This window comes from Musca autumnalis, unplaced genomic scaffold, assembly GCF_047663935.1.
Source record: "Musca autumnalis isolate F117 unplaced genomic scaffold, ASM4766393v1 scaffold_3, whole genome shotgun sequence".
NCBI classification, from domain to species: Eukaryota; Metazoa; Arthropoda; class Insecta; order Diptera; family Muscidae; genus Musca; species Musca autumnalis.
In genome coordinates this window covers 114,493,394-114,555,099 of record NW_027411866.1, presented here as the reverse complement: position 1 = coordinate 114,555,099, position 61,706 = coordinate 114,493,394, and the positions used below count along the sequence as shown (strand labels likewise).

At 35.3% G+C, this 61,706-nt stretch overlaps 2 protein-coding genes across 3 annotated transcripts; both read right to left on the bottom strand.

Annotated features, from left to right (window-relative positions):
- Positions 1 to 16,573: 16,573 nt before the first annotated feature.
- g (adaptor-related protein complex 3, delta 1 subunit-like garnet) lies at positions 16,574 to 50,824 on the bottom strand. 2 transcript variants are annotated; one of them, XM_073973975.1, is made up of 15 exons: positions 50,188 to 50,824; positions 39,914 to 40,009; positions 38,919 to 39,047; positions 38,605 to 38,745; positions 34,597 to 34,726; positions 34,365 to 34,504; positions 26,929 to 27,002; positions 26,223 to 26,371; positions 25,807 to 26,154; positions 21,185 to 21,356; positions 20,961 to 21,117; positions 20,152 to 20,821; positions 19,943 to 20,077; positions 19,746 to 19,878; positions 16,574 to 17,691 (listed from the first exon to the last, which is right to left on the bottom strand). In XM_073973975.1, the coding sequence occupies exons 1-15, from the start codon at positions 50,281 to 50,283 to the stop codon at positions 17,037 to 17,039; spliced, it is 3,225 nt and encodes a 1,074-aa protein (XP_073830076.1). In that variant the 5' UTR covers positions 50,284 to 50,824; the 3' UTR covers positions 16,574 to 17,036. The 2 variants fall into 2 exon arrangements, with proteins under 2 accessions (XP_073830076.1, XP_073830077.1); XM_073973976.1 differs by lacking the exon at positions 26,929 to 27,002 and adding an exon at positions 34,002 to 34,075 and having other exon boundaries at positions 50,188 to 50,803.
- Positions 50,825 to 52,580: 1,756 nt separating this feature from the next.
- On the bottom strand, positions 52,581 to 55,551 carry Rab39 (RAS oncogene family member Rab39). Its single transcript, XM_073973888.1, has 2 exons — positions 55,013 to 55,551; positions 52,581 to 53,711 (listed from the first exon to the last, which is right to left on the bottom strand). Exons 1-2 carry the CDS (start codon positions 55,118 to 55,120, stop codon positions 53,163 to 53,165), a joined length of 657 nt encoding a protein of 218 aa, XP_073829989.1. The 5' UTR covers positions 55,121 to 55,551; the 3' UTR covers positions 52,581 to 53,162.
- Between the last annotated feature and the right edge of the window lie 6,155 nt (positions 55,552 to 61,706).

Below are 61,706 nucleotides of genomic sequence, written 5' to 3'. Positions count from 1 at the left end.
GATCCGTGTTCGTGCATGTTCGTGCCTAATTTTTTAGGCACGCGCCCATCTCTAGTCCCTACCCTTTTTGAAAATAACAGCATATTTTTATTAATATTTTAATTTTTATAATAACTGAAATAATTGAACAATAAATTGGATTACGCACTTAGTACGCCATCTACAATATATTCCGAACACTACCACTACTTTACGTAGATTCAAAGAATTTGCGGGTGAAGTAATAAACAAACATATGTATAGTGCCCATATAATATATAAAATGTACATTTTAGAGTGAAATCTTTTTATGCCTGTTTTGTAATAAAATAGGATCTCAAAAAAATAATAATAAAATGAGTTTTATTATTATGGAAAAACATCGATTTTTAGGATATAAAATTCGTTTGTTTATTCTGTCAAAAACCTTGTTAGTTTGGCTAGGTTTACGACGTTTCCGACGTATGTAATATACGTCAGAAATGTATGTCATTTACGTCATCATTGTAGACAGACCATCTCTGGTGGAAGCCCATCCAAACGTAGCTCGTGGAGTCAGACTTTTTTGCGAAACTAAAGACACTTTTGATGAGGTGTGGAAGGATGTTGCGGAGCAATTAAATAGTTGTGTGCGTACATCATATGAATGGCACAGAATATGGACTAATTTTAAATCCAAACTAAAGCAAAAAATGTCTCAAAATAAGAAGAACATTACAGCTACAGGAGGTGGACTACCACAAGAAATATCTTTGTCGTCGATGGAGCGAGCGGTAGCAGACCTACTGACAATATGGTTTCAAATCCTGCAGGTGCGATCTACGGAATTGAAGAGACATGGGATGATAACCATGAAATTGGATAAATGAAAAACCTCTAAATGAAGTAAAAATTGACATGGTACTTGGCAACAAAACGTTTAAACTAAAATATTCTTTTCTATTCAGATATAAATGGCGAACATCTTCCTTTGGTCCGACAACGCCCGGGAAATTTGTTTTTGAATAAAAATAGTTATTATTTTGACCTGCAGGTGCGATCTACGGAATTGAAGAGACATGGGATGATAACCGTGAAATTGGATAAATGAAAAACCTCTAAATGAAGTAAAAATTGACATGGTACTTGGCAACAAAACGTTTAAACTAAAATATTCTTTTCTATTCAGATATAAATGGCGAACATCTTCCTTTGGTCCGACAACGCCCGGGAAATTTGTTTTTGAATAAAAATAGTTTTTATTTTGACGCTTTTCTGTTAATTTGGAAACAATCCACATTTTACACAGTTTTTCCTCCATTAACTCCAGAACCTCACTTAATACCTTTGACAATGTGGGCTGAGCGATCCCAAGGTTAAAGTCATTGCCATGGGATTTTTGAAAGCTTCCTTCTGAAAAAAAAAACACACACACACACTTTAAGGAGTGGTCGTATTGCTGTTGATCTGTGGGTTTTTTTTAAAGTCTTTTTTTAATGACTCTACTATATACAGTTTGTCCAGTAATTGTTTTCGAATCAAGAAAAATAAAATTTTTCTGTATATATTCATGAAAAATACTGATAATTGTAATAAAAATTTCGGGTTTTTTGCAACAATTAGCTTTTCGACTTATTTAAGACAAGATAGGATGTATAAATAAAAAATTAACCCACACAGTCCAACAAAAAATAACGAAAACATGTAATGTATTTTGTCAAATAAATGTTTTCGAAATATAGTGAATTTCCAAAATACACAACATTTTATTCTTAATAAGGATTAGCTACTAACAAGTTTCAACAATATTAGGCATAGAATATCCCTACTAGTAGTGTTACCATATGGACCAAGGGGGTACCAGGTCCTTTTACATGTAAATAGGGTCCTATAGGTCTTGTACCGGTAATATCTGAAAACTAAGATTTTTATGAGTTTTTTAGTTCACCAGGAAGAACTGACATCAATTACAATAAATATTACCTGCAGAATAATTAGATCAGGATGGTTGCCAGGTTATATAAACAGTAAGTGAGACCAGCTGGGTCCCAAAACAGGGCACCGAAATTTGTTGTTTTAATTAAGGGAATTCTCCAAAATATAACATGAAAGTACAAAAATCGCTTAGAAATGCATATGTAAGATATTCAGCCCTATTCTGAACATTCCCATGGGAACTGTTTCCCATGGGAGCGAAATTTCCCATTCCCACGTTTTCCATATTCTCAACGACGTGGGAACAGCAAAAACATGGGAGCTGATATTTCGAAATTCGAAATTAGTTACACCAAATTATTATAGCATACTTTTGGGGGGGCAGTAATTATGTTTTGTAATACAAAATGCCTATTAGCATTGAATTCGCGGTTTTTGAATTAGATTAGCAAAAGCACAACTCACTTAATTCAACAACCGTGCATTGATTTATGGATTTTTTAAGTGAATGGAGTCAACGATGTGTGATGTTGTTCTAATAAGCACATTTTCTTCAGAATGTGCGAATTGGCGTAAGCATTTTTTAATTAGTAGGCAAACATACAGGCATGTTCTGGCATTCACCTCTGCACCTCACGTGTATCGAACACACCTAAAGCTGTTCTGCAACACACTTTACACCTGGTTGGGGTGTATTCCTCACAGTGTAATTTTGGTGGCGAGAACTGAGTGAATCCTTATTTTTTAAAGAAACTAATTAAAATTTTCTACAAAAAACAGCATAGGGCTAAAATCTAATGTGTTTTCTATTAGCATTCAAAACAATTTTTAATTTTCTTAACAAAATATGATATAAAAATGTATTTTTTCCAAAAGTACCAAATTCAACATGTACGCGTTCTTGTAGAAGTTCGTTTCTTTGTTTACGTCTGCTTCGTAAACAATCAAACGAACAAAGCGTACATACTCACACACGCATGTGTATTCGTTGATGCGCCAACGCAGACTGATATTTTTTCATTGTTAATGATAGAGTTTGAAAGCTGTAATAAAGCTTTCCAAAGTTCTTTTGTGAAATATGAAAGCTCTTTTCACGTGAAACACAGAACATCAATTGCTTTCACAGGTGAAGTGCATGTGTGATGTGAAATGGATACACGGTGAATTCCAGAACATGCACGATAATTTTTGTGTATAAAGTAATAGGAACTTTTTAAGTTTGCAACGAATTTAAAAATTGTATGTTGACACGGAGTAATTTTAGTTAGGGGTTTAACGAGTATATCACTAGTTTTTCTTATTCCTAATGATCGCTAGAACTCGTATTTTGGATACATATTTAAAAAAAATTCAATAAGATAAATTCGGATATTTTTCTCGATTATTACATACTTTTGCGTGTTATTACATAAATAAATTTCCTAAGACGTATCTTGAAAAAAAAAATAAATAAATAAAAAATACGTTTTTGATTGAATCTAAAACTAAAAAACATGCCCTTGCAAAATTTCAAGCTTCTACGTTAAAAAATAACGATTCTATTCAAGAAAAGGCATTTCGGAAAAAGGAATAGCATTGCAATAATTTGGCATATACACAGAGATGGTCTGTCTACAATGATGACGTAAATGACATACATTTCTGACGTATATTACATACGTCGGAAACGTCGTAAACCTAGCCAAACTAACAAGGTTTTTGACAGAATAAACAAACGAATTTTATATCCTAAAAATCGATGTTTTTCCATAATAATAAAACTCATTTTATTATTATTTTTTTGAGATCCTATTTTATTACAAAACAGGCATAAAAAGATTTCACTCTAAAATGTACATTTTATATATTATATGGGCACTATACATATGTTTGTTTATTACTTCACCCGCAAATTCTTTGAATCTACGTAAAGTAGTGGTAGTGTTCGGAATATATTGTAGATGGCGTACTAATGCCCGTAATTTCTAGCCCTAGGTAACCGGGTAGGTAGCTACCTATTAGTTATCTTTACCTACGCGTTTGGTAATTTCTACATGCCATTTACCGAGGCGTGTAAATTTTGAAAACATGTGGTAACATTGGTCATTTTCATTCATGATTTCGTAAAAACATTGCCACATATAAGTGTTTTACAATTTTTAACACATTGGCAACGATCAACCAGGCAAAATCCTTGGTGTAAGTAACACGGCCGTTTTCGACCCGGTAACGTTACCTATGGATTGAAATTATGAAATTTTGCTTACACGGGGGATATCTATGAACTCATAGATAACAATGAGTAGAAATTACGGGCATAAGTGCGTAATCCAATTTATTGTTCAATTATTTCAGTTATTATAAAAATTAAAATATTAATAAAAATATGCTGTTATTTTCAAAAAGGGTAGGGACTAGAGATGGGCGCGTGCCTAAAAAATTAGGCACGAACATGCACGAACACGGATCAAAATTTTTATGCACATTCACGCACAAACACGGCGTTTTTCGAGAAGGCACGAACACGCACACTCACGCACGAAATTACAAAAATAGGAGAAATCGATATAGGGGTACATTTATTTTATAAATATTCATGTACTTCTAATTTTTCTATTCTATTTTAAAAACATCATTTTGTCCAAAAATCTAGTACGCCGAATAATACGTTGAGAATATTTCCAGATGTGGAAAAAAATCTCCCGCTCGTTGCTGAGCTGACGAGTTCGGTCAATTTCCTGGCTATTTGTTTTAAATATTTTAGATTAGACTGTTTCCAAAATTTAAAACATCAGTCTGGCTAGATACGGCACTCGATAATATGTATCAATTTCTGTATCAATTGGAGACTTTTTAATTTTTCGTCTTTTTGCCACTTTGATCCAAAAACTCTGATAATTCGTGTAAATGTGGCATTGTAATTTCCTGCTTATCATATGTTCTCACTTTGTATATCAAGTAACATTGCTTTCACATTAGCTTATAAAAAATAAAACAAAGCGTTTAAGTAATGATTGTTTAGTTTTAGCTTTCAAATCTTTCATGAATTGAGAGTCAATGGTATCAATTGAGCAGACTGTTTGTTATTGTTTTTATATTGTTGACCTGTTGTTGTAATATTTTGTTGGATTTAGTTTGCCTAAAGGTCGACTTTCAAAAGTTTTTTAGACCAAAGGGCAAAAATGTGCATAGTAGGGTACTTTTCCGAGCTAAATGTATCGGAACACTCTTTGAATATTTTATGAAAAACAAAGTTCTAGCAATGAAAACTTTAAGTCAGATATACGATCCAACTCATTCTTTTGTAGCAAAACACTCTTAATCTCATTCTGGACTTGGTATATGCTCTCAAGCATAATATACACTGGTGTGCGAAATAATAGATCCACTAAAGTTACAACACATTAAGCGTTTCTAAATCACTTCTGAAAAGTGTGATATGGCGCAATTTATGGGTACAGAAATCACGAATCTTAAACATAAATACAGAATATGTTTACACGTGATCGGAGATAAACGCGTGGGTTGACCTATGGCTGAACATTTTCTTTGACAGGTGGTGGAAAATTTATTTAATTTGATCGGACAGCTTCGGATATCATTTTCATTCACCACTGGTAGCCTTGAAATTTAATAAAGCTAACACCGATGTTTTATAAAGCCAGAAATACCCAGCAATAAAGGAGGTAGCCACAGATGGGTATCCTTCGAGAAGATTCGTGATTTCTGTACACAAAAATTTTTGCAGGCTTTTCTTAAATAACACCTAAGATCTGTTAGAGTTGACAACAACAAATTATTTACTCGTTTATTGGAGCAGAGGAGCTACAAAGGGTAATATTCCTTACAGGACCCCCCATTTTTTGCTCTAAAATCATAAAAATATTAACTTTTTTCGACCGGTTTTTGATGTTTTCTTATCTTGGATAGTAGTTTAGCACATTTTCTTCACAATCACAAATATTATTGATATTTGCGATATATTGGAGGTTTTTATGGGACATTATTTTTGATTCTGGGCCCATATGGGTTTTCAGCCCCATTAACTCTGGAAGGGGAGTTAAAATTTTAATTTTTGTTGCAGGGTTATTTAGGAAAATAATGTTAGGAAGGAAAACTAACTTGACGGTAAAATTTGAATTTCCTTAAGAAATTGTCTTATTTACTTAAAGTGGCTCCATTATTTCGCACACCTCTTTACAGGCTCTGCCCTGCATAATACAAGGTCAACCCCCAAATTGGACAAATGTTGACTGAATTTTATTTATGGGGTAATGCCCCACTATAAAAATGTAAATTGCGCCGTAACACACTTTTCAGAAGTGATTTAGAAACGTTTAATGCGTTGTAACTTTAGTGGCTCTATTATTTCGCACACCAGTGTATGTTGAATTCCAATGTGTTCTTATATCTTGTTTTAACATTTTCTTTGCTTTGCTTCTCTCATGAACAAAACAAATGGCAAACATCATCTTTTTTCACTCATACTCTGGCCTCTCCATAACAAAACGGTAATAAGTACCAGACTACAAAAACGAAGCAAATAATTTTAGGTATATTTTGGTCGGTTTTATATTCTTGTTCGATGTTCGTGTTATGTAAGGTATCTTGCACGACTTCTAAAGGGAGACCAAAAATTTAGCACGATCGTGTCACATAGTGCAGATCGTGTTTAGTCGTGTCGTGCAAAACCGTGTCGAACAAAAAAACACGATCACGCACGGCCAAAAATGCATTCCGGCACGACACGCACAAACACGGCGTTTTTCGAGAAGGCACGAACACGCACTACTCACGGCACGACACGCGCCCACCTCTAGTAGGGACCCTCTTCAATAACAAAGACAGGCTTGCAGAATATTAAGTGAAAAATATGATGGTAACCTTAATATTTTGACGTTTATGACATTTACTACTTTTTATACGTTTTCTACGAGTATATGACGTTTTCGACGTTTACAACTTTCTTACAGTCGAAAACCTAAAAAATCGTCATACAGACCATCTCTGCATATACATATGTATGTACGTTTGTGTGATCGTTGTCGTGTCGTTGAGGAGACTAACACGTTTTCAATAGAACGTTAGTCGTCTGATTTAAAAAAACCCGAAGGTTATATTACGAAAATGAATAAAAGTTGTAAAGATTGTATATATTATGGTTATTTTCCAATATATTTTAATAATTATTGCCAAAAATTCTTTTGAAATTGATTTGTTTTTACTTGCTGTGCTGCGTTAACAGAATCAACCATGACTCTTTTTCTCGTATTTCAATACATATGGTCTGTTCCAGAACTGCAAAAATCTACTAATTTTTACTACTTTTTTTGTTTTGTTCGATAACATAAAGGAAAAATTTTTATCGTTGTAAAACATGTTAGATTCTTGCAGGTTTTCGTATCATATAAGAATATGCAAAATCCGAAGTCTACTAATGACATATTTTACAGTACATTTTGTATGCTTTTATTAAGCAAACACATACTTACTTACTTAGCTGGCCCATTACAGAACATTTGTTCTATAGGCCGAACTAAGAAGAGATCTCCATTCCTCTCTATTTGTTGCTTTGCACTCTGGAATACCGCGCCTTGTCATCTCATCATCCACTTGTTTGCGCCATCTATTCCTTGGCCTGCCAATTCTGCGTGCACCGCCATGTGGCATGTATTCATACGCCTTTTTAGCGGGTTCATCATCGCTCATTCTTATGATATGGCCTAGCCAACGCAATCGCTGCATCTCGATTGGTCCGTAGATCTTTCGAAGAATTTTTCTCTCAAACACACCAAGCACTGCCATGTCTGCTTGCGCAAGTACCCAGGCTTCGGAGCCATACATCAGCACGGGTAGTATCAGTGTTTTGTAGAGCGTTATTTTTGTTTGACGAGATGTGGCTTTGTTTTTAAACTGCTTACTTAATCCAAAGTAGCATCTGTTGGCCAATACAATTCTTCTTTTTATTTCACAACTGATGTCGTTTGTTGTGTTGACGGAGGTGCCGAGGTAGACGAAGTCTTTTACTACCTCAATATTATAGGAACCAACTTCCACAGTCGGTCCGAGCTCAATGGACGCATTGCGCGTCGACACCATCAACTTGGTCTTCTCACCGTTTACCGCCAGACCCACTTTAGCAGATTCTCCTTCGACCTTTATAAAGGTATCAGTTACTTCTTTTACTGATCGACCCATGATGTCTATATCATCAGCATAAGCAAGTACCATGTGACTATTGGTGTAGATTGTGCCACTTCTTTTGACGTTTGCCTCTCGTATAACCTTTTCTAGCAGGATGTTGAAGAGGTCACACGAAAGGCTGTCTCCTTGTCTGAAACCTCTTTTGGTACCAAACTCTTCGGAGAGGTTCTTTCCTATTTTAACTGAGGACCTCGTGTCAGTTAAGGTCATTTTACAAAGCCGGATGAGCTTTGCGGGAATACCAAATTCAGACATGGCTTGGAATACCTTTGAGCGCAGCGGACTGTCGAAGGCTGCTTTATAATCGACAAAAAGGTGGTAGGTGTCGATCTGCATCTCTTGGGTCTTCTCCAGGATTTACCGCAGGGTAAATATCTGGTCAATGGTGGACTTGCTAGGTCTAAAGCCGCATTGGTATGGTCCAATAATCTCGTTGACCATTGGCTTTAGTCGTTCGCACAATATCCCTGACACGATCTTGTAGGCAATAGGGAGTAGACTTATGCCCCTATAGTTAGAGCATACAGTCTTATCTCCCTTCTTGTGGACGGGCAACAGGATACTCAGGTTCCAATCGTCGGGTACTCGTTCTTCCTGCCAGATGGTGCTAACTAGCTGATGAATACACCTTATCAGCGTGTCGCCTCCGGTTTTGAACAGCTCGGCTGGTAAGCCATCGGCCCCTGCTGCCTTATTATTCTTCAGCCGATTTATTGCTGTCTTTACCTCATCTTGGCTGGGCGGTATACATTCAATACCATCTTCTGGGATTGGGACTGTGGTATCTTCGTCGTCTTCGCTGCTATTGGATACCAACAGATTTGAAAAATGTTCTTTCCATATCCTGAGTACACTATCTGTATCAGTTACCAAATTGCCTTGCTGGTCTCTACAGGAGGATGTGCCTGTACCAAAGCCATCAGTTTGATGCTTGACTCTTTGGTAGAATTTTCGGACTTCATTCTGGCTCCTGTACATCTCGATTTTTTCGCACTCCCGCTTTTCCATCTCTCTCTTTTTCCTGCGGAAAAGACGTTTCTCCTCTCTCCTTTTCTCCCTGTATCTCTCTCGTGCGCTACGCGTTGCTACGGATTGTAAAGTAGCCTTATATGCCGCATTTTTCTCTTCGGTGGCAGCACGACACTCCTCATCATACCATGGATTCCTTGGTGGAGGTCTCTGGTATCCAAGTATGGATTTTGCGGCTGTTTGCATGGAGTGGGCAATGCTTTGCAATTGCGCTGATATGTTATCGGGATGAGGAGGGCTTTGATTAAGCAATTGGGCTAGTTGAGTGGAATATGCTGTGGCTATCTGTTGTGATTGCAGCTTACCGATGTCTAACTTTCGTGTTGTGTCTGTTCGTACTTTGTTTGCTACGTTTAAGCGGGTGCGTACCTTTGCTGCAACAAGGTAGTGGTCCGAATCAATGTTTGCGCCTCGGAACGATCGTACATCCAACACGCTCGATGAATGTCTTCCATCTATCACAACATGATCAATTTGGTTTCTTGTTTTCTGATCTGGAGACAGCCAGGTGCCCTTATGAATATCGAGATGATTAAATCTGGTACTGCTAACTACCATGTTTTTTGCAGCTGCAAAGTCTATCAGTCTCATACCATTGTCAGATGTTTCACTGTGGAGACTGAATTTCCCGACTGTTGGGCCAAAGATATTCTCCTTTCCAATTTTGGCATTAAAATCGCCTAGAATGATTTTAATGTCATGGGCAGGGCAACGGTCATATGTTTCTTCTAAGCGCTCGTAAAATATATCTTTGGTCTGTTCGTCCTTTTCTTCAGTGGGAGCATGAGCGCAAATAAAGCTGATGTTGAAGAATTTAGCTTTTATTCGAATTGCAGCAAGTCTTTCATTCACTGGAGTGAAGCTGGATACAAGATGTTTTAGTCTCCGACTAACTACGAATCCACAACCAAACTCATGCTTTACGTCATGGCAGCTATAATACAGTGCGTCACCTTTAGGTGTTGTTGTGACGCCTTTCCCAATCCATCGTATTTCCTGTATGGCAGTAATATCGGTCTTGTACTTTTCAAGTACGTCTGCCAATGCGAAGACTGCACCTTCTCTATAAAGAGTGCGAACATTCCAGGTGCAGATTCGCAGATCATGGTCCTTAAAACGTTTGCGGGGTTCGTCAACTTTAGAGGGGTTTGTTTTTCTTTTCTTTCGTTTTTTCATAGTAGGCTGTTTTTTCTAGGGGAGGGTTACTAACCCGACGCCCAAACCCAAGTTTTTAACGTTCTTATGGGTGAACGCGCGGCACATGTTAGCTCACTACCTTTAACGGGTGTTAAAGGCAGTTCCCCAGGTGACACCACGGGGAGGTCAGTGTCCACTTGGGATGAAAGAGGGACCAAGATAAATCCTGGGCTTTGCCATGTTAAAACCGGTCAGGACCGTTCCTTGGTATCTTCCATCCCCTACGTCACCCATTAAGCAAACACATGGCGATTATAAATATTTGCAATAATTTTGTCGTGTAGATGTCTTCAAAGGTAGCGCTTGTCGTTTGATTGCCTCATATCTAAGAAATAGAAAACAGTATGTATACGTTAATGGTGTTGCTTCCAGTGTACTCCCCGTAAAAAGTGGTGTGCCCCAAGGTTCGGTGATTGGGCCATTACTGTTTATGCTGTATATCAATGATCTCTTTTCCTCATTGAACCTTTATTGCTCACCATATCTGTTTGCGGATGATGTTCAAATTTTATTCACGAGTAACATAGACTCGCCTGATGTTTTACAAGCAAAGATTAATTATACTCTTTCTTCGGTTGAGCAATGGATGGGCCTTAACAAACTATCGGTTAACCCTTCCAAAACCAAAGCAATGCTCTTTTCCTCTCACACTTTCTCTTTAGATGTGAAATACAAAGGTATATCAATTGATTTCGTAGACAGAATGGAATGTCTCGGTGTCATTTTAGACAATAAGTTGGACTTCACTTATCACATTGATCGAGTAGTCTCACGTACTAACTTTGCTTTACGCCAACTTTACAATTGCGACTTGGTTTTACCTCGTGACATTAAAAAGACTTTAATTCACGCTTTAGTCATGCCTAACATACTATATTGTCTTGAGCTGTATTCCGGAACTACCTCATCCAGACTGAAACTTGTTAAAAAAGCCTTCAACAGTGCTATGCGTTATCTATATTCCACCAAACGCTTTTCACATATAACGCCTTTCGCAATAGATTTTTTAGGATGCACTTTTGAAGATCTGATTAAACTTCGGTGCCTCCTTCTTTTTTATAAGATTTGTAAATTCCAGTGTCCTTGTTTCCTTGCGACTTCCTTTACATTTTCTCGATTTACACGAATTACTAGCCTCAAAATCCCTCGCTTGGATGGACGAATGGATAATTCGTTTCAAGTTAGAGTTTCTCGTCTCTTCAATTCCCTTCCCAATAATCTAAAAATGTTCAATTTCTCTATTTCTACTTTTCGAAAGCGCTTTCTTCTATACATTAGATCAACATACGAGAATATCTCACATATCCTGTTGTATTAATGTGTTATATTAAATAAACAGGCAAAACAATTACATATTTATAACTTTAAATTATAGTTTTAGCTTTATGCATTTAGCTTATAAATAACTTGTATTTATATATGAATTTGTATACACTATTTATATTACTATATTTTGGAGTAGGAACTCTTCTTATGAATATTGCATGGCACAATTACCCAGGTAGTGGCATCGTAAAATTTTGAATATGTTATGTCAAAACTTTCTTTATGTTGTTGGGGAAATTACAACAAAAATAATTTTTTTATAAAGGGATTTGACTTTTCATATTCGATCAGCTGGTGTGATACCACTACCTGGTAGTTCTGCCATGGAATATTGTAAAACTAATTGGCCTTCAGGCTTACTTTACAAAATGTTTCAATAAATAAATAAATAAATAAATATGAAATTTCATAAAAATATGACATTTCCTGAAATTTTTTTTTCAAACTCCCACACTGTTTGCTGGGGAGATTTTTCCCACAAAAAGACGCAAAATTCTCCCACAATTCAAGATAGAGAATGTATACTTTTTTCCAATGGGAACAAATTCCCAATTCGAACTTCATTCAGAATGAGGGGAGATGGGAAATGGGAAAAAAACTCCCACAAATTTTTTGTCAGAATACGAAAATGTAGGAATGGGAAAAAATTCCCAACTTCCATGCGTTCAGAATAGGGCTGATTGTCAGTCTATCATTGTCAGTTTGGCTTCCATGGTAACTCTGAAACATTATTTATCCATCAACATAATTATCCCCTTAAAACATATGCTACAGTAGTACTGCAGAGTACGCGAAAGTCCGTAGTATGCATTTCTGAAAATTGTCCAAAGCTGGGGCTGAATTCTTGTTCTATGAAAAATTGAAATGAAAAATATTTTCTTTATAATTTTTTTCATTCGACAGTTTTCTCCTTTATAAAAGTTTTCATTTCACATTTTCATCGAAACAGAATTGATATTTTAACCCCCAGTTTTTGTAACTTATTTTTGTTCGTTCGTCTGTTTTCGTAATAATTTAGGCATCCATAGCTCAGCCCACAGATGACATACAGATTTTATTTTTCGTAGATGAGTTCCATATATAGTTAAGAATTCCTCATTTAAAAATCAGCGCTCTACATTTGCGCTAAGGCGAATAAATCGATCTACAAAATTTGACAATTCGTGTGAGAAGAATAAAATTTTTTTACAAAAACTGGGGGTAAGTGAATTTATTTAATATTATATACGTTTTTTGTTGTTTTAGTACTTATACTGGGGCCTAATTACGACATTCGGTATCGAGTTGTTTCGATGCGAGTACTCAAATTTCGTATGATGACATTCGATATCGAGTAAAATTATCGAATAATCGAACAAATATTTGCGAGACTTTGCTCGCATGAAATTAGCTATCGTAAACAAATAAAAGGATGTTTTCTGTCGTTTTATATAACAAAATTTTAATTATTAAACAAAACTGAAACAATTTTTAACATAATAGTTTGCAGTCGTTTTAATGAATAATAATAAAATTAGACCAATAAGAAATATGGGCATCAATTATCCAAAACTGATGTTTGCGGACGTTTAAAGAACAAATAAGTTGAAAATGTTTGCAATTTTGTAAAAACTAAAACATAATTTAAATAGTTTTATTTTGTAGGGATTTTTTTTTTTAATATATTAATTAAAAAAAGCGCAGATGTTGTGTTGGGTAAAATACAAGTTTAACAACAAACAATGGCTACAATCCACAATAAGTAACAAAAATCAAAAATATGTTATTATTTAAAAAATCCAGAGACAGATTGGTGGGTTTTTCTATTCTTTATGTTTTGCTCATTCATTACACAATTGCGCCGCCTACATACAATAGCGTTTTAAGTGCGCCACCAACAATAGCGTGGCAAACTAACATGCATTTATTAAGGTAGATGCATCAGCAATCAGTTATAACAATGTCAACAAGATTTTGCAAAAATAAATTATTTCGTACATTTTCGTAGCACGACATCATTCCGAAATTAATGTTCAATGTATTATTCAAACAATTCAACAGATATTCAATACTTTTCATTCATAATTTTGTTTTTTTAATTTTCGTTTAAAGATAAATATTTATTTTTGGTGTCTACCTTTAGGAGTGCTATTGATAAAATATGGTACATGGTACAATAATTCATAGGTAGGCCAGGTATGAGAATCGCCAAAAAATACAACCCTGTCGCTATGGCTTAAAACGTCAAAATTGTTTTGATGAATGATAACGGATGAGTAAACAAAGAAGAAGAAGAACGAAATGTTGAAATGAAAACAAAACAGAGTTGAATTTGTTGATCAATAATAAATATCAACTCTAAAGGTCAACACGGTTTTGACAGATTAAGCCATAACAAAAAAAATTGTAATCAGCTGATAGCTGTGGCCTACCTATGATATGGTAGATTACCGGTTATTTCTCGAAATTATCGACAACAACAATTTTTCCTTCTCGATCGAGTTTCATCATACCAATATTTTTTCGTGTCGACATTTTATTTACGAGTAAATTCTCGATCGAATCGAATCTCATAATTAGGCCCCAGAAATAAAGAGAGAATATTTGTGGTTTGTTTTGACGCTACTGTAAGGAAGCGAGCATCAATGCTCTAGATCAACAATCCTATCATGCAGGTTTAATGGGTTATCCCTAGTTGTGCAGATCAAAAAAACTCATTTTTCACAACTACCAAAATTGTTTAAGTAGTTCTTTCATCTGAAGAAGCACTCTTATGCCAAGTTTACACTTGCGCTCTAAAATCCACTGGATTTCACGAAATCCTGAAATACATCCCGGTGTTTACACTTATTTTTTGTTGATTTCATACATATCACAATGATCAAGGTAGATGCATACGCGCAGCTGATCGAACATGAATTTTCAAAACAAGTTGTTGCAAATTGAGTTAGTCATCAAAAATATACGACAATATAGAACTTTACTACTTTATTTCGAAAATTATCGTAAAACTATCTATATATCGTATTCATTGTGTATAGAACCCGTTCCCGTACTCCGAAGTCTAGCAAGACTTACACTTCTCTTTAAACAAAAATAGCGCCGAATAACACCCTATTCTCCTGTTTTCTGCCATACAATTTTGGCATAGTAGAAACTAGCAACATGTTCATTATCATCTAAATACGATAGCTGATACGTTGATTTGCTGCAGTTTTTGCAATTTCCGTAATTTTTTCGTTCCCGTATTTTTTAAGAAATTTGTATGGGGAAGCAATTTTAGACATTTCGCTCTTTTTTCTAACATTACCATTAAAAAAGTACGAGAACGCAATGAAAAATAGCATTGTAACAAAGTAATCTAATATTTTTTTCACATTGTTTAAAAATTTTGATTCTAAAATTTTTTGTTGCAGCAATTGACCATCTACCTTGTTTATTGTGATACGTGAAAAGTGTTGCAACTTTTGGTACTTTTTAAGTCACAAACTTCGAAATCACGAAAAGACGCCGAATGTAAACCAAACATTATACTACTTTTGGAATTTTTGTTGTTGAAAAATATTGCATAGTCTTGTGGTAAATGGCTAACTGCGGAACCTTTTTTGTAAAAGCGTTTTGCGGCGCCAACGATAGCTCGAAAACGGATGGGCCGATCTTCGTATATTTTAGTGTTTTGAGAACCTAATAATCTGTCTTTAAGCGAAACAGAATTTAAAAATCTATTCAAAAAAGGGGAACTGTCAAAGTAAAATATCGATTTTAACGAAAAAATGGACCGTTTTACAAAAAAGTTAAAGTTTCTATGCTACATACAAATCACAATAAATTGTTCCCTTCCAATGCTCATATCTCAACCAATTTTACTTCGATCGACTTGAAATTCTTTGCACCATACTCTATACTACCTATACTTCAAAATAAGCCAATAAATTTGAATTTTAGTGGCAAGTAGAAGTAACCCCTTAAATAGCATTTACACGGGTGCAGTCGCAGATGCCATAAAGTACTATCGTGTGGCAAGTACAGTGTGAATAAAGTTCTCGGAGTACATCCCTCATCTATCGCAACTGAGGAGCGTCAGCTGCCACGACAAACCATAGTAGTTTTGGCTCAACTACGCTCGGAACATTGCAGTCGCCTAAATTCTTATTGGGCGGAAATCGACCGCTCCGTGCAAGACATCTGCCCAGTATGTGGCATGGGCCCGCACGACACAAAACATATTTTCAACTGCCCAGCCAAACCTACTCATCTAACTCCAGGGGATCTGTGGTTACATCCCTTCGAAGCAGCCACTTTCCTGGAACTGGAGATAGACCCAGAGCCAGATTGAACAGAAGAACGAACATACAAACATAATAATAAACACTGTTACAACAACAACAACTATTGTGTGAATGCGATCCTCGAAAAACATACCCATTTATCTCAGCTGAGGAGCGTCAGCTGGCACCAGAAACCGGAGTAGTTTTGGCTCAAATACGCTCCGGATTGTGCAGTCGTCTGAATTCCTATAGGGCAAGGATCGATCGCACCGCACAAAACATCTGCCCAGCATGCGGGCCATGCACGCACGACACACTGCCCCTTTTCAACTGCCCTACCAAACCTAGTCAACTAACTCCAATACATCCAGAAAAAACGAACATTAATATATGTATATATATGTATACATATCAAATACTGTTGTGACAGTACGATTTGGCATGATCAGCTTTATAATGCTTCAAAGTACCCATTACGTATCTTGACATGATGAACATTATCTAACTTAGATCTGCCGATTTGTTGTTGCACAGTTTAATTTGAAAGTAGTTATTGCTATTATTTTGATTTCAATTAAAAATATAATTATTTATCAACATGATAGTTGATCATACGCTATCTGTGTATTGTGTGTGTTTCGTGTTTGTATTGTGTTTTGAGAATATTATTGATTATTTAATATATAAACTATACATTATACGATTATATATAAAATATTATGTTTTTATTTATTATTATTAATTGGTTTAAGTTATTTCTTTACTACGAACTAATTTAGTATTTATGTGTAAGTAATGTATATTATATTTTGTAAATAATTGTTCATAATCATTTCTTTATAGTACACATAATTCTGTTTTATTTGTTGTTTTTTCATTATGATTTTGTTCTTGTTTTTTACAAATATGTAAGTATATTTTTATATAACAAAAATTGCCAACAATTATTTTTCTTTGAGAAAAATTTCAAAAAAGAACGGATTCGAAATAAGAGCTTGCACATCTCTTCCTCTTTTCATTAATAAATGTATGTATGTATTTGTTTTTATAAATATGTATGTATGTATATTTTCAATACTAATTAAAAGATAAAATAATGTTAAATAATTTTATTTGTTCAAAAAAATGTTTTAATGGAATACGAAAGCAAACGCGCAACGTTTAAAAAATCTCTTTACTGGGCGTTGAAATACCCAAGGCTTCTTCATAGTCATTGGCAGCCACGGACGATTTGTGGTGATGATGGTGGCTAGACTTTTTCTTGTCCTTATGATGATGGTGTTCCTTCTCTTTTTTATCCTTTTTCTTTTTCATGGAGGTAGAGGTCGTCTTAGAAGAGGAGTCCAACAGTTCATTATCATTACTTTGTTGCAAATTTTTCAATTCCTTGGCTGATGTTATTGTCGACGACGTTGAGTGTGATTTGTGAGATTTATGATGCTTCTTACGTTTCTCTTGAGTTGTGTCAATGGAGGAAAGAATAGAGGCTTCTGTGTTGGAGGTGGGTTGGACTAATGTATTTGAAATGTTCATGGGTGCTTGCAATTCTTCCAATGATGTACCCAAAAGATTGGCACTATTCACATCGTTATTATTAGCTGCTGTTGCTGCTGTTGATTTTTTCGATTTTTTGTGTGACGATTTATGTTGTTTATCCTTCTCGTTTTCCTTGTTCTTATCTTTGTCTTTCTTCTTTTCTTTTTTATGAGTTGATGATTGAGATGTTGATTTTGATTTTTTTTCTCTTTCGAAGAGTTCTTGGATTTCGGCGGAATCCTTTTTATTACTGCGATATTTGGGTTCCTCCAAATCGGGTCTATAAAGAAAAAACAAAGAAAAGTGCTTCCAGTGATTAGGCCCCTGTTGTTATTGATTGTTCGAAGCCTACAAGGGTATGTTTTTGTGTCTATTCCAGTATTAGAGTTGTCCCAATCTAGTTCAATTGAATGATCTAGTTCACTATGTAGTTCCAATCGATCGGATCGTTTGTAAAAAGAAAACTACGAATAAGTGATTTCATAAATTCATTTGTATGAAATCACTCATACTTTTCGGAACTAGGATAGTGAACTAGTAACAAGATTTACCCAACTCTATCCGCAATTGACAGGAGCGCGAGCCGTCTATCATCGCATAGGTAAAACGACTACATATTATAGCGGTTTGTGTCATTAATACTTTATCACAACGAAACGTTCTATCCTAAAACATTCTTAAGTAGTGGTTGTGCTGCCACCTATCGTTGTGTAGCAACAACAGCATTCAATGTTGATAGGTTGATGTCTTCGACATTTTAGTGTTGGCATCTAACCATAATAAGATCTTATAATCTGGAGGAACGAACTCGAATAATTTTCGTGTGGATCTAGGTGCTCAACAAATAACTAATTTGGGACGGCGTTTAAAGCCTGTTGTTGTTCACTACCAATTCTGTATTTGGTAGAAACACCCTCCATCTATAGTTACTTAGCAAAAATTCCCTAATCAACACTCTCCTAACTAGCTATGAGGATTCCTGTCCAATTACTTATCCTAAAAAAAAATTCCAACCGGTATCATCATCTTAAACTAGCTAGGAGATCCAACAATAAAGCCAGTAAGACGAAGATCAGTACGGATTGGGATGCCTACAAGGCAATAAGTACAAGATTGAAATCAAGAAAGCTAAGCGGAGCTCTTGGGCTAGTTTTAGTGAGTCTATAGAGGGAGTTATGAAGCGGCTAGATTTCGCTATTCGATACTAAGGATACCCAATCCAAATATCAAGCGGAGCGACGGTTCCTGGACAAGATACTCTGGATATGGTATCAGGGGTTCATTTTCCCTGTTGTGCTAATTTTTATGGTGTCCTGCCTACAACAAGTCATAATCAAACTCGAACTGACGAGGATGAGCAGCTGATAGACGACTCACTAGCTTCTCAATACTACAGTGGGCGATTAATAGCTTTCAGCCTTATAAATCACTGGGACCGGCAGGGTCATTACTAACGATCCTGACGAAGATTTTGAAGGCCTGCTAGCGATTTCGCCTATGGAAAGAGGTAAACGTGACACTACCCGAAGACTATTAAAAGTTATGGAAAGGTTACTGCATCTGGAAATTAGCACACAGTTACGTCCGAAACAGATCAGTAGATCTCTGCACGCTATACCAAGGACAAATCTTTGGAAATCGCCCAACATGATGTGGTTGGGCACGTTGAGAGGAAAATGGAAAATTCAAAACCCAGGCGGATTTCCTCGATATAGAGTTGATGCAACTGTCCGGCCACAATGTGCTACTACCAAAGCAATCTGGCCTGTCGTCGTATAACGACCTCCCTCCTCTCACTCGAGAAGTTAGGAATGAAAATCACAGTGGAACTTATAACGGGTCACTGCAGAGTGAAATCTCTAACTTCAAAATTGGATGATAGTTGCAATGACTACTGCAGGCTATGTGTAGATACAGAAGAGATAGAGACTGTCGAACACCTACTTTGTAGGTGCACCTTGTTGCAAACAAGAGTACATCCAATACTGGATAGATATTAGATACACTCATTATACTTTTTAACTTTGCCAATCACTTATTCTAATTTAGCAAAGCTTCATAAATACTACAATTTTCCTTTCCAAGCAATATCTCATCATTATCCCTACCTCATCTCCCTCTTCATCGAGCAATAACTCTTGATATTCTATCGTCATCTTTACCCGATAATCATGTTTAGCTCATCATAATTTTTACTTCAACATCATCTCCGAGTCCACTACAACTTAAGCACCTTTTAAATTGTGATTTTCATTTTAGGGAAAAGTTGAACTAACATTAAATCGAGGTCGTCTGAATGTGTGTAAGTGTATTTATTTTATTGTTTATACTTACATATCCAATTCAATATCCAATGCTCTATGTGGATCATCTGAATCAAATTTGCCATCTTTGTCATCGCCATCGGACAAAGAAACTCCTTCAGGCATATCCAGAGTTGTATTGACAATGTGCATGGGTTTAGGATCTGTAATTAACAGAAAAGTGTATAACAGTTTGGCAAAACCTAAGTCCGATATAAAAATACTAACCATCTTCTGATTCCGATGTTGAATTGTATGTAGCCTTTGATTTTGATTTTTTGCTCTTTTTGGATTTTTTGTGTTTTTTCTTATCCTTGCTGCTGGATTTCTCTTGCAGTAGATATTGGTCCGAACGTTTAGTGGCTGTAAATGTAAATGTATACAAAAACAATAATTGATGATACCCAATAAAATACAAATAAGATTAAGATTTTTACCTCCAACTTTCAATGGTATATCTAATGAAAGCTCCGCTATAGGTATATCATCAATATTATCATACTGATCGGCGTTGTGTTGTGAGTTATTACTACTCAAAGAACGGGCATGCGAAGAGCCAACATCTGGTGTAGAAGGTGATGATTTCAAATAATGGGGATTATTCGATTGTTCAATCATACGTTGCATGCGTTGACGTTCAATTTGTTCTGGTGTCAATTCATCACTATGCCTCCTCTTTCCACCACTCTCATCCATCTGGGCCGAGGCACTAACAAACAGTTCCTCCTTTTCTTCATCGTGTGATGACTCATCTGTATCATCTTCAGGTGGTGGATTTATCCATTCATCTAAATCAAGGCCATCGGGTAGAGGAACTTTACGTTGAGCTTTAGGAGCTACAGGTATTAGATCACCGGCAAATAATAAAGCCATTTCTTGCACAATTTCTATTGCCAATGTGGGAATGGCGGTGGTTCTTTTTTGTGGTTCTACTGTTGTATCATCGCTACCAATAAAATCAACTTGATGATTACACATTTCATCGGTATCATTAAATTGAGCTCTCAACATTTCAATGAGAATGCAAGCTGAATTGGCACGTTCTTGAACCTCAATATCGTCGGAACTATTAAAATCTTGTAGTTTTTCCAAAACATGATTACAAAGCTAAATGAAGAAAAAATGAATAATAATGCGCACACAGATTAAAATCTTGTAGTTTTTCCAAAACATGATTTCAAAGCTAAATTAAGAAAAAAATGAATAATAATGCGCACACAAATTGAATCCAAAAAAAACATCTTACCCTAACTAATCCTTCGGGATCTTCGTTTTCTAAGCAAGTCGTGGCCAAACGTGTAAATAATTTTACAACATTCTGTACAAACACACTTTGTATGTGTCCCGGCACTTGTCGTGGTCTCAATAGAATATTTAGAGTATGCTCAGCATCCTCCAATTCACTGTTAAAAACAAGAATGATATGCAATAAAATTTCATAAAGTCTTTAATTCCACATAATATACTTACTTGGAAAATTCGCCAACTATCCAGGCGGCGGCATATAAAACTTCGTACATTGAATTACTCTGAGATGAAACGGAAAATGTATCCAATAGATTGGTCATTTCCTTTACAGCAAATTGACGAACAACAGGCACTCTTATGGCAACATCTAATAATTGTTCAGCTATCAAACGACCTGGAAATATATCAGAAAGGTAGATTAATAAAGGAAAGTTATGAAGAATGTTTTATTACATGTATGCAGAACAAGTAAAACAGTGCTTTGCCGAAAGAGATACAACCTCCTTCTCAGACATAATGAAAAGAAGCAAACCCAGCATGGATTGTTGTTGCAAAACATATCTGTTGTAATGTATACTGCAAGAACTATCCGTAATAAAATTTAAAATTTATTCGCAAACAGGTTTCAATTTCAATATTCGAATATGACGAAAGTTTGGAAGAATAATTAGTCACTGTTGGTGGCCATACGATTTTTACAAACATAGGGTAATTATATTAGCCATAGGGTAATTATAATTATATTAAAATTATACTGTCATAATATGATCCAACAGGTAGTCCCTGTGGTAAAAATGTTAAAACGATTGTAGACATCTCCCTAAATTGCACAGTTTTGGTTAACCTAAGGAGTTGGACCGATATAGTCCATTCGTACTTGGTTTAAGTGCGAGAGAAACATTACGATGGGCAAAGGTGGGACCAATGTCAATCACTCCTTTCCATAGTTAACGTGCCCATCAGGTACTTTAGTTGGTCACCGTGGATTTTTAAGAGCTTTGGTATCCTCGAACAAACCTTAAACTGTACTTAATGAAAAATGTTGATGTACGCAGCACAAATCTACTGGAGTTGGTTGAGTAGGTTTGGCAGGGTTGTTGAAAAGGTTCAGCGTGTCGTGCCGGCAGATGTTTTGCACAGTGTCATAGATTCTTGTCCTATGGGAATTCATCCCGAGCGTAGATGATCCAAACCTACTCTGATTTGTCGTGTCAGCTGAAGCTCCTCGGCTGCGATAGATGGGGGATGTTCTCCGGTCCTATCCACCATATGGTGGATGACTCTCACGGTAACACTCGAGCAAGTACTGCAACGAAATCATACGATTGTGTTGCTGCACTGAAAGAATCTTTCAGCCATGGCTCCTCAGTGATTTGATTTGGTGCCGGTAGGGTTATTTAGAGTGTTATGTTCTTGCGGAGGTTGTCGATTGAATAAAAGGCGATATTTAAAACAATGTCCGGCAAAAAGGGGCACACGTGCCCTTGATGAGAATAACAACAGAACAACCACCTCTCAGTCTTCGTTCAGAAGTCAAAGAAGAAGGTTCTGTTGTCGGTTGTTTCAATGATTTTTAATTTTAGCAATGCATTAACGCACATGCTGTTTGTGGAGAGAGCGAGAGAGAGTCGTATGCGTGAGGCCGCAAACAATGCATTTGTATTGGTGCCGATACCTGATTTAAAACAAAGACTAAAGAGACTAACCGGCTGTGTACTGACAATGAGCCAAATTATGAACGGCATCTCACCGTGAGTTTTCTCTTTCTCGCCTCCTCCCCTATTATAAACATCATATCGCCGTGAGTGCTGTTATGTTCTCACTCTTCCCTTATTATAAACAACAAGAGGGTAAGCAAAACTCACGTTCGTGAAAAAATTAGCTATTACAAATGTAAAAAAAGTGAGAAAAAGAGGCAAATTTGTGCTGAAATTTCTCACTACCGAAATCAAAGTGAGTTGAACAAAAAAATTTAAGTGTGGTCATTTATTTTAAAAAATACGAATATTTTGTATCTGTAATGATAATTAATTGTATTTTAGGTTGAAAGCAACAAAAAATAATTAGACATTTTTTATGTTTTGAGGTTATTGTTGACCTTTGGACGCTTTTTTCTTTGGTTTTAATTTTGGCTTGAGGTCAACATAAGAATTAAAATTTTTTTGTTTTTATTCTTATAAAAAGAAAGAAATATCATTGTTATTATAAATTTCTACCATATTGTTTATAGTTGCATAAAACAAATGTTCTTGTTTTTGAAAGCCAATCCCTGAGGATGACCATCAAAGATGGTTGAAATATTGGAAATGGAATAGATTCTACCTTATTGTGATAAGAGTTTCTTTATATTTTTAATCCCAATATGTTTTCGACAAAAACAAATATTAGGACATTTACCGCTAACATTTTTTCAGAGTTCTTTACGAATTCGGTCTGAATCTCTGAATTCTTTCAGAATTTGGTAAAAATTGGGTCTAACTTCAGTTCCAAGAATGGGATGTAACTATCCACTGAAGTTAAATGACTAGGTTTGGCATCGCACCTTTAAAAGACGAAGAGTGCTATGCATGGTGCTATCAACATTTGCCCTATAAGAATTTAGACGACTGCAATATCCCGAGTATAGATGAGCAAAAACTACTCTGGTTTGTGGTGGACTTTATTCACACTATATTTGTTTACATTAGAAACTGCGACTATGTGAAAGCTATACAAACCTACTTGAAATGCTTGTTGAGCAAGGGGTTCTCTCCTGTATCGTTGGGCTTTCCTCTCTAGAAAGTGAAGATCATTCTTGATGGACCTAGTGTGTCGGGCCAACCTACTAGATGGTGATTGGGATGGCTCTCACGGTAACGCCCAAGCAAGTACTGTAACTAAAGCGTTCCCCGTTTTCAGGTATGGACAGATCAAAAAGGTGCATACTGTATAAAGCGGTTCACAAATATACAAGGACCCAATCTGGAGCAACCCATGTCTGCGATTGTTGTTCCTAGAGAGAGTAATGTACACGATTTGGAACTTTTGGGGTCGCAGTCTTGGAAAAAATGGGTGCTGGTGCTAAAAAGATGACATGTCCAATCACTTGCCCTCAAGCTTGAATAGAATCAAATATTTTGATGGAATATAAGTCCAGACCGTTGCCCCAAAAAGATCCAAACCATTTTGAGATCTTAATCACGTCATCGTCGATAACCCAGTGGAATGGTATCTACACCAAGCAATTTCCTGGAATAGTATTTTAAGTAACGGTTGTTATATGCCATGAACAAAAAAAAAAATTGGAATTACAATTGAAATTTATTGAAATTGTATTTAAAATTCATTAAATTGGTTTTAGTGTTGAAGAAAGCATTAGGAATTATACTTAGCATTCATAGAATTGGTTCTTATACTGGAGAAAATATCGGATGTTTCACGAATTGTATTTACAATTCTTGGAATTGGCTAAATGCTGAACCTCATTTGAACCAATCATTGATCTCCTGTGATGTCCTAACATCGCTGGTACAGCTTCCACTCCATTTCCTTGGTATTCCTCAGAACTTGCCATTTCTGTTATCACCCAAAATGCAACATTAAACATTTACTTATTGTAGCCATTTAATGACGTTTTTAAACGACATTTGTTCACTTTTTTACGATTTTCCAATAAATTTCACGAATTCTTCAGTGAGTGTAAATAAACAATTTTCACATATCTGTCAAAACAAAAGAACAGCTGTTACAGATGTTGCCATGTTGTTTCAATGTTGTATTTTCTTTTACCAATATTCATGTTCTTTTACAGTGGATTTTTAATAACCGACATTTTTCTTGCTAGAAATGTTTATTAATTTGAAAATTTATTTACTTTTTATGCAAAAAATAAGAATTTAATAATCCCAAAGTTATTTGTGCAAAAAATGACGGTATGGTAACACAAATTATTATTTCAAGGGTTCACAAGTCGCGCCATTATTTTCCATTTTCCGACTTGTCAACCCTTGTTCACTTTTTGTGCTCCTCCCTGCCCAATCGTAATAGCTCGAGCAGGTGAAAGTGAACTGCAACTCACTTGTGAGTAGCTCCCTACGTGAAGATTCATAATCGCTATGAATGTGTTGAAGAGATATATGGGGTTATTCTGAACGAAAATTCTCCGTGAGTTTTTTCACTTTCTCCCTTAAGTTGAAACGGTGGAAAGACACGAATCACGGCGAATATTCATTCAGAATAACCCCCATAATAACTTAAAACTACTGAGGCATGCATCATTGCTAAGGTGTTGCCATTTTTTTGAACTTTATGAGCTGATACTAGGGTTACCCTAACATAGAGCTCTTGGGACATTATTTCAGGAAATATGGAATCCGCGAGCACAACCTGTTGCATAAAAACATGTCCCTAGTCCATTGTTACGAGAACCAAATCGGTTGATCCGTTCGTGAATTATTGTGAGCTCCATTCGGTTCCAAATTGTCTGAAACGGATTTCATCCGGACCAATATTTCGATGAGGCACATTTTCATCGTATCAACGTGTATATACCCTCTTTAGCCTAAAGGCTAAATATTTATTGTATTCCTTAGTGAGTTAAAGGTCCGACTTTCTCCATTCGACACCATTAGATTTTAATATCTAAACCATAGGTTTCCCAGACATTGGTTTCCCATATGCTATCTATTTAACAATCAATGGCTTCCTTGGTTCTGTATTTGAATGGAACATGCATGATGACTCGGTACCGTCCAAGCCAATTCTATACAAACATTTTGTTCTATTAAATCATTTCTATTCCAGTCTTTTCGAATAAAATAAAAATTTCAATATATGTATGTATATATAAACCATATATTACTCACCATGTTTTGAACCCGCCTCCAGCTGTATCAATTCAACAAGCACCGTTAAATACCATTCAAAATTGGTAACATATAAATACGAGCTTTGGGAACATATTTCAATAACTTTATATAAAAGTTCATCTCGATAATTGGAACCTTCCGCCCGCTCCATATGTCCCAAAAGACGTTTAACGATTTCCATGAGATTCTTTTTCGATACCATGCCATAGAGTAAGTCCAATGCTCTCAAGCGTATGGATTCATCTTTGTCATCCAAACAAGCTAAAATGAGATCCTTATGAGCTTGAACACTTTTTGGATGTGTTTTTAAGATTTTTGACATGGCCAAGAGGCCCAAATATTTTACTGTAAGACAAAAATACATGTTTTATATATTATTCAACAACGGTACTAATACTGAAAGTTTAACTTACAATTTTGATCGGAGTCTTCAATAAGGATACGCAACTTTTGTACGCAAAGTTGTATAGAGGCACTATGGTTTGGCATACCACTGCTAATGCTGATCAGCACAGCTATAACTGTATTAATGCATTCATACAGCAAACTCATAGCCGATGTGCTGTTGAAATGGACAAATAATTAAAAAAAAACATTATAAATTAAAACATGTAAAATATTTTATGAATATATTTTATAATACTTTTTAAAATTATTTATTATTAAAAACTGAAAAGAAAATACTTAAAAAAGCTACAAAGTGAAAGTGAGATTTGCTTGAATGTAATTTTCTATATTTAAAAGAAAAACAATAAATGAAATATGAAACAAAACAAAAATTAAATAATTTACATATATTAATTGCACTTTATGGAAAAATTAAAAACAAGAAGGTACGTGAACATAATTGTAAAAAGCTTTTAAATAATTCTTTTTGTTTGCGCTCTGGCTGGCATTACATTGAGAAGACAAAACAACAACAACATAAAGGAAATTATACACAATACGCACACGTTCATTTCCAAAAAGAAAACATCGTCAAACAAAAGACGTTAACACAAAAATTGCACTTGCTGTATGTTTTTTAGGTTTTTATTCTGTTTTTGTTTTTTTGAGTTTTGTTCATTATTTTCTTTTGTTTTGTTTCGTTTTAAGAGAGACACATAAACATAAACTTGCCTATGGATAAGATTTGTGAGTGGTTCTATTAATTTCTTTCCTAGCCGGGGTTCTAAAGGAGTTAAAGCGCCAAACTGCAAATGCAAAAAGAGATAAAAAAGAAGATATAAAAATGATAAAACCAAGCTGAATTCAAAATCAAATACAATTTTTTATTTCAATAATAACAAAATTACACAATGATCTTATTTGCTATTTTTATTGTTGTAGTTGTATTTTTGTTTGAGATAAATGTGTTTCAAGAATGAAATTAGTAGAGATGTTGACCAGGAAAGTCGACTGGCACTAACTTAAAGAAGGTAGACTAGGAAAAAAGTCGATTGAAAACCACTTTGAAGAAATTCAATAGTAGGGAATGCAGGAAATATCGAATTGAAATAAATCGAAAATATTATATTGCAATCAATCAAAATCCTTTGTGATTGTTCTAGAATTCAGTTAAGAAATATGGAGTATTTAACAACTTTTGGAGGAAAACACCAACTCTATAGGCGAATCGTAAAGGCCGATTTCACTTTTGTCGCCCGTAGCAAAGACCACCGAGGATTAAGTCCTCCCCATCGTCAGAAATAGGTATCCAGTTGCCGATCATCTGCACGGGTTCCGTAAAAGCACAGCATGACGACAGCGCTGCACGCCATCTCCACACATATTAGTCGAGGACTCAACCAGAGCAAGCCGTGCGTTAGGACAGTGAAGACGTGCGATAAGAAGTCTTCTTTAGTAGAGTTTTCTTGTAGAGATTTTCACTGCTACAATATTTTCTTTCGTTCCATTTCGTTTCTAAGCAAAATCGTGAAAACCTAAGCAAACCCTAAAAATGTGAACTTTTACCACGATTTATTGAAAAGCCCTCCGGCGATTTTTTGTTTTTTTTTTATTTCCACATCTATGAACATTGTAATTTCAGAATCCGCAAAAACTTCCCAGGTGTAAACACTTTTATTTAAAGTTATTTCAGGTACACCGTGTGTGGTGGCTACACAATCATAATCGTACCGTGGTCACTTTTCTGAAAAATTTGGATTTTGGTCTAAACTGGGGTTTTTTGGTAGCTGGTTTCATTTTTCATATTATTTAACACTCACGTGGGTCATTAATAAGGTCTTTTTATCCCTTCTCCTATAAAATGTGATCGTAGCAGATCAAAATATTCTACAAATTTGTTCGCCATAAAATGTTGCTATAGGGTCCTAGAATACAACAAAACTCTATATCTTATCTAAACTCCAGAAATATGCAAAAATTAGAACACATTTTATGGTTAAAGTCTTACTTCAACTGAGTTTGTGCCACATTGTCCTACAAAACATTATTTGAGAATTATGATGTTAAAGGCAAATTGTTCTCCACTTAATTTCACTATAAGTCCCCAATTACATGGAATCTCTATTTGCATTACATACCAAGTAAATACGGGTATCAATTTTGCAAAAAAAAAAAAACTAGAAACTAAAATAGGTGGACAAGTTTTCACCATTTCTATATTTGTAAAAAAAAAATATTTGAGTTAAGATTTTTTGGAATCCTTGCACTTTACGTATTCTTTTATTATACCCTACACTACTATGTAGAAAGGGTATTATAAGTTTGTTTTCGGAAAAATTCATGTAACACCGCGAAATATTCGTCGGAGACCCCCAATGTGGTATACCAATCTTCATATCTCGGCGAGATAAAGCGATTTTGAGATGTGTGTCCGTCCGTCCGTCCGTGTGTCCGTCTGTCCATTATAAATTGTAATCAAACTCCAGGCCGCAATTATGGACCGATCGTCACGAAATTTGGTATGGAGGTCGGTTTCACATCAGAATAGATCGCTATTTTAATTGGTGATGATCGTGAAATATTTAGCGGGTGAAATGGACCAAAAACATAATATTTATCCGATTTTGTAGTTGCTCTGTAGGTCGCAATAATAGTCCGATAGCCTCGAAATTTAAAATAAGATAAGAGTATATGACATAGAAGAAGCTTGCGATTTGAGATGGCGATCAGAGGATATTTAGAGGGTTAAATGGACCACAACTTTTGTGTGAAAATTGTGAAATTTTTTTATAAACATCTTATATCTTTGTTCCTAAAGGACACATTCCCCACTCGTGAGTTACATTTGGAAGACGATTTCTTGACCTTTAATTGATGTCAATTATCTTGATGTACGTGATCAGATAACAGAGTTACAGCCTAATATATCCACTTTTTTGTTTGTAGTATAATTATAAACCCGCTAGAGGTCGCAATTATAGTTCAATAGTCACGAAATTTTGCACGTGGTATGAGTTTAGGTAGAAGAAAATGCCTATAATTTTGAATGATGATCTGATATTATTTAGCGGGTGACATTGATCATTAATTTTGTATGAAAAATATTCAGATTTTATTTTGGGTCCATGTTTTAATTTCTGGAAGGCATATACCGGCAAAGTAGCCTACATATGGAATAATAACTACTGACCTTTCCCCTGATGCAAATTGCAATAATATGTCTGCTAGATAACGGGAATACTGCCTAATATGTAATGGGGTTTCTGTAGAGAACCATAATTTCCTCCCATGCTACCAATTGTTTTATATCATGACAGCGAAATTTTCAGTTCCGTTCATCTGTCTCTCTTACTGTCTAGCTGGCTGGTGCGCACGATAACTCCCGAACAGATCTACCGATTAGAACCGAATTTTGCACTTCGTAATTTTTGCCCAAACTTAGTTTAATTTCGAATATGGGCCACATCGGTTCACTCTTCACTGTCTGAAAAAATGTGTGAACGATAATTGTCGAAGTGCGAAATCGATTTGGTCCAAACTTTCCATATATTAGTATTCCTTCCAGATATAGATCCGGTAAGACTATATCATTCCACAACTTCAAGTATCTCCCAAACAAAATTTGGAAAGGTGAAATTTAAGAGTCCTATCGAATCGTTTTGATTTTCTTCAGCAGATTGTCCTTGCGGTCCCCTTAGCGATGGTACAATTGCAGTGGCAAGTCCACACCTCCAGAGATTATGGCCGAAAAGGTCCAAGAAACCCTGAAAAACAAGCAAGAAACCTAACTAAAATGGCAAATCCCCAAGATAACTCTCAAGGGGATTTTCTGCTGGGTCCAAACTTTGCACATCCTATTATTTCACCCAGTCATGTATCAGGTTGGAATATGGACTATATCGGTCCCGTTCTTCGAGTACCTCCTACACAAAATTTGGGAAAAGTGCAGTTTAAGGACCAGTTTCGGATTTATTTGAATTTTTTGAAGAAGGTTCTTTTCACGGTACCTATTGCAGCGGTACAATTTTTTCCGGAGTAAGTCCATACTTCCTGAGATAATGCTGAGGGTATATCACCGTTAGCGGAGCGGACTTATAAGTACTATCTTACTTAGTGTGTAATTGAATATGAATAATTTTGGGATTCAAAAATTTGTTTGCATTCAAATTATTTGAATTTCTATTCATTATTATTAGTTATTTCTATCGGTATAAAATATGTATATAACCACAATGAACTATTTTCGAAATGCTCTGAAAATTACAAAACTGCGTGCATTACCAAGCATATGTGAGGACGATAGATCTTCAATAAACCCACAATCAATGTGAACTTTCCAATTTTGGCATATTGTTTAGAAATGTATAATTTAAAAAATTGTTCCACAAAATCCCAGTAGGGACAAGGGAGGGAATGAATTCATGTTATGTCATTGATATGTGACGTATTTTTATCGCCGAATCCGAAAGGCGTGTACACGTTGCCACTTGTAGAGAAGTTTTTCATGGCTGAAATAATCAGGAAATATCGGCAGCATTACAAAGGGGTATTATGCCACCGTGGAAAATTAGATGTGGCCAGGCCTGGGAATCATACCCGCAATGCGGTTGCACATAGCTAATTCCTACAGGTTGTGGTGTAGGGTATCACATGGTCGGCTCCGTCCGACTATAGCCTTTGCTTACTTGTTTTTATTATGTCAGAAATGAAGCAGGCAAGCAAGCGAGGCTGCTTGTGTACCCAGGGGCTATATCCAAATGTAAACCGATTTTCACCAAAGCAATAGCGTTCTTACTATGGCTAAGAAAGATATTGCCCAATATTTAGCTGAATGTGAAAAAATGTCATAACTACACGCAGCGGACTCTTTTGAACAACATTTAAAAGTATCTAGTGTAAATTTATAATTCTTTCTTCGATTTTTGGCCAGGTGCATGGTCGAAACTATGTATTTGCCTTTGAAATGTTCACATCATAACATACAGTGGTGTGAAAAATAATAAGGACACTTCAATCCATAACCAAGATTACATTGAAAACTGACTAAAAAAGTGAAAATTACATCAGCATATAAAATTTATTGTTTTCTTAAAATGTTAAGAAAAGTATTATAAAAATATTTTGATTGCTTGTAACCATATTTTATTTATCTTTTATATTTTATGCGAATTGTCGTAGTTTGGTGTGTGAAAAATAATAAGGACACTTCATGACATCCTTTAATAAGGACAAAACTTGAAAGAAGTTAATGCAGGTTTTTACTAAATAATGGTAGATAAAGTGTTTCAGTGTCATTAATACTTTGTAGACGATCCTTTGTTTTCTAAAACGAAAGCGCATCGTCTGGACAACGAGTCGGCCAAATTTTGGCACTTCTCTACTGGTATCGCGTTTTACGCAACCTGTATAAGTTGCTAAAGGTCGCCATAATTTGATGGACATTTTCTCCTGCTTGATTATTTAACTTCATTCCACAACATTTTTCAATCGGGTTCAAATCAAGGGATTGTATGGGCCATTCTAACAACTTAACTTTACTATCCTGGAACCCCTTTTTTATTTTACCGTCATTTTTGGGTCATTAACCCCGCTGAAGACTCATTTGAGAGGCACACCACCTTCAGCATACGGAAAATTATATTTTTCAAAATTTCAATGTAATCTAGTGATTTTAAAAACACTTTGAATACTGTATAGAGACCCCACAGCATAGTAAGAAAATGAGCCCCACACCATGCTGTTACCTCTGCCATATTTAGCCGCCTTCAGAGTATATTTTGGGTTATATTATTGATTTTTAGGTCTTCAACCCTGATAAACTCCTCTATCGGAACAAAAAAATATATTTGGTTTCATCAGACCAAAGAATGGTTCGCAATTTTTCTTAGATCAAGCGATGTGATTTCAAGCAAACTGTATTATTTGCTGAATATTTTTATACCCTACACCACCACGCGGGAAGTGTATAATTTTTCGATTAAAATTATACTTTTCTGGCACTGTGAGCTCTAATGTGGCCACCACAGAGGGTTTTAGAAGTTGTTGATGCGTCAAAATTAATATTTAAGTAGTTTTTTATTTGTAAAGATGTGGTAAAAGGATTTTTTTTAATCATTTAATAACGCATTTATTATTACAGGTGCAATTTTTGGATTTCTACTACGACTTTTATCTTTAAGGTTCACTTAGCTGCATCCTCCACCATTGTTTTTAAAGATTCTAAGCTTTTTCTGTAATTTTTCTGTATGAATTTCCTTCTTTATGTAAACATTTAATGATTTCTCGAGTAGCGTGATAACAATGCATATTTTTACCCATATTTGCAAAGAAAAACTAAAAATACCAGTACATTTAACATTTAATGAATAGAAATTAATTCATTTTAAACTTTTACTTACAGAAAAGAATCACAAAAAAATAATATCAATTTATTTTTACTAAAACGAAAAACTGTCCTTATTATTTTTCACAGCAGAAATCACGAATTTTACGAAAAATATTTGTTTTGTATAAAAACTAAACAGAAAGAATCCAAAATCGTAACGGGATTTCTTATTGCAATACATGTACATTTTCAAAAACAAATTTCCATCGCAAATTCTTACATTTTACACATTTTAGGAGCGACCAAAATTTATGAATGTCACTGTCCTTATTATTTTTCACACCACTGTATAAATAACACACTCTTTGCTGGAAACAAATTGAAACTTTAAGATTAGGTTATGTTTTTGTAGCAGATCTATTCTTGTTACAGAATAAAGAAATAGGAGAGTCATAGGACAAGAAGACTCGGGATCTGATCGTAATCCCAAATATTGTGGAAGCGCGAAGTAGGACAATGTTTGATAATTGTTATATACGTAACTCTTGAAATCCTCGACACAATCCTTCAATAGCTATTCTATTTCTGAAAGTCTCTAATTCGTATTCCACATGTGGAAGACAAATATATTAAACTTGATAATGGTACGGTAAATGTAGAACAGGGCATTTCAGACCATAAGTTATATGCCAAAGTGTTGACCGTTTTGTTTGGAAAGAGTACAAATCCAAAAAGTACCTAAACTCCAGAAATGTTTGCAGTGATAAAGGTTATATAAAAAAGAATATAGGAATAATTCTCGAATCTTGTAGTAAAAAAGTGCAAAAATTTAAATTGAAGGAGCGGAATAAGTGGAAAATATGTGTTAAGCTTCCTTAAGGCGCAGACAAAAATAAACATGCTAACAACTCCTATATTTGGTAGAAATAACAATAATATTGGGTGGGTGTCCAAAGGAGTTTTGGGAGTAAAATTGAAACTTGCTTTGCAGGTGTATGTTTACATATCTTAATCCTCAACAAACAATTTGGGCAACAATCGTGGTATTATAAAATTGGGACATGAGACAATATTTGCTATTTGGATACATTTTTTGATACCATAAAATTAAATTGCATTTTTCTTCATGTTTGAGACGTTTTGTGTTGAAAATTATAAGAAAAATAAAATCAAATTAAAACAATAAATTCAAATCGTCTACAATAATTGAAAAAACAAGCTATTTTTCAAAAATATTATAATAAAAAATAAAATAATAAAATAAATTATCGTGAAGGCCGGTGGTGGTGGTTGTAGTGGTGGAGAAATAACAATTGAAAATATAAAACAATTATAGCTTATCATAAAACAGAAAATTAAAATCAAAATTAAATTCCAATCTTTCCAAAAGACACATAATCCAAAATCATATTTAATAAATATATTTAATTTTAATTAAAAATTATTGTTTAAGAAAATTATTAAAAAGAGTTTATTAAACCTGGAAATAATTTCAATCAAGGGTTGAGTTAATTTACGTCCCAACGCTGGCTCAATAGTGGTAAGGCTGGCGAACTTTTTTGTTTTGGTTTTTTGATGGTTGTGGTATACAGAGTACGTACGGAGAGGAAAAGTAACCGGGGGAAGGATAAAATATAAAAAACAAAAATGTTGTTGTATTTTAAAACTTTTGTTCAATTGAAAAGATATGTTTTAAAAATTCTTGATCGAAGACTGGTAACAAAACACTTGTGATGTTGCCATAAAGACAACAACACTTTTTCGTTTAGAAATACGTACAAAATAATGTACACATTATATAAATATCAATAAATAAATCGAAAACATAAAACTTTAAACTCACCAATTTGATAATTTTAATAAGCATCCAATTATTTGTTGATGTTGTCATTAGTTTAAAAAATACAGGAGCTAAAGGAAGATAATTTTTTGGATTCTTACGTGCTAATTCACAAACAACATTAACGGCAGCGGATTGTACGCCTACAAAAAAGAAACAGAGTGAAAATATACAACGTTAGTTGTTTCTGTTGCAAAGTGTAGAAAAGGAAAAAGTATAGAATTTGTGACAAAACCTGGATCAGGATCTTCCAGTTTCTCTTTAAGTTTAGGAAATGCAGGTTTTAAAGCTTCTGGATAACGTAGAAATACTTTATACATCATAAGGACGGCTTTCATGCGTAGATAAGGTTTGGTGGAACTCATCTAAAAAATAAGAAAATATTGAATTGCGTATTATTGTATTTGCAATGGTCATTTACTACAAATAGTTGATTTGTAAAAAATATAAATAATTACTAAAGTACCACTAATATTGACCGGATTTATAAAAATACCTCTAAGGACCATAATCGGGTTTTAAAAAATGAGTCTCAAGAAGTACTTATTCGCAAGATGATGATTTGAATGGTTTTGTCTACAGCACCTTAGAACAGTTCTCTGGTTGGTCAATACTCTGAATCCTTGCCAATTTGCTTTAAGGAAAGTACGGCGTTCAGAGGTTATGAAGATTGGTTTCCAATTGATGGAGATGAGGATACAGAGATAGTTCGACCCAAGGGAATTGACAGGTTGTCATTGTTGTTGTAACAGCCCATAACTCTAGCTCTATCTCCAGTTATAGGAATGTGGCTGTCTTTGAAACTAGGCCAATTAGCTTTACCATAATTGACGAAAGTGCGGCGTTCAGAGGTTTCATCACCTCTGGTGGTCTGCTGATGGAGACAATTATGGGGAGATGGTTTGATCCAATAGAAACGACGGGTTGTCAGTCAGCACTATACCCCTCTGGTCGCTTTCGAGTACCGAATGCCACAACTCATGACGAGCATTGAAGTGCTCAAAGACCAGAGGGTTATGATCTTCCGAAAGTGGGCTAATGTTGAGCCTATATTCTGGAGTACAGCAATGTATTTGGCGCGATGTATTTTCGCAACTCTACCTCGGCAGTTCCACACCTGAGAGCTACCCCCATATGTTCCATCTACGGGTCGTTAGAGACAAGCGAGATAGGTCTGTATTTAACAGATTGGTGCAACAGGAAAACTAATCCCCCACCTCCACTTCTGGTTCGATCTTTCCAAATACGTTGTAACCATCACAACCCTGTAAGCTGCAGTTGTTGCTGAGATTGGTTAAATGCACTGCCGCGTCCATGACATTCTTCCGGCTCATGAAATCCACTATTTCCTCCATCTTACCTCAGAGTCCAATGCAATTAGATTGCAAAAAGTAATGAATTAGGCATAGGAACAACAACCGCTGGTGTTAAGTGCTGCGTGTGCGTCTGATGTTGAGGGGACTGTGTCATCAGAATACGCGAGATGACGATGGCGGCTCACTGGCGACTGTGTTCACGCAGCAACATAGTCCATGTCGTAGTCCGTCGCATGGACGTGTCCGGAACAACCTCTGAGATGCACTCACTCCGACATCTACTGATATCACCGAAGTGTGAGTGTGGTGGATGTAACAAACTGAGCACAAATAAATTGGTCCTGGGCCTTGCTCCGTCCCGCCAAGGACCAAAAGAAACCGGAACAGGCATTCCGGTACATGCTGCTCCCAATACAGAAAAACGATACAAATACAAACATGTGTACACTGAGGCGCGTCAATCCGGTATAGAAAAACCCGCCGCCGCGGTATTGTGTCACAGCTTATAATTTCTACCGGCGCACAGTGGTTCAGAAATCAATTTTCCTGGACAAAACCCCAATTTTTTGTCGTCACCGATTGTTATATGGAATTCGATAATAAACATATGGAAACCAAGGAAACCAAAAATTATGTCAAAATATATTGGAAGGTGTGGGCGTGACGTGCTCATACAGGCGACCATTTTTTCGCAATTTTGGAAATTTCTGGAGAAAGAAATAGCTCTTTCTCGGAAACTATAACAGTAGTGCGATTCTCTAACTCATTTTTTGAGTTACCGACAACTGTCGGTAAAATTAAAATGCTTATAATTTCGGTGATTACCGATGTTTTTCGGTAAGATAGCGACGAATAAAAAGCAGTCGTAATGTTCTACCGATAGCAAGATTGTTGTCAACTTTTTTTAACTTTTCATTCATAATTTTGCGTTTTAATTTTAACGATTTTTGTCGGTAACTCAAAAAATGTGTTAGAGAATCGCACTACAGATATTGTGTTCATAGTTTTTTTAGGTAGGTAGGATAGATGTCTTTAAGAACCGTAGCGTTTACACGAAGTGAGCTATTTTATTTTTCATCTGGTAAACAATTTTAGTGAAATTCCAAATTTAGTGGACTAGAACTTTTAGGGAGCACCTTGGAACAAAGTTCTGTTTTCACATAGAGTGTCCTCTTTCAGCCCGTATATATTTTTGTATCCGTTCCGTCCGTTTAACACTTTTTTACATTTTTTGAAATTACATGGGAAAAAATGTGTGTGTTTTTCCATACTGTTTTCCATATAAATTATAGGTTTTTACGCAAATCGACAGTTGTTTAAGAGTTATAATTTTGGAAAATTTTAAATTTTTGGAAAAGAAATTAAAAAAATCCATTTTTTTAATTTTTTGTATTTTTATGGTTTGTTTTTTGGTGTTTGAGTCTTTTTAAATTAATAGAACATATGAAAAACTCAAAAACACTCATATTTTGATGCAAAAAATGAAAAAATCAATTTTTTAACTTTGACCTTGAATTCTTTTGCAACTACTAGACCGAATTCGAATCCGAAAGCTGATCATGTTACCTGTTAAAAAAAATTATGAAAATATATCTATCCGTTCAGAGTTTTGACCAGGAAAAAACGATTCTGAACCACTGTGCTGCGGTTGCTCTTTGCACTTTTGCAGTAGGATTGCAACTCCACCACCTCCAATTCTCGCGAGACTCAAGCGCTGTACCTTGCATCGTTTCATTCTCCTATTCATAAAATTGACAATCTCATTTATCTTCTCACGAGGACATGATCGCTGATAAACTGCAGGGTCAGGGGTTAATCTCTATTCCTTCAGGAACCACAAGAATCCGTAGCAGGCCTTCTGGTATGTACCACTCTAAAATAAAAACAAGTAAGAGAGGGCTATAGTCGGAGGGGACCGACCATGTGATACTCTACACCACTTCCTCTGGGCACTGTTTTCCACGGAATTTATTTTATATGATTGCGACACGTTATGTTGTTGATATAATTAACTGATATCTTGGCATCATTTATAATTGATACAATTTGCATCAAAGGAGAGGGAGGTCGTCAAGAGTTGGGTTTCAAGTTTCGTGTTCGTAATTTGTAGGAATATGACCACAGAATTCTTAATTTGGACTAAAAATTAAATTTGGATAGTTTTCCCACAATGATCAATTTCACCCGCTAAATACAATCCGATCATGATTGGCATTTTCTCCCAAACCCAAACCTTACTTAAAATTTCGCTTCGATCGGACAGAGCCGCTACAAAATCGGATAAAAATTATGTTTTGTATCACCCCCTAAATATTTCTCGATCACAACTAAAAACTAATAATTTCTATTCTGGTGGGAACCAGACTTTAATACAAAATCGGTCCATAATTGCGGTCTGTAGTTTGATTTATTGTAGTTTTAATGGACGGACGGACACACCCTTCAAAATCGCTTTATCTCGTCGAGATATGAATTTTGGTGTACCAATTGGAGGTATACGACCAATATTTCGCGATGTTACATGAATATTCGGAAAAACAAACATATACTAACCTTCCCACATTGTGGTGTAGGGTATATCAAAGACGAACATGAACATGTAGTTGTTGGCAACACGTCTACTGGCAGAGGCGATGTTTTCCGGGGTCAATCTCACCCGGTTCTTAAGTGTCAATATTGAGAAATAATTGTAACAAATATACCTCTATAATATAATGCCCTAGTACTGAAGAAAAAACACAACATAAAGGATGCCCATATTCTTGTTCCTGCTGTTCTGTTAAAAAGTTTCACAATGTTTATATTTTCTCAACTGTCCATAAATTTTTGTGGAATCAAATATTGAGATACTTTCTAGTATTTAATAAAACTTTATAATATTGTTGTTTTTTCGTTTGTATTTCCTTTTTTTGTAAATATGTACTTACCAGTGTCATAATATCAATGGCTAAGTCTCGTGATAAATCTGGTGATATAAAACAGCTAAGACCACTTAATGCTACACCGGCATCATATTGATTTTGTGAATTTAAATCTTTTCGTATCATGTTTGTGGTTAGCATCAGTAGCTATAGTAGAAAGTAAACAATAAAAGCAACAAAAGAAGAAAGTAAACTTTTTAATAAATTGTTTGCAGCGCTATCATAGAAGAAAATAAACTAGGCGCATAAAGATTTATGGCCAAGCATTAATTTAATATTGTATCGCGTACTAAGCAATGAATGAATGATACGATACATACCTCACTATCAGGATGGAAACATTGACTGGCAGCCAAATAACCGATACGTTTACAAGTGAAGCGTGAAGAACTCATTACTTCGATGATATTAAAACCAGCCCATGATATATCATAGCCTAGCATTTGTATCTGTAAAATTTGACAAAAAACAAAAATAAGATACGGTATGAGAACAGTGTCATAGACAAAAATACCATCAAATAGGTTGAGAATTGTAAATAATAGAAACATGGGTGTTAGAAAATAAAATTTAAAAATAAATGTACTTCGTGACAATGTAATGAATAGCTTTGGGATATAAATGAAGCCTATAACAATGAAATCGTTGACAATTATAGGGAATTAATATTTAGTGTCCTTGTAAATCCTTGTAATACGTACATACAATTAAACAATTGCATGTGTTGTATACAAACAAAACTTATTATGGTATTAAATTTATTATTTTATGTCTCCTTTAAGAATATTGTCACTCAAAAAATGCAACATTTAATTCTTTAAGGTTTTGGAACTTGAAAAAAGGACTACTCTTTTTTTGATTTTAACCGCCACTTCAAAACATAGCCTACACATACACAGCATAATTATTTCAAACCATTTTCTCTTTGCACACTGCCTATTAAATTCTATAATTGCTGTGGCGCTTATGATGGTGATAGAGTCCTTTTTTCCATCATCATCATCATGCTTGTAGTGTTGTATGGTGAATGAGTCTTGTTGCTGTTTTTTGTAATTATTTTGAAGAGCACTTTCACTAGAATGCTGTCCTTACTATTTAATACATTGTTGGCTTTGATGTGGGAGGAAATTGTACGGTCTTTTCGCTCTTCTTGTATAGATTGTTTAAAAGTAGGTTGTGTGGTTTAGTTATATGGTGATGTTGGTTTATTGCTGTGGTGGTAATTGTATAGAAGAGCTATGTCATGCTAGGAATAATTGGTTTCTGTTACACGGTATGATTTTGATTAATGAATCAATCAATTCAATTAACTTACATAAGTTAGTTTGGCCACTGCATTGCATTTAACATTGATATTATCCTGTCGCAGTTCTTGTTTGATTTCTTCAATGCACTGGGAAATGTATTTGGCCTGAAAAGAAATAAAAAATAATGATTCAGTTATAAAATATAGCAAAGAATAGTATTAAAGTAAATTATTAAAATCTATCGTAACTTTCTGTTATGTCCCGGGTCATTGCAACAAGAAAGGAAATAAAACAGCAGATGTAATGGCACGTCGCAGATCGGAATTCAATCAAACCACCTATGTGCCACTTCATACAGCAAAGGCTAGCCAATTTGGCTAAACGAAGCCAGATGCAAGTTATCCAAGAAAATGTGGCATATCCCACAACCCTATTTTCCCTGATGAAGTCTGACATAAAACTAACGACAAGAATAAATACAATCCCACGGCCTATGGTGTGAATGCGGTGCTCGAAGAATTTATCTCATCTATCGCAGCTGATGAGCGTTATGTGCTCCTCTGAATTCCCATAGGGCAGGGATCGATGACACTACGCAAAACATCTGAACAGCATGCGGCACAGGCCCGCATAATACACTGCACCTTTTCAACTGCCCTGCCAGTAGATGTGTTGTCACATAATATCGAAAAAGCCACTTTCCTAGAACTGCATACCCAGAGGCATATTAAGAAGAAAAACGAACATACATACATATTAAGTACTGTTCCAACCACAACAACCCATGGTGGCGGATTCTTCGATAACAGATTGACCCGGAAACAGTGTACGTGTGTATGTTTGTATTTGTATCATTTTTCTGTGCTGGGAGCAGCACACCCCGGATTGCCTGCTGCGGAAAACCAAGGACCAATACGGATGTGCTCGGTTTGTCACATCCGCATTCACCAGAACTAAACTTAGGTCAGATGCAAATGATGCCGGAAGTGGGTGCAATCCAGTTGCTCTGGGCTCGTCCATTTGACGGACCCCGAGAACGCAACCCCCAGTGAATCGTAGTTATCAGAATATGAGACTCCCTCGCAGTTCCCCCAACAGCAGCCGCACATGCCGCGCTTAACACTAGCCGTTGCTGTTCCAATCCCTGAAAACGCAGGATCGCACCAGAAGTAGAGGTGGAAGATTAGCTTTCATATTGCACCAGTCTGTTCAATACAAACCTATCTCGCTTGAGTCTGGATCTAATGACCCGCACATGAAATGTATGGGGGTAGCAATCGGGCGTGGAACTCCAGGTTATAAGCCAAATATTAGTTACTTTTGGAAGGTTATATAAGGCCAGTCTTAAGGGCGGCGATGACAAGAGCAGATTAATAATTCTAAGTCAATGAGAACGTCGCTACTAGAATTATCGGAGAGTGTCACAGTTCGCTAGGTATAACCATGCAGTCTCAAAAATGGCGCCTCTTGGCCCAGACACTCTCTCTCCAAAATTGTTTCCATCAGCAGACCGTCCGATTTCATCACCTCTGAAGGCCGCACATCCATCATTCATGTGAAAGCTAGTTGGACTAGCTTTAGAGAGATATGTCCAACCCTTTTGCAGCCGTTCACCATATACCTGTCCGTCGAATACCCAAAGTGAAAACAAATTTCCCAGCGGGATTAACAAACGAGCGCGATGAGCTTCGTCGTACAAACCCCAGTTAACCCAGATTCAGAGAGCTGACACTGGAAGTAACAGGTTGGTCGGTGGAGCATAAGCAGAACAAGGGGCTAAATGATCTAAAGAGTTGCAACATTGGAGCCGGAATAAGTGGATTGTGGGCAACGGTTAAGTAACTCTCGAACCCTGGAAAGAAGAAATATAGGATCTCAGCCACGTTTGGCCCTGGCCACGTCACGCTGGCCGATCCGAAGCCGTGCGCATATTATTTATCCATCACCGGACAAAATATGGTATTTTGTGATTAAAATATACAAAAAATATGTAACAAATTGTCATTTTGGGGGCTATGTCGATGGTGGAACATATATATAATGAAAAGACAAAGATTCCTTCAGTACAGCAACACAGCGACATGCTCTCACTACAGAGTGTTACCGTGAGAGCCATCCTAATCACCATATGGTGAATGCCTGGGGTCCTGGTATAAACCCGCACAACACACTGCACCTATTCAATTGCCCTGCCAAACCTATGTAACTAACACCAGTAGCTTTGTGGTTACAAACCACGAACATTCCTAGAACAGGATATAGACTCTGCGGGGGTTATTCTGAGCGTAAATTACGCTTGAGTTTTGTATCTCTGCCATTTCAACATAAAGGAAAGAGTGAAAAATCTCACGGAGAATTTACGTTCAGAATAATCGCCTATATTTTCAAAAGTACAAATCACGCGGTTGCTAGAGATGACATTCGTATTTCGAAGCAAGCATTTGAATTTAATTTTCTTATATCACTGTGCAACATTTTTAAGGTGATCTTGTGCAAACAATTCGAACTGAGGATTTTTTGAAAGTACAGACTCAAACGACAAAAAACCCTAGTTGGGTTTTGTTGTGTCAGATCCAGCTCGGATTTTATGGCCCAGCTAAACATGGATAAATATTGAGTTTTTAAAGAATTTCGGGGCTATATCTCTGAAACCAATGCGAATCTTCTTCTGAACTCTGAAGAAAATTTTTAGGTAAGGACAAAGACATAAATACAACAAGATAAGACATTTCTTTTGCTATCATTCTTCAGTGAATGGCTTTTGAATTTAACATAATGTTATGTTACGATATGGTGATATAACATTTTTTTCTTTTATACATTTTTACGTATTTAAACGAATTTACCGATCCAATTGACATGGAATTATTCTTGAATAGATCCTTGAATATATAAATTTCGTTTCTGATACCATTACATGAAATATTCCTCCTTGGTTGCGATTTTGAATTAACTGCAACCTGTTAAGGGTAATGTTTCTATACAAAGTATCGTAAACATTTTTTGTTGCATGCATTTTGTCAGGTCTTTATTATTTTATGTCTTTGGTAAGGACAAGAATAAAATATTTGGAGAAATAATAGGTTTGTCCTTTTACGTACTGAACTTTACTGAACATTGTTTCTTCAGTAATGTTTAGCAACATTTCAATTATACAATTGTCAAAACTTTACTGAAGAAAAAATGTTCAGTAAAGTTCAGTACGTAAAAAGACAAACCAATTGAACTCGAAAAACTACATTTGTTGCCTCAAATTTCAAAATATATGCAAAAATGCCACAATTTTATACATTTCGCACCGTATCTCCAAAACCGTTAATTTTTCTGAATATTTTCTCTTGGAAAAATATTCCCTGGAATGGAATATACAACTCTTCAGAAGATGTCATTGTTGTAAAATGCCTCTATCCCGTTGTTTTCAGCATATTTTTCAACGACAATTTAATAAATATGTCAATAATGTGGTGAAATCCGAAATGCGAGAACAAACTGTTGGTGTGAACTGTGTTTGAAATACGTGTTGTAAAAGATATGATGCAAAATACCAGTGAAACAACATGAAGTAAGCATTTTAGAGATTCAGAATGTTCTAAAGAATTGTTGAGAACTTTATTTGGAAGATTTACTTGGTTTACTTGGTTCAACTCCCAATAGTTTAGCCGATATTGACCAGAATTTCAGCAATTATGTAAAATTTTCTATATTTTATAGATTTTGATGCCCTAAATGGAGTTTTTCTTATGTGGTTTTTTCAAAAGATAAGTTCAACCAGTTTAGGGCTACAAGTTTGCTAAAGACAGCAAGGCCAAATTCCTATTCGTTTCTGAGATAAAGGCTTGATAAATGCAAAAAAGTGTAGATTTAGCCTGGTTTAGATGAGGCCATAAAATCCGAACTGGATCTGACAGGACAAAACCCTACTAGGGTGTTTATAGTCTAAATATGTACTTTCAAAAAATTCATACTAGAAGTTGTTTGCATTTTCAGTGTTGCATAGTGTATTTGACCAATAATGGCAGCGACCACTTTGTGCCGGATAGGTCGTGGCAATTTGTGGTTCAGTTAAATAAATCAAATATTATACGAACCTGCTGACAAGACAACTTTTTATTCGAATTCGAGAACTGGCGTTTCGTTATTTCCATCCTTTAGTTTTATTCTGTTTGTATTAATTAGCAGTTTTTTGAGCGGGGCTTACTTTATTGTTTAGAACAAATAGTAAATAAGAAACAAACAATATCCTCCATTCCATAAAAACTCCGTCATTCTCTGTATTTAATCCCACTTATTGTTCTTTCCCGAAAGCGCATTATGTTAAAATTTGACCTCCCATGAGGCTGGTCATTTCACGTCATCATTGTTTCTCCACATCATTAACTAATTCATTATTTAACTGAAGCAAATTGTATTTAGTTAATGTATGTGTGCTTTTGAAGGTGATTACCTTCCTATTCTACACTTGTCTTCTCCTATATTTTCTTATTTATTTAATGAATGTAGGCATTCCCATATTTCTTGACATAAATCATAGAAATACTTTCATTTCTTTCTATAGTTAATACAAAGGATTATAAGAGACATTAGAAGACGTTATATAAGCAAACACGTTTACTGATAACCTATGAGTTTTGCAGCACTTCCCATAAAGAGATGAATAAATTGCAGTAGAGTTGGGCAATTGAACGACCTAGTTCACAATCTAGTTCATTGGACACCGGTTGTTTGTATGAAAAAAAATGAGTATACTTAATATCTCACTTTAGTTTGTTTGATGTTGCTCAAACGTTTTTGAACTAGGACAGTGAACTAGGTCGTTCAATTGCCCAACTCTAAATTGCAGCCTTTATTTAGTGATTCAAGTATTATATCCCAAAATAATTTTCTGATCCCGTATTACTCAAGCCTTACCTGTATCTATAAACACACATACCTATCTATGCTATTGACTAAGAAAACTGCTGCTGTTCCATGATGATGATGAGGTATAACCGACAAAATGCACATTACGATATGGAAGCATAATAACATTGATGACATTAGAAGGCAGGTTAAATGTTATATCAAGTGAAAACACTGATAAGGAAAACGAATGCTAAAATATTTCTTGCTGCCGAACAATAATAATTACACTGCTCCATCTATAATCTATGTGTAGGCAAATAAGTGGGTGTGTGAGTAGGTTTGTGTGTGTGTGTGCAAAAGTAACATTTATTCAGGATGGAATAAAAAACAAACAACAATATTCAATACATTCCATAACGCTGTTAGCAAGGGAACAAGAGAATTATTTAGGGGAATGTGTCAACAAGGTATATATGTACGTTTGTATATAACAAAATGTATATTTGTATAAAATCAACAATAACAAAAAACATGTAAAGGAGTAGCAGGAAAGGGAAAGGAAAGGGAAACATTTGCCTTACCAAAAACATTTGAAAACATTGGACTTTTAATATTCAAAGATTTTACATATAGTAGAGAACACGAAGCTACTGGTGTTAGTTGAGTAGGTTCGGCAGGGCAGATGTTTTGAACGGTGTCATCAATCCTTGACCTTTAGGACAACCATCTGCTGCACCATCCCGAACGTAACTGAGTCTAAACTACTCTGGTTTATCGAGGCAGTTGACAGTCCCCAACTGCGGTAGATGGAGTATGTTCCCCGAGGACCGCATTCATACGATAGTTGTTTATGGCATCAGCGACTGCATCTGTGTAAATACTATTTAAATCTGCTTGATAGGCTTGTTGATCTAGGCGTACTCTCTTTTAAGCTTTGACCTCTCATTCTAGATCTTGAAGATGCCTCCTGAAATGCCTCGACCTATCCCCCATATGGTAATTAGAATGGCTCTCACGGTATCACCCGAGCAAGTATTTCATTCATTGTGTTATTGGAAAACACACGCACCACCCTGTATCCGGAAAACAGACAACCGTAGGGCAGAAAACAGGAGAGGGAGAACTCCCTGTTTCACGATGCTTGGGCTTCTTTTTCCTTAATTACACGTACAGTATCGGCCAAAACGAAAGCACCCCCTCAGTACATTTTTTAAAATGAAATTTTTTTAAGAAAACAGTGTTGTAATTTTTATTTGTATTTTTCTTTTTATTTATTCATATCTTTATTATTGGAAACACACAAAAATAAGGTATTAAGAATGTAATAATAATAATATAATTGTTCCACAAACATCCCGTAAGGGACAAGGGAGACTTCTCTCATAGCCATGAGTGCACCCCGATTCATATTAGCTCAATGATATGGGACCTACAGTTTATCGCCGAGTCCGAACAGCGTGTCCAAGACACCACTTTTGTAGAGAAGTTTTACATGGCTGAAATACTCAGGAAATGTCGCCAACATTACTGAGGGGTATTTTGCCACCGTTGAAAAGTGTTTTGATGTTGCCTGGCCGGGGAATCGAACCCACGACCTAATGTGTGCAAGGCGGGTGTGCATACCATTGCACCACGGTAATAAACAAAAGTTAAAATTCAAAAAAAACATTTTAGATCGCAAATAAAGGTGATCCAACTAGAGGTACTGTTTTAAACGGCCTTTTTTTGACTGATCACGTGTGAGTCGTGTCATGGTATCATGTTACTTTTTTTCGCATTTAGGTTAAGAGCAACATAAGGAGATTCAACAGGTGTCCCCTCATCAAGAAAAAAACTGTTTCGTGGGGTTTGTCCGCTGGTGAGAACTTAACATTCAAAGCCGCCTATTCGATGCTTGAAAATGAAGCTCGTTATCTCGACTACATTTTGGTTTCAACAAGACAACAATTCTTCTCCACATGACATCAATCAATGGGTTTATTAAAGGAATTCTTCGATGAACAGACAATTTCAGATTTTGGGATGGTCGATTGGCCACCAAGAGCGTGTGATATCACACCGTTAGACTTTTTCCTATGGGGATATGTAAAGTGTTCGAACCATTCAGCGAAAATTGGACTCTACGGACAGACCATCTAAGACGTAGACGCGGCCAAAATTTGATAGACATAAACGTAAAAAAATAAATGCCAAGGAATGTTCTTTAAAATAATAATAAACATTTCCCATTCAATTAGAATTTTCTGTGTTTTTTTCTTTAAAAAAAAGTTAGAAACCTCTAGTTGGATCAACCTTTATAAGCGGACAAAACTAAAGCACCCCCCAAGCTGAGGTGTAAGAAAAACGATGGAAATGAATATTTCGTTGCGTATCATTTATTCTGGATGACACAAGTACATCATTTAGGCATAGAGGATATTAAATTATTGCAGGCGATATTGCTTAACCACTTCCGATACATGTTTTGGTTCGTTATCTTCCTGGAATGTCCACCTAAGTGGCATCTCTTCTTCATAATAAGGCAACATCGCGCCTTTTAATACGTTACAAATATAAGCGGACAAAACTAAAGCACCTCCCAAGTTGAGGTGTAATAAAAACGATTGAAATCAATATTTCGTTGTGTATCCTTTATTCTGGATGACACAAACACCTCTTTTAATATTAAATTATTAATTATTTCGGGCGAGATAATTAATTTTCGGAAAATATAGCTTAAATCCTCAAAATACTGAAAATCGGGAGGTACCGTTAGGTCCACAATCTTTGGTGGAAAAGTTGTGTGACCATTACCAAGGACCAAATTACAACTAATTAAGTAGGAAAATGTGGCTCAAATCCCCAAAATACCGAAAATCGGGAGGTACCGCTATAAGGGGGCTATACCCCCATTAGCCGATATTGTTCAAATTAATCCAAAAATTATGCTACAGCATCTTCTGGTCAAATAAAAAATCAAAAATTAGCAAAAGAACGATTTACAAAAAAGTTGTAGACGCCGGCTTATCCAGGTGACGACCTGCAAAAAACCTCTCATATCAACAAAAAATGAAAAAGCCTGACTGGAATTGGCAAGACACATCTGTCCTGTAGTGTTCAAACATGGAGGACTATGCTGTTTTCTGAAAAATCTAAGTCTAATTTAAAGGATTCAGATGGCATAAGGCTAGAACCAATGCGGAACGGTTAAATCCTGTAAAAATGGAGGAGGAACAAATTGGTCTGTGATTTTTTCTCCGGACAAGGGATTGGACCAAATCAAAAATTAATGGAATAACGGATCGTTTCAAGCATCGTAATGAATTAAAAGACGTGGTGTTGCCTTATGCTGAAGAAGAGATGTCACTTAGATGGACATTCCAGGAAGATAACAAGCCAAAACATATATAGGAAGTGGTTAAGGAGTGATTCCAAAACAATCCGACAGAAATTCTCTATTGGCTTGCCCAATCCCCTGATCTTAACTCTCGATTGGGACTTGTGGAAGATAGTTAACGCAAAAATCAACCGAAAAAAATGCAAAACCAAAGAATATTTATTTGAAACAGCAAAAATAGCCTGGGAAGCAATATCGCCTGCAATAATTAATAATTTAATATTCTCTATGCCTAAAAGATGTGCTTGTCTCATCCAGAATAAAGGATACATAACGAAATATTGATTTCAATCGTTTTTGTTACACCTCAACTCAAATGTTGTTTGAATTTTAACTTTTGTTTATTACATTCTGAATTACTTATATATGTGTTTTTCAATAATAAAGATATAAATAAATAAAAAGAAAAATAGGTAAAGATAAAAATTACAACTTTTTTTTCTTAAAAAAATTTTCATTTTAAAAAATGCTTTAGTTTTGGCCGTATACTGTATATACTTGATTATCCATCTTTTTCCAACTTGGCCGGAGGGTAGTCTGCTCGATGTCCTCAAACGGCATGGGGTCTTTGACAGTATCAAAGGCTTTTGATAAGTCGAGCGCCACCATAACTGTTCTATAGAGATGGTTGTTGTTGTTGTTGAAACAGTGTATAGATATGGTGTGCAGTGCTGTTTACGGAACCCACGCTGATGATCGGCAACTGGATAGCTATTTCTGCCGCTGGGGAGGACTAAAATCTCAAGGGTCTTTGCTATGGGCAACAAAAGCGAACTAACTAACTTTAGTGCGATACTCAACTCCCACCACATCCAGCTGCTTCAGCATTACCATGGAGATTAAATCGTGGTCCAACGCTTATGTTCACCGGCCAACCTGTTAACTTCCAGTGTCAGCTCGGAACAAGTCCAGTTCAGTAAAAACTCTCCAATTTGTTTGAAATTTTTTCCAGAGGTAGATATTGTTACGCTGATCACGGGGATTTATAACTTTCTTGTGGGACGGACCCGGTTATACGGTTATTTCACCCGAAAATCCGGGTGAGAAACCCGGGTTGGACCCGGCTCTACTCAACCGATTCGTACAAAATAGATATCGTTGGAAAGCTTATGGAAATACCTATCCAACAAGTGATTATTATTTTCAGGTGTTCAGGAGATATAGCCCAAAAACCGTTTTTTGGACCCTGGTTTTTCCATAAAACTCTCAAAAAGTCGAAAATGGACCCATTATGCTCTCACTTTTACCTTTCCAAAATGGTGCTATATGTTGTAATACCTTCTCTGGATCCAGAGATATGGCCGTCAGAATCTTGAAAGCTTAAAGTGGGAGCTATAATCTGGCATATATTAAGCGAGCGCCCCATTTGAGGGTTTTATGAAGAAACCCGGTTCCAAAAATCGTTTTTTGAGTTATATCTCCTGAACACCTGAAAATAACCTCATCGACCACTTTTTGTAGCAATTGGTTGAGTAGAGCTGGGTCTAACCCGGGTTTTGTACCCGGATTGTCGGGTCAAATTACCGGGTAACCGGGTCCGTCCCCAAGGAAATTATACATTCCCGTGATCAGCGCAACAATATCTATATAAAATTTAAAAAAAAAAATCGGAGAGTTTTTAATAAGCTAGATGTAAGCCGTCATCTCTCTGCGAATTCCGCCGCCTCTGCTGGGAAATTTGGTCTCACTTCGGATATAGGCAAAAATACTATGTACATAAAACACAAACTAACCGGCTCCTATGTACGCTTAAACTTTAAACAGGTCCACTTTCCTTTTTATGGAATTATACGCATAACATCTGAATCATATTTTTACTGGAGCCCAATAACACTTAGTTCAGTATTTGCGAAACACTGTTTCCAATGTTCTCAAAAACATTGAAAAAAAAACAAACAGCTGTTTCATGAAGATTTCACATAATCAAATACGTGGAGAGAAACCCATTGAAATCCTCCTCTATTGTAATATAAAGTAAAAAAGCGATAAGGCAATAACAAAAAACCAATGTATGGACGACAAATTAGCATTTTCTTGTTACACTTCTTGTCAACTTGTAATCCTACCGGAATTATAAATTACAAAAAATGTTTTGAATATACACTTTAGTTAATTCACACATACCTCATTATCCTTATTATTACGTATACCTCTAACCAGATCGGTGAGATTTTTATCAAACATACGTTCAAAGTTGCCTTTAACTTTTTTCAAAGCCATTATGACGAATGCAGCAGTCGACTCACGACTGAATGGTAAACACAACACAATTTATTTCGAAAAAAACACACTTTTCCACTAATTTTCCGTTTATATTTTATATGTATTTTTACGGTAACTTTTCTCTTTGTCTTTTGGTGTGGTGTACAAGAACAACAACGTGCCACCAGTCAAAACGACGACCACTAGACAACAATATATGTAGGTGCACTAGCAGCCCCAAGAAGTGCAAAGAAAACAAGCTTTGATGATGTCGACAGATTTTCGCGATTTAATGAATTGATTTTTTCTCTTCTTCTGCACTTCTTCACTTTTTCATATGGTATTTTATTTGTGTAGGAAAATCAATATTTATTCCGCATTAATTTTTTTCTTATATTAATTAGAGTTTTGTGTTTTCTTAAATACAATAACTAATATTTTTAACATTTTTCCGTTTAATTTACAGCAAAAAATGTAGAGAAACAATCGCAAGTATTTTTCACAGAGCAAGATAATTAGGGATTTAAAAATCGATTTCGGGACATACAATCGATTAATTATCGAAAAAGACCAAAGCCAGTCCCAGAGATAGTAAACGCCGTTTGCTCTGATGAGATTTCAAAATAGAGCTGGCAAACCATCGATATTCCCAACATTAGATATTTTCGATATAATGTTTTAAAATATCGATTGCTATCGATATTATCGTTAAGTTGTCATCGCCATAAATTGGGAGATGAAGATGGCGGAAATGTCAATGATTTTCTTGAAAATATGCAAAAATTGTTCACAGAAATGTAAAAGAGAATAAAAAACTGTTTTTATTTTATAAATAATTTAAAAACATATATTTTATTTTACTGAAAATGTGTACGTGTGACTACGGACTTACTTTCTTACACACAAATAACCGAAAAGCAGGAAAATTTCTATTTATTTGAATGGATTTCAGGTTAGGCGTTTTTATTTCGATAATATCGATAGGCAAAACTATCTATCGATATTGAATTTTTAAATAATAATCGATATTATCGATAGTGCCATCGATTTTTTGCCAGCTCTATTTCAAAAACATAGTGGGAGTGTCAAATGTCATAAAAATATATAATGTCGATAAAAGTCGAGTTTCTTCAAAAGTTTGCTTGGGATTATAATAAAATTAATTGAAAATATTAATATCTTGCTAAACAGCAACTTAGAATGGAAGAGTTTTGAAAAAACGTTTAAAACGATAGACAAAACTATCCATCGATATTGAATTTTTAAAAATAATCGTTATTATCTATAGTGTCATCGATTTTTTGCCAGCTCTAAAGCGGGGTACACACAATAAGATCGAGTTCCCACAGCAATTTCATTATTTGTTTGTATGGAACTCGATCTAAGAACGTATAATTTCATTAAATTATTTCATTGAAATCTCTCTAGTGTGGAACGGGACTTATATTTTACATTTTCTTTTAAGAGCAGTACACATTTGCTCTGTTCCAGAACCTGCAAGAAGCTACTATTTTTTACTACGATAACATTTTTTCCTTTATGTTATCGGAAAAGATGTAAAAATTAGTAGATTCTTGCAGTGCTGGAACAGACCAATTGTCAGTTTTGAATGTCGATATTTCGCAGTTATCGATAACTGTCCAACCGTCCAGCAACCACAAAACATTTGCTCTGTTCCAGAACCTGCAAGAAGCTACTATTTTTTACTACGATAACATTTTTTCCTTTATGTTATCGGAAAAAATAGTAAAAATTAGTAGATTCTTGCAGTTCAGGAACAGACCAATTTTGTGGTTGCATGATGAATGACAAAAATGAACGGCCACACTAGCAAGCACCAACAAAGCTGTCATTCAAAACTGGCAATGTGTACTCAGCTTTACTTCCATGTCAAAATTTCAGTGAAAATACACTTAGTGTGAACCGGGACTAACAAAATGCGTTACAGCATGTTTACATATAATAGTACGTTTACATAAAACCGGATTTATTAAACTCACTGGGTTTCAAATGTCAATTCCGTTGCGTACACGTCAAATAAATTCTCATAAAGAAGGTTAACCCTGCAAAAGGCTATAATATAAACATCCTATAACTGGGTTTAGTAAACACAGTGCACGTTAAATAAATCCTTCTAAGGGCGGTTAGGTCTAATGTAAGCATGGCTTTAGAAAGTCACAGCTCTAATTAGTCCATTGGCAAATTTACAAATAAAGCAACTGCTCCAGAAAATATTCGTGGAAATGGCACTATTTAAGTCTATTGTTGCTTTTAAGACTAGACATAAAAGTGGAAAAAATTTTGTTGGCATTCAATTTAAAAGTGAAATATTCATATGCATATATTTAAAAAATTGTCTTCATTAGGATTAGATAATATAATCATTGGTATTTTGTTTTATTTTGATCATTAAATACATACATGTTATAAAACATAATTCTTTTGTCGATAACTAAACCAAAAAAAAAAAATGACTAAAGAAAACTAAGTAAAAATAAAACTAAATAATAAAGAATTTAAAATATTCTTTGACATGATGGATTTCTACGATATATATATATTTTTCTATATATATAAAATTTTTAACAAGAACTAGTGAAAAAAATAATGGGGGACTTTTTCGATTGCGTTGTACATTAGGGAGTGGATTTAACTATAATTTGGATTCTCAAAGAATTGAATCACCAATTACAAGACTTAACAGAATCATAAAAATCAAAATTGTTACTGGGATGATCATTTCAAAAAAATGATAACACATATTAAGAAAATATACATAAAACTTAGCTTAAATAGGGTTACATATAGAAAGTTGTTAGTTAGGTTTATTTGTTGTTTTTCTCTCTGCGACATAATTAAAAATTTAAATTTTCCCAAAATGAAAAACAATTAACAAATCAACAACAAGATGACTTTTCAGCTTCGGCCACAACCAAATTAAAATCATGACTATTTGGACGGGCAAAACCGGTTTTTATACCATCCCAGCCATCTTCAACTTTATATTCGCCGGATCGAATGCGTGCATAAACTTCTTGTGTGACCATACGAAATGCTTCTTCCACATTCAAACCTGTTCGGGCTGATGTCTCTACAAAATGCAAACCATGTTGTTTGGCAAATGCTTGTGCCTCTTCATATGACACTTCACGTTGCCCGCCAGCATTGACGAGATCCAATTTACATCCAACTAATGCAAATACGGGACGATGTGGTTCAATATGTCGTTGGGCCTCCATCATCCATAATGGTATATGTTCAAAACTGGCATGATTTGAAATATCATAGACAAGTAAAACGCCAACTGAATTGCGATAATATGATTTTGTTATAGATCGAAAACGTTCTTGACCAGCTGTATCCCAAAGCTGAAGTTTGATCTGTGTACCATCTTTCATTTCAATTAGACGAGCAAAAAAGTCCACACCAACTGTTGGATCGGAAAGCTATTTGAAAGGGATGAAATGAAACGAAAAAAAAAAATGGTTAATATGCATTAAAGATGGATGGAAAATATAATACTTAAGCAGAAAAGTAACGATTATTTCCTAAACCCTTTAAGATGTTAAATAAAATCAAGTCAATATGTTCGTACATGCCGAATAAGGAAATTTGAGATCTAAACTCCCAAATTATGTTAAAATATAACTTTTAGGGTTAGCGTTATACGAAGATCATACCGTAAAAAGTACCTATTCTGAGGAGCCAATAGGCTTTTAAAAGAATGTTAATGAAATGTATTAAAAAAAAACTTCTTGATTGTTGTTGTGAGCTTTTGAGCCACCTTCTCTGTATAATGATAATGCTTTATGGATTACTCGGGAGAAGACAACCATGGTAAGGATAATATTGGCAGATTGGGTTGACGGAGTCACATGTGCATCTCTCGCTATTTGGCTCCTTGTTACTTGTATCCTCGATTCTTGTGTTCCTTTGTCCTTCGTTCGTAGCCGCGGACTGTGAGCCAGTTAACAGTCCCTTATTAGCACTAAAAGAGGTGCGGACAATTTGTGTGACCGAATCACACGTTTGTCACGCTTATCGGGTTTTCTTTTTTGTTTGCTTTTGTGAGTAGATAAACTTTTCTAAGGAAGTCTGTTGGAATTGAGATTCTTATTGAATTTTCCTCCTCTCTCCCTGACAAAGAAAGAAAAGAGTATCGCTGGATATGCGACGGCCCAAGTTTATAAGTACAGTAATCCATAAAGGTAAGAACCAATTCGCCGTCTGATATCATTAGGATGTCACTAAGATACTTCCGCTCTGAGACTCAATTCTTTTAAAGGTAACATTAACGGCACTATGGTTCCTATTTGGTCGTCCCCAACATGAAATATAAACTAGCCGTGTCACGTCAGGAACCTTATACATTATTTAGTAGACATATTTTTCATTGTTCTCATTGTCATACAACCATTTACACATGACCAACGTAGTTCTTAGGTCATGCCACTTCAATATAAGACCTATGTTGCTACAACTTATCAGCATGTATTGTATAGTTATTTTTAATCAACAAGTATAACATTTACTTGAGATATTAACCACCAACGCCAAATGAAGCACTGGATGCTGGGAATATCAATATTACATAATGTGTGTTCAGATCAGACTAAACAATAAATGAGGAAACGAAGCATAATGAATGGATATTCAGATCAGAATATAGGTATTTGTTGCTTTACGCTATAATACAATCAAATTAACGCCAACCACCACCCCCATCATTCCCCCTCGTAAAACTTACCTCTGCAAATTTTCCATCTGTGAAAAATTTCAATAGTGAACTTTTGCCCACAGTTGAATCCCCAATTAATATCAAACGAAATTGATAATCAAAAATTGGCTCCACCATTATTACTTATTTTCTGAATATATGGGAATAACAGACTCAAGTATATATCACGGCAAATGCAATGTAAAAAAGTTCAATTCGTACTCTTTTGTTTTGTGTTATATGCGTAGTTTTTCGTCGTCGGACAGACAACAAAAGAATTGCAACCACTTTTCACAATAACATTGTTTCGTTATTTCGTGGGGTTTGATTGCAAAACAATATTGGTATACAATTAGTTTTTCTCGATTAGAATTTTACTTTTTTTCTGCTTCTGTGTATATTTTTTTAAATTAATGTTTTCCTCACGGTTTTTTTTCAGTCGTCAAACAATAGTACAATTGTTGTTTTTGTTACACTGCTGATAAAAAATAAAAAGAAGGAATCTATAAATCGAATTATCGAAATAACAGCTATCGATTTTATCAGTTATTGCGATAACAGATAAAGTACATACCAATGCTCCGTGCAAGAAGCTACTATGTACTTTTTGCTACGATAACATTTTTTCCTTATGTTATTGGAAAAATTAGTAAAAATTATTTGCTCTGTTCCAGAACCTACAAGAAGCTACTACTTTTTACTACGATAACATTTTTTCCTTTATGTTATCGAAAAAAATAGTAAAAACTAGTAGATTCTTGCAGTACTGGAACAGACCAATTCTATCCTGCATAAAATATGCTCTGTTCCAGAACCTGCAAGAAGCTACTATTTTTTACTACGATAACATTTTTTCCTTTATGTTATCGGAAAAAATAGTAAAAATTAGTAGATTCTTGCAGTACTGGAACAGACCTGAGTTATTTGGAGTTTTCTTCGCAAGTGCAATGTCCTTCAATTTCTCGTCATGCCCTTGTCTTTGGTTCTATAAAAGTAGATTTATTGCAACGTGATGTTTTTATTGAGTATAGAGACTACAAGCATATTAATTGGGGAGAAATCTTGGACTATTTATCTGGTGTCAGTTTTGATGCCTTTCTTTTAACGTCAGGTGTCAATGAACAACTAGACTTTATTGACTCTCATATATCAGATCTATTTACATTTGTCCCCGTTATAAAGAAAAATGTCGCTTATTCTAATGATAACTGGCTTAAATCAAATTCTGTTTTGTTGGCCAGATCATTAAGGGATTTGGCATATAAGGAGTATATACGATGTCCAACACCTGCAAATTTGGATATATTCCGTTCTTATAGGAACAGAGCAAAGTGTGTTCTTCGGAACGAGAGGAGTAAGTTTTTTACGGACGTATTTAAAGGTATGAATTCTTCCCAGATTTGGTCTAAGTTAATGTCTGGTGGATTAGTTGGTGATGACCCGGTGCCAATGGACAATATAATAGATGTTGATGAACTTAATGATAATTTTGTTCAATGTGGATCCGTACCTCTTTCTAATGAGGTAGATTTGTCTGGTTATCAGGGTGATCATTCTACCTTTTCTTTCGACTGCATCTTTGAAGAGGATATTTTTATTGCGTTGCACTCTATTAAGTCAGAGTCTACGGGTATTGATGGCATACCGGTTAAATTTTGGAAAATTATATATCCGTTGGTCTGTTCCAGAACTGCAAGAATCTACTAATTTTTATACCCTCCACCATAGGATGGGGGTATATTAAGTTCGTCACTACGTTTGTAACTACTCGAAATAATCATTGTAGACCCCACAAAGTATATATATTCTTGATCAGCGTGCAATTCTACATCGATATAGCCATGTCCGTCCGTTGATGAAATTTTGGGAAAATATGTTATATTTACGTAGGACTTTTGGTATTGAAAGCGGGCTATGTAGGTTCACGCTTTCGTATAGCCCCCATACAAAATGACGCGTGACGCGTCGTAGTTTTAAGGAGTTTTTAAGATATTTGGCCCATTTTACCACCGAATTGGTTGTAATTCGGTACTTTGTGTCTCCAGAGGCCAAAAAATATTCCTACCAAAGTTGGGTTATATAGGTCCACGTTTTGGTATAGCCCCACATAAAGCCCCTTATAAAGTATGCTTCATTTTAATATATTTTGAATGTATTAGACCCATTTGACCAAAGAATCGGTTGTAACTTTGTATTTTGTGTTTCCACAAAATGGTCTACGCCATCATATAGCCCCCATAGAACGGTACCTTCCGAATTTCGGTATTTTGAAGGTTGTGGCCACATTAATTCACCGAAATGGCTGAAATTTGTTGTGGAGGGTATAAAAAGTTCGGCCCGACCGAACTTAACGCTTTTCTTACTTGTTACTATTTTTTTCGACATAAAGGGAAAAATGCTATCGTAGTAAAAAATAGTAGCTTCTTGTAGGTTCTGGAACAAACCACGTACGTGTCCAATTTCTTTCTTCATATTTTCAATTCTATATTTTTCTACATCTGTTTTCCTAGTGCTTGGAAAACTGCACGAATAGTACCAATACCCAAACAGAAGAATACATACTCTATTGAAAATATGCGCCCTATTAGTATACTTCCAGCTCTATCAAAAGTATGTGAGCATCTAATGAAACGGCAAATGTTGAGGTTTATTGACGACCAGAGGCTTCTCAATCCTTTTCAACATGGTTTCAGGCGTAATCATAGTACGGTATCTAACTTGCTGCATTTGACTGACACGATTAGAGAGGCAGTCGACGTGTACAATAATGGGGTTTTATTTTCGCTGGATTTGTCTAAGGCATTTGACAAAGTTGATCACATAGTATTGATTGAGAAGTTAAGAACAAAATTCTACTTTAATAACACGGCATGAAAGCTTGTTTTCTCTTACCTATCTGATCGTTTTCAGTTTGTAGATTTGAATGGATTAGTTTCAAGTGTTCGGGGTGTAGGTAGTGGGGTACCCCAAGGTTCTGTCTTGGGCCCCTTACTTTTTATTATGTATATCAATGATATAGTTGATGCCCTTGATGCTGATGTATGTTCGCCATTTATATATGCCGATGATATTCACCTATTTTTTCGTGGTTCAAATTCTTTTGGTTTATTGCCAGTTGTCAATGCAGCATTGACTAATGTTAGTTGTTGGATGCAACGCAATAACTTTATTGTCAATATTAGTAAGACCATGGTACAATCATAGTACGATGTTTTGGAGGGATGGGTTATTAATGCCCAACTCAAGTTTTGAACGTTCTTATGAGTAAACATGCTAGCTCACTACACTTAACGGATGTTAAAAGTAGCTCCCAAGGGATCTTAGTGTCCATTGGGCCGAGCCGAACGTTTTATATCCTCCACCGTCAAGTTTTCTGAACTACCATAACGTGGACATACATACATATATAACATGTTTCAATTTGAATGTTTGACAATATTTCAAATAAACAAAACCTGTTGCACTTGTTATTATTCATTTGAAGTTATAAGCAAACCGACATCAGAGTTGTTTTTTTATAATTTCATGAACCTGCCCAACCTTCTAATAATTGAACCATGAGTAAGACTAAATCGTTACTGTTTGGCTCTATACGTCAGAGTAGTCATTCCTTTCACATGGTTATGGATGGAAATATTGTTGTGGTAGTTGACAAGATTGGGCGTATATATTGATTACAGGCTTGATTTCAGATCACACATTGACACGTTATTTCCCAAGGTAATTTCCATTTTGAGTAAATTGAATTGTACTACTTATTACCTTCCTTTCTTTGTAAGACGGCAGCTTGCATATTCGTTGTTAATGTCAACTATCACCTATGGTATAGAGGTATTCTCTGGCACTATTCAGTCGTGCCTCGACAGTATTCTTATATTAAATAATATGGTAGTTCGATTTGTATATCGTTTAAATTATAGTGATCATGTCTCCAGTTATACTTTGCAGTTTTTGGGACTTCCGTTTCAGTCGTACATAAATGTTCGGGTTATGTCATGCTTTTATAAAATTATTAAAAACGGTACACCGGAATTACTCTGTTCAAAGTTCATTTTCTCACGATTCTTACGCAATCCACAAATCTTACTCCCTCGCTTTTGGTCCGGTATCTATGATCGATAATTCCTTGTTAGAGTAGCAAGGCTTTGGAATCACCTGCCTCTTATGCTTAGTTTACATTTACGAAATCCACTCGATTTCAAGTGTAAACTCCATAGGTTAAACGTCAAATGAAATCCAATGGATTTCAGATGAGATTTCATTTGACGTTTGAGCTATGGAATTGGATTTCGTAAATGTAAACTTATGCTTGGTTTACATTTACGAAATCCAATCGATTTCAACTGTCAATTCCATAGCTCAAACGTCAAATGAAATCTCATCTGGATTTCATTTGACGTTTAACCTATGGATTTGAAAGTTGAAATCGAGTGGATTTCGTAAATGTAAACCAAGCATTAGCATAAGATGAGATTTCATTTGACGTTTGAGCTATGGAATTGACAGTTGAAATCGAGTGGATTTCGTAAATGTAAACTTAGCATTAGCATTAACTTGCGAAGTTTTGCATATTCACCCAATACATTTAGACGTAACGTAGCCCGGTGCCTGTAGTACGTGCATTATTATTAACATGGGATTTTAATTCATTGCATTTCATTCTTTTTGGCTGGGGAGCCGTTTTTCTAGTTTCCTTTTCTTTTAATTTTTGTCATTATTTTTGCAAACTATATATTTTTTTTATTTTTGTATAATGTTATCTTAGTCATGGATTAATCAGCAAGATATTTTGTATTTATTTGTAATGCGCACTTTGGTCTTAAAGACTTTTTGCATTACTATGTATGAATAATAAATAAATAAATAAAATAAATAGTAAAAATTAAAAAAATGAATGAAAAGTGTGTAGTTAAATATAGAAGATACATTTGAAGGAAAGTCTATTGCTTTTCCCATTCATTTAATGTATATTTTATGAGTATTCGGTTCAAATTTTCGTGAAAACAAGGAAACAAAAATGAAGGAAATTTTGTTTATGTTTCTGTTAGCCCCGGTCCACACTAGGGTGATTTCAATGATACAATTTCATGAAATTAGGCGTTCTTAGATCGAGTCCCCCACTACAGCAATTTCGTAAAATTATTTTAGTATGGAACTCGATTTAAGAACGCCTAATTTCATGAAGTTATTTCGTTGAAATCACTCTAGTGTGGATCGGGACTTAATTAGGAATGGTGTCGTGGAAACGGGTTAATTCGTGTACGTCGTTCGACAGACGAACAACGTAATTGAAACGCTCGTGTGAACATGACATTATAAAAGTATTTGTTAATTTTTGGTCTGTTCCAGAACCTGCAAGAATCTACTATTATTCACTACGATAACATTTTTTCCTTTATGTTATCGGAAAAAATAGTAAAAATCAGTAGATTCTTGTAGTTCTGGAACAGACCAAAAATTAACAAATACTTTTATAACCAATAATGGAATTGTTTACATAAATATATACATACATAAAAAAATACATACATACGTGACCTGTTAAATAGATCTTGATATGTTGTCTATCATTCCAATGTAAATGATCATAACGATATCACATACCGATTTTTTGAGTTACAGACAAAAATCGGTAAAATTAAAACGCAACATTTGGTCTGTTCATTTACTTTTGAAAGTGGTAAAACCGGCAAAAGTAGCAAAAGTTGTAATCTGCTTCCATATGAATTGTATGGTGTCTAAAGTAAAGGAACGCTTTTCGAGTAAAAAGTTGTAAAACTTGAAGATTCTTGCACGTAAAGGAACAGAGCTAATATGAATGAACAGCATCAAAAAAGTTGACAATACTGTTGCTGTCGGTAGAAATTTACGACTGCTTTTTATTCGTTGCTAACTTACCGAAAAACATCGCTAATTACCGAAATTATAAGCATTTTAATTATACCGACAATTGTCTTGTCGGTAACTCAAAAAATGAATTAGAGAATCGCACCTCTGGTTATGTTTTTTTGTATGACATAGCTAAAAATGTAAACAACGCCTTTGCTAATGGGTACTTTACACGATATGTGTTTTACATATGGGTTGTCACTTTTTATATACAAAATGTGTACGCAAAGTGACAACCCATATGTAAAATACATATCGTGTAAAGTACCCATAAACAAACAAAACACAAGGCATATTTATAGAAGGTAGAAGTGACAATCAGCTGTATTTTTACTTTTTTTGTAAATTTGGTTTTCAAAATGTAATAGGGTCTACTCATGAAATTTGAAACTTCGATATTTGCTACCATAAAATTTTCTTTTCATCATAAACGTGTAATAAAAATTACCTACGAGAGTTCTGAATGCGTTATATTTACATTTTGATTCAAATTTATTCTATTTTAGACGATTTTCAAAATGTATTTATGTTTTTCCTGAAAATTTTTTTGGAATGACCCTATTATTCAATATTTTTCTTTGACAATTAATTTTCAATAACAACAATGTTGTTTTTGTAAATTTGTTAGTTGTTGTAATTCATGCGTATACCTTATATGAATTTGCCTTGAACAAAACAGTTGTTTCCTTTATGTTTATCCTGCGTTTACATATGACAGGACAGTTGAGTTCATGTATTGATTGTCAAAAACCAAAACTTGCCTGTGTGACGTAGGCGTCCAGACAACTGCAAAAAAACAGTTGTAAAATTATGAATGAAAATCATCGATTTCTTT

Excerpts from the sequence above, each read along its gene's own strand:
- g (XM_073973975.1), bottom strand. The coding sequence starts at position 50,283 with ATGGCTTTGAAAAAAGTTAAAGGCAACTTTGAACGTATGTTTGATAAA. Across the intron at positions 38,746-38,918 it reads GTTTCCATCCTGATAGTGAG|CTACTGATGCTAACCACAAA; the intron begins GTATGTATCGTA and ends TTTCTACTATAG. Across the intron at positions 26,155-26,222 it reads TGAAGACTCCGATCAAAATT|TAAAATATTTGGGCCTCTTG; the intron begins GTAAGTTAAACT and ends TTTGTCTTACAG.
- Rab39 (XM_073973888.1), bottom strand. The coding sequence starts at position 55,120 with ATGGTGGAGCCAATTTTTGATTATCAATTTCGTTTGATATTAATTGGG. Across the intron at positions 53,712-55,012 it reads CAGATGGAAAATTTGCAGAG|CTTTCCGATCCAACAGTTGG; the intron begins GTAAGTTTTACG and ends CCTTTCAAATAG.